The sequence below is a fragment of the Myxocyprinus asiaticus genome, chromosome 24, assembly GCF_019703515.2.
Source record: "Myxocyprinus asiaticus isolate MX2 ecotype Aquarium Trade chromosome 24, UBuf_Myxa_2, whole genome shotgun sequence".
Classification (NCBI taxonomy): domain Eukaryota; kingdom Metazoa; phylum Chordata; class Actinopteri; order Cypriniformes; family Catostomidae; genus Myxocyprinus; species Myxocyprinus asiaticus.
The window spans coordinates 7,744,093-7,816,181 of record NC_059367.1 but is presented as its reverse complement, the minus strand read 5'-3'; the positions used below and the strand labels follow the sequence as shown (position 1 = coordinate 7,816,181).

The following is a 72,089-nucleotide window of genomic DNA, read 5'->3' as shown; positions in this document are numbered from 1 at the left end:
CAGTGCAAGACCAAAACACCCCCAACGGTCTCCACTCCACAATACATTCACTGGCACTAATACGTTACATCATGAGCATCGTTTTTTTTTCTTGTTTAATTGTACCGATACTTTGCATTGGTTGAACTCAATGCCCCAGAGGGACAAGTGCCAACCATGAGGCCACATTTTTGGTAGGTTAGATTCTGCAGTTGGCCCCTAGTGGTAGATAGCTGTAACTACACCATTTCTTTATTGACAGTTGTTCAAAAGAAGCCATGATATTCATCACAAATATTTAATTATAGTAGATGTTTTGCCAGTGCTTATTTTTTTTATTTTTTTTTTTACCAAGAAAATAAAAAAACAGACACTCCATAACAGTCAAAGACCAATAATTTAACAATAATAAAATAAGACAGATCGCAAGAATGCATCCAGTGTGAACAGCTCTTTAGGGTCAGAGAGAGTGGAAAATGCTAACTGTATATAAAAATAAATTATGACTGTTTTTGTTGCAAGACTTTTGGTAAAAAGGTAATCAAATTGTACAAAAGTGTCTTTTAAGGGATAGTTCAGCCAAAAATTACAATTCTGTCATAATCTACTAATCTTCATTCTGATCCAAACACGTATGACTTACATGGAACACAAAACAAGATGTTAGGCACAATGTTTGCCTATCACTTTTATTGTATGAAAAAGTACAATAAAAAAGTAAATGGTGACATGCCTAATATCTCCTTTTTTGTTCCACTGAAGAATGGAAGTCATGATGGTGAATAAATTATGACAACGTTTTCATGTTTGGCTTAACTATTACTTTTATTACTTTAACTTCTTTTGAAAGACTCTGCTCAGAAATGGTGCTTTTGAGTGCTTTGGAAAAAACCACAGCATTCATAAACATGGGCCAAAAACTCTTGTGGAAACTTCCTACTTGATTTCCTTGGCTCTGACCCCATCCATCCCACCCACAATGCCCTGCTGGAATTCGTGGTGGGAGGGTGAACTCAGGGGGGCTCCCAGCAGCATTCCTCCACAGAGATTCCAGCTAATGGATCTAGACTGGAGAGGAGGAGACTGGAGACAAGAGAAGGGGGAAGTTCATATTTGGGGTTGGGGTTGGGCTTTGCCAGTTTCTTCCCATGGCCCTCATGGACAAGCTACACCAGAAGACAGCATGCACACACACACATTGCAAAAGAGAGACCTGTCAAAACCAATTATGGATGATGGGGGGTGGCCCAAAAGACTATGGATATAGGATACAATTGGGGTCACTGAAAGAGTTCACAGAGGCCTTTCATGGAAACTAAGAGGTTACTGAGCACCGACCTGTGGCTCTTTGTCTTGTTGAATCCATGTTTGTGATTAAAGACCCCATGAAATCAAAATTGGAGTTTCGTGTCTTTTAGTCCAAATCTATTAGCTTTGAGGTCATCTATATGCTAGTGTACTCTTAAAAGTAGCTGCCTGTTCTCATGATTTCGTGACTGCTGCAACATTTTTTTTAATTATAATACATGGCTCCTTACATGTATTGTGACAGTTCCCAGGTGAAATGTGAGCTAAAAGGGAGTTAAATGTTCCCCCCAAAAGATAGTTTTTGAGGTTAAAGCCCAAAGTATACTTTGGTTTGGACACAAACGCTTAATGTCTGTGCACAGTCGAACGCAAGCCTGTCAGTGTTAATCTCGTCAACAAAATCACTGACGAAAACGTTCATTGACGAAGGAGTTTGATTTCGTCAACGATAATGAAGACGAGACGAAAAAGGCGCATCATGACGATAAACAATTTTATTAAAGCATACTACTGAAGAAAATATGACAAGATAAAAAATGATAATGCAATATGTTAACAGTGTAAGATATGAAAAGGAGAAGAAACATCTATAGAATCTGTATACAGAAGAAGATATCAGATATAGATTCATCTAACCCATTAATAATTTGGGATTTCTTTCCGCTTGAGCTGCGTGAGTTGAACAGGCAAAATGAACCGCTTCAAAATGGGATAAATACCTCATTCAAACACATCTTATTTATACATGATTTTAATCGCTATAGTAGCCTATATCCACAACATTTATGTAATATAACAACTTACATCTGCACAGTGAAGCGAATGAACAAGTGAACTTGAACTAAATGGCGCGCTAGTCAGAATATGCGTAATTTGCGTTGCGTAACTTGCGCTGTGTATACACTGTTTCCGTAAGAAACACGCTACACACAATGACTAAAACTAATGAATATGAGATGACGAAATATTGACCAATTTTAAAGGACATTTTCTAAAAAAGACTAAAACTATGACTAAAACAAAAAACTGAAAAAAATTAGCACTGGTCAAAGTATACTTCATTTTACTGTGTGCGCATACACAGCCGGTTGGTGCATGCACACTACGACTGCTATGAGATACTGTGAGGACTATTTCTCCCCAGGAGTTTAGAAACATAAAGATGTCTTTATATTCCTTCAGACTTGAGTTATACAAATGCTGGTATTTCCTGACCTCCTCACAGACATGTTCTTGATGTGCTCATCCACTGTTGTTGTTTCCACATTTGTCTCCTGTTTTTTTATCGCCGATTACATCTTTTCTAGCTTTTCTTTGTGACAGCAACAGCTCAAATGAAAGTGTTGCCACCTTGTGAAATAATTTCAGGCACGTGCACATTCTGCGTGTTCAAAGACGCGCAGTTTGAAAAATCGGCCTGTGCACGTTCGATGCTCGAACACTCTGCTGATGACAAAATTTGTGTAACTCATCCTGCACTTTGGGCTTGATGCTCTAATGCAGTGATTCCCAACGCATACTATGCTCTAATGCAACATCACTCCTTTTTGATGGTTGAAAAAGTGCATCATCCGGGTACTTAAAGTACACTTCTTTTTGCTGCAGCTTCAGTGTTAACATAGTACTCGCACTACTTACACTACAAAATGGTGTCAAATAGTGCAGAAGTGTGCGGTTTGAGACGCACCTCTTGTGTTTATCAACGAAAAATTATAGAGATTCTAAATTGTTTGAATAGCAATGGATCTCACAGGCTGCTTTTGCTGACACTATTTCTAAATAAACCACATTGAAGCAGTTACATAATCTACCCTTCTAAAAGTGTGTGGAAGTGGGCGGCAGGGCAGTATGGATGTATTATACTCCAGAGCATCATGTGCAAGTGTGTATATTTAGCCATGTTTCAACACTGCTATGCAGGCAGCCAGACTTGTTACCATGGGAACCATTTACTCCAGTCTGGCATCACCACAAATGCATTTAGGCCTTAATATGGGATGAACCCTTGGACTGTTATACCAAACAGGGATGCTGTCAAAGCCAGACAACATGCTTGATAAAAAGTGGACAGCAATGTTACTTGCATCATAGATGATGCTATCTGAATTTCCAGGTAATCAGCGATAAGTCCCAGATTCCCCAAATCCCACACAGCAAAAATAGTCAGCAGTTCTTTAAACTAAAAGTCATACTCGCATGGACAGGAATGAGATAATTCCCGGACAAGCAATGAAATCAGTCCTGTTTATGAGGAATATTACATAATTTAAAACAACAACAAGGACTGAATGTCATAAACTGAGGCTGGACATAAACAGTACTAGCATCAGATTAAATATTTGTGAAAGGAAAATGAAAGAGCACTGATATAAAAGTATATGTGCTCAGGAAGCATACAAATTCACTAGATATTCGCGCCAGGAACGTCGTCGTTTACATTTAAACGGCAGGTAAACGCTAGTTGTCGTATTATGTGATGTAGATGTCATAGAGCGCCATCTGCTGGTGATACCTGAATAGTTGAACGGTAGCATTACCACATACACTGACGAGGTAAACACATTTTATAATTAGGCTGCGCAGCCTCTAAATACATATTTCTGTCATTATTTACGTTATTTTCCCGTAATACACAAATGAAAAAGTTTTGAAGGATCTTCATACAGCGTTTTCCGCAGTGAAGGGGACGGGCGCTGTCGAGCTCCAAAAAGACATTTGTGAGAAAAACACATCTCAGTCCAGTCAAAAATATTTCAGTCTATTTTTAAGATTCCCACATTTCAATTGTATTACAAGTTTCCATCTAACTGAACTATGTAAATTTGTCATGCAACTGACATGTGTAAATCTTACAAATAAGAAATAATTATATATATGTTTCGCCTTTTCCTTTGATAAATCTGATGATTGTCATCCTAGATAATAGCGAACGTTCTAAGAACGTTCTCTCAAAGTTTTTGCAGTAATGTTAAAGGTGCACTCAGTGATTTTTTTTCCCTCATTAAAAAAGTTGTATTCCAAAAGAAATGAATTGCAATTTTGAAACATATGTATACAATCATGAATACTCACACAAGATGAGTAATGTAGTCACATCAGCAACCTTATAAAAGCTGTTTAAATCTACATGGAGAGGGTCCCCTCATGGGGGCTGCCATGTTATGATCACATGACCAACCAAACGCAACTTGCTTAATCTCAGTAACTGCCCTGTTATTGGACACTTTCACTCATGGATTGAATTAATCATGGCTGACTAGTGAATTTATACAGTGGCATCTGTTACCGAAAACTATTGATTTTGAATGATGCTGCTACATCCATGCAGCTAGGTGTCACTGTTAGTCTAAATGACACTAACAAAAAAGTTACTGAATGCACCTTTAATAAAAACGTTTGTTCAACGTTTTCTGTTGTTAATAAACATTCTCAAAACGTTAGCATGAAAACGTTGTTAATACATCGCTAGTTGAACGTTCTTTAAACATTACTACATAGTAAAAAATATTTTCACAATTTGTCATCACAACTTTTCTCTTGAATCAGATTTATGCTTACAGTTACTAATGTTGTTGTTCATAAGAACATTTTTGTACAATTAGAAAGTAATGTTCCAATAACGTTTTTCGGAAAGTTCTTATAATCATGCAATGTTCCCGGGAGAACGTTGAAAGAACGTTTGCACAACAAAAAAAGTAATTTTCCAATGACGTTTTCCAGAACGTTCCTATAACTGGACGTTTTTAACGTTCTTAGAATTTTCAGAAATAATGTTTTCACAACCTAAAAGTAACGTTGGGAAAACGTTCTTAGAACGTAAAATTGTTATCAGGGATTGTATTGTAAATCATGGTTTGCTGGCTGGTTTTAAAAGGGTTTTAGGATTAATCTACTTCATGCATACTAAAATATAAATAAATGAAAACATAGGACTTACAGTGTCATTAAACTTCTAACAGTTTGCATCTGCATCTAATACTAATGACCTGCACAAAGTAATATTTCATGTAATATTCATTCTTTCATTTAATTAATGAAACTCTATGAACTGTTTGAGCATGACACTAGCAACAGGTCATCATGAGTTTGATTCCCAGGGAACACAAATGGACGGACATTACAAATAAATTGAGAATCAAACAGCATACTGGAAATGTGAACATTTAATGTACTGTTAGTCACTTTGGATAATATTGTCTATAAAATAAATAATTTAAAGTGTTCTAAAATGTACGTTTGGCCAAGAAATGGGTTTATTCAAACCCATGAGTATATGAGTAATCATTGCTGAACAACACAGAAAATGTAGCCTAAATGAGGCTTAGAATCGTGTATGATAACAAATGTATTCACTCCTCCAGTGTCAAGTCCTTTTGACGTTTCTGACCTGACCCTTATTTCCCGATCTAGACCTTCATTTGTTTTTAAAATATGTGGAACTGAAGCCTTAGTGGAAGTAGAAGAGTCTTTTCCAGTAAAGGGCCAGTAAACTTCTTCTTTCTGGTAAACCAAAACTCCCACATTTCACTTTCACTGAATGGGCTTCCTTTTTTTCAAAATGCCAGGTGAGGCTTGGCACAGGAAGAAAAGCAAGAGAAAAGGTCCTAAATTATTTACTAGCCTTTTTAGCAGATGTTTCCCATTGTTGTATTATGAGAAATATACAGTAATCACTATAATCAGAATAGCATACTACCATACTTCTCTTACTGTTGCTGCAGCACAGTGCACATTTTTTGAATGCAAGGTTCAATATTAACTCTTGCCAAGCGCCATATGCAAGACAAATTTTACTTTGGTGAGTAAATAAAAGTTAGGCTACTTGCCAGTAACTTTATAAGGAACTGAAATATAATATGACTATAATTTGAACTGTAACTTAGATGCAGAACGTTCGTTTCTTTCTTTCTTTCTTTTCTTTTTTTTTTTTTTACAGTAATTTCAGTCTAATGGGATTGTATTTCCCCATGGCCTGCAAAAAATGAACAGCTTGAACCAGCCTATGGTGGTTTGCTGAGCTGGTTTAAGCTGGTTTAGCTGATCTAGCTGGACAGCTAAGTTCCCAAAAATCCTTAAACCATCATGACTAAAACCATCAAACCAGACCAGCCTGACCAGAAGAAACCAGCTTGGTGGCCAGCAAAACCAGCAAAGCACCTTACATTGGCTGCTTTTTTTTTTTTTTTAAACAAGGTATGGACAAATAAATCATATGTATATATGACGCATTGCAGACGGAATCTATTGCCAATATTATCACCTGATATAAAGCAGGATATACAAACAGGAAGTCATATGACAAGAGACAAGAGAATGCAATATTCAAATCACATTCTAAGTCTTTACCACTAGAGGACGCTGTTGGCAAACTTGACATTTGTTCTCTGTTGGTGCGTTTTGAAGGGGTTTCACTGGGTTTTAGTCTGCTGTTGTTCCCAAAATATTAACACAGGCAGCTAAAACATATAATACTTTTTTCCAACTTTTTTGCCTATAAAATGTGCTTGACATAATGTTAAAGATATATGGTACATATATCAATATAACTATTAAACATGTGCTTGACTTTTAACAGACCATTAACTCTTTTATGTGATAGTGAAATCTGATACACACATAAATCTATTTTCTAGTCACTCACTGGTTTCTAGAGCAGTTCCAGGCGGTACAGTCACATGAACATAACTGATCCTCCCTGCAGGGCTTTCAAGCACAATTCCAAGACTGCCAAACTAAATATAAAACTAAAGATAACCAATACTCTTGAAGTAATAATTACTAGTGCTATTATCCACTTGCTCAGGTCAACGTTTACTATGGACCTTTAGCTCTTTTACACCCTAATGAAAAGTTATAGAGGTATCTTATATGATAGTAGATTCTATGTGTTCTGCCATATATACTGTATTCTGCAGATTTCTAAAGTGGCTCATTGCATGGTATTAATCTTTAAAATAAAAATAGCATTTATGAATCAGACCTAATTATATAAGAAAATTTAATGCAATGAAAATGAAAATGATCCTTTTGCATGTTTATTAGAAACATACACTGAAAAAAAAAATACTAGTAAGGTTTACTTAATTTTTATTTAAGGATCCTACATTACATAATAATTATTTAAGTGAGTGAGTACATTTAACATAAATATTTCACTTACAAATCTGAGGTACATGGTATTTAAATATACCTGACAAAATTTAAAGGAAAATCTTTAATGGAACATTTAACATTTTAAACTGTCCTTGTATAAACACAACTTTGATCATGTGCTACACAACCTACGGAATCCTTCCACAGGGAAGATTAATGCATTCTATATAGCATAATTGATAATATTACCTTACATTACTGGCATTTAAAATAAAACACAGAGCTGCACAAGCAGACCTCAACACATTGTGCATAAAACACAATGATGGTAACAATCAACAGATTTTATTTTTATCATGAACGGGCAGGGGTGTAAAGTAATTGAGTAAAAATATTATACTTAAAAGTATTATCTTTTTGGATTTGTAATTTACTCGAGTGCAATTTAAACGGAATACTTGTACTTTTACTTAATTACATTTCCAAAGAAAAAACTAGTACTTTTTAATCCTTACAATTTTATTTCAGCTTGAAAAGTACTTGATTTTTGTAGAGAATTTTCTGTCGTCTTACTGGACTGAAGCCACCTTTTCAGTGCATCCGACAAACAACAGATGACAGACCAGAGGTCAGTCATTTCAAAAGCAGTGTCGCACAGCAACTGTGTGGAGTTCCGACCATATGCAGAGGCGGAATTTCAGATCTGATTTGAGCTTCGGATACGTTGAAATATTTGTGTGACTAGACCGTATGTGACTGCCCGACGTATTCATTCAAAACTATGAGCATGAAGTGAGAAACACTGACATTTTTTGTCCCAAACTTTTTTCTAAACTCCTACTACTTCTACAGATTGGACAGTTATGAAGTCAAAAATGATCATTCATGTTACAAATATATATATATATATATAAACAAAAGGCTTTTGTAAATAAATGTGTACATGTCATTTATTTCTACACTTGTTGTCATATTTAAATCATATCTATGAATTTCTACTCCCTATTTGCTGAATTATTGTTGTTGTTGTTGTTAGGCAACTATTAATTATAATAATAACTACAAAAACCAGCAATGATAATGATGATAATAATGATAATAAAAGTAATGGAATCTGAATATATATTAATTATATATTATATTGAATTAATCTATCTGCTAGACAGCAAGGTTTGGTAGCAAACCTCAGAAAACAATTCACAAAACCAACAACATAACTAACTTTCTTCTAAGCTTATTTAGATTTTTTATTTTTTAATCCTTCTCTATGTCTCAAGGGGCTGGGTGCTCTGACATCACAGTTCGTGAGTGCCTTCTCCCATGCAACGAACAGTGCGTGACTGTGGCAACAGTTTTGTAAAATAAAATAATGTGTTTCATTACATGTCTCAGGGCAATTCCGAAGTGAAATGTCCACTGTGTGGCGCTACAAGGGGGTGAAATGTTATCCTGAACAGATGAGGTTTTAAGGTTAATGTTCTATCGAGACTGAAATCAACAAAACCTACCTCCCTACCCTAAACCTAAACCTGACCGATAGTGTCATAAAAAGCAAATGTGACATAAAAAACTACATTTCTGAAGCAAACACGTATTTTTGTAACTTTCAGCTCATGTGTCGACTTGTCTGCTCTTCAAGTCTTTTGTATAGCATAGTTGAGCTACCGTGCAATTTGATCACACTCAAACAAGCTTGTAAAAGTAGTTGGTTATGTAATGCAAACGCCAAAATTAGTAATGCACTTTAGTAAAAGTGTTTATATGTCATATGTCAGATAATCTACTGTTTTACTTGTGATTTGAGTGAAAGGGGATAAAAGTCATTGTTGTTTTAGTGCCTCTAGTGTTCATTCCACTAGGAAATTGACATGCTACGTACAACAGGCCACATAAAAAAATAAATAACAAATTTGCCAAAATGTTGCTATTGTAACATGATTCTATGACCAGGTTGTGAATGCCACTAAGGGAGAAATATGACAGTAAAAAAGACAACTTAACAAGCCATTCAAATTTAACAACATTCTTTCTCACACAATCTCCTCTCTTGTTTTCATTCTAGCTAGGAAAAAATAACTTTTTCCTATTTTAATACTTAAGTACAATTTCATATGAATATTTTTTTACTTTCAATCAAGTATGTTATTGGCTAGATACTTGGACTTTTACTCAGTATCCGTTCACCCCTGTGAGAGTGTCGTTTTTAGTAGAAAATGAACTACAGACTTTTACAAAACAAAAAGTTACCAAATGTATGAACAAAATCATCAATAAAAACGGTGTAAATAAATGTGCAAACAGTGAAACCATGCAAGTGCATTAACTATTCAAGGCCGGTGCATTCTTGGAACACCAGCTTCGAAAAGTGAAGTAAAATTTACTTATTTTATTTACCTGTGAATTTTACACAAATTAGCAAATAAATATGACAAGGTTTTCTACTTTAGGATTGATACATGATGACTCATTGTAAAGATAACAATCAATCATAAATATTATTTACTTATAAGCTAGAGCATGAATGTTTACATGTTTGAATTGAGTACAAATGTAGAATTTATTTAATATTTTCAAGTTCATGCTTTAACTTGTTTAATGTAAAAAGTATATTTTATGCTATATTTACTTCATCACAAAATATTTATTTTTTCATTTCTGTTTGTATACTGGTTGCCTAAATACATAAATGAGAAAATCTTCATATTCTTTTAATTTGAAACGTCCAAAACACTAGCATCACATATTTTACTGTGTATTTCAGGTAGGATATTTAAGAATTTCAGTTTTATTAAACCTTTTCATGTATGCATCCACCACAAGTATATGTGCTCCAGTAGCTCAATTGGTAGAGCATGGCACTAGCAATGCTGAGGTCATGGGTTTGATTCCCAGGGAATGTGCATATATATGTATATAAAATGTATACCTTGAATGCACTGTAAGTTACTTTTGTGAAAGTGTCTGCCAAATGCATACAACTAATTGCAGCTGAATTCTATTGAACTGTAAACTGTTTTATACACCAGTAAACAGTCACTCAAAATGCCACTAGAAACACTGATAGTCTCAATATCATCCACACCTTCATGACGTGTTTAAGCAAATACAGGTTTTACTCTCAAGACAAAATGCTCTCTTTAATATGTGAGCTGTCCTTACTCAAGCTATCATTACACACAGGTCTTCACACTTCATTACCCAAGCTCATAACATTCATAGGCTGCTTGCTATAAATATTTACCAGCACTACTATTATGGATCAAATGGCAGTGACATCATACAAATCATTTTAAAACATTCAGTACATTTCTGTTCTGATTTAATAATCAGCTTATTACAATTTTTAATACAATTAATACTTTACAGCTCACAATTCTAGGATATAAAGTTGCAATTGTGTTGCACAATCTTGCCATTACGAGACATAAAGTCACAACTGCAAGATAAAAAAGCAGAATTCTGCGATATCACTATTGCAAGAAATAAAGTTGCAATTGTGGGATATAAAGTCATGAGTGAGTTTATATCTCAGAGTTTCGAGATATAAACTTGCAGTTATGAGAAATGAAAGTAACAAATGTGAGATTCTTTTATTCTGAGGCAGGATCTGGTTTTCATGCTTTGGAGAGAAACTTTTTATAGTTGCAAGAAAAAGTACACTGAAAAAAAAAGATGAAGTATTTTTACATTGAATAAGTTAATGTGTGAACTTGAAAATATTAAGTAAATGTGACATTTGTACTCAAATCAAATGCAAAAATAATGCTCTAGCTTATGAGTAAAGATTATTTATGATTGTTTTGTTTTTTATCTTTACAGTTCTTATGCATTATCATGTATCAGTTGTAAAGTAGAGAACCTTGTCATATTTATTCTCTAATTTGTGTAAAGTTCACAGGTAAATAAAATAAGTAAACTTTACTTAACTTTTCGAAGCTAGTATTTCCAACATGCACCAGGCTTGAATAATTAATGAGCTTGCATGGTTTCACTGTTTGCATGTTTATTTACAATGTTTTTATTGTTGATTTTGTTGTTATGTTTGGTAACTTCTTGTTTTGTGAAGTCTGAAGTTCATTTTCTACTCAAAATTACCTGTTTATCTGTTGCCTGTTCAATGTGTTGATAGTTACCATCATCGTGTTTGGTGCACCAAGTGTTGAGGTCTGCGTGCACAGCTCTGTAACTGGTGTATATTGAAAGTAATGCAAGGTATTATTGTCTAATAGACTATATTGCATGCAAGAAGGTATTATATGACATGCATTACATGGTTCATCTTGTGTTAATGAGGAAAGTTGAAAATGTGAGATGTTCTAATAAAATGTTCACTTAAATTTTAAACTTAATAATTTAAGTTCAAGTACCATGCACATCAGATGTGTTAGTAAACGTTACTGTACTAACTGAAAAGTTACTGTATTAACTTACATTTTAGGTTAAATTAACTCATATCATGTCATCTATTATGTCATGAAATACATAATATTAATTTTACTTAATTTCATGTAATTAAAATGTACTTAGAAAAACTCTAAGTACATTTTATGTAATGTAATTTTTATAATAAAAATTTCGTAAATCTTACTAGCAATTTTTTGTCATTGTATGCAAACCCTTTGCACACATTTTACAGAAAGAAAGTCTATGAGAATTGTGCTTACTTGCCATAAAAAACAATATCCAAAACAATACTAATGGGAAAAAGAACTTTATTTAGAAAATGTATTTTCTTTATGCAAAATAATCTATTGATTTTAGTGTGAAATATGCCTCTTCTTGACATCTTGACTTGAGATTCACCCTTGAACACTGTGTCTTGGAATCTGTATCGCTCAGTATTCCTACATGTTCCCTATTTGTGCTTTATTCTTTATGAAAATCATGCAATCATATCAGTGCACATAATCCTGCAGTAGGCATCGCAGGGCACAGAGGGTGAACATTATCAGGCATTGTTTGGCTCGCATTGCTGGTTCTTTGTTTGTTTTGATGACTGGAGGGAGATAGACATTCCCTGACTGTTTTAGAAGTGATGGCTGCCGTCCGTACTATCACACCATTCTGAGGTTTGATTTAAACCTCTCTGTAAGACAACGCTCTGCTACCATGTTCTCTGTTGACAAAACACTTCATATCTTGCTCGCTACCCACTAGAGTGTGGGTTTTAGTGGCTGCCTGTGTGTGTATGTGTATGTATGTGTATGTATGTGTATATATGTGTGTGTGTAAGTGTGAGGACGATATGGGAAGTTTCAAACATTCTTGTCACATTTGCGACATTGAGTAATCCTGCTGATACCCCACTACATCATAGCTGGCATTCTCCTGCTGGGTTTGGCAGCTGGGGGATCGTGCTTCGCAATTCTGTACACTTAACACAGGAGAAAATCTCTCTCAGACATACAGTCCTTGGATCAGATTACATGATGTACATTTTTCTGCGTCTGAATGTTGAATTCTGGTCTTTTTTCTGTCCTTAATTCAGGTGCATTATCACATTATCACTGGGTTTCTTATTTTGGTGACGAAATTCCGTACAAAAATCCACTATGATTTTACTATATATACTAACTGCAGTAATTATTGTATTGTGGTGGAAATGTATCAAATGGAAGTTTCACGCTAAATAATTTACTAGGGGAGTGAAGGATTATACATTGGTACATAACCCACAATTCTTACTGAAGTAATTTCTCTACCAGTGAAGAACCTTTATTTTTAAGAGTGTATGGAAGAACTACTGTAAACATTCATCAGGGAAAGGCCACTTGGCACACATCTCAAACGCTACCGCATGTGTGATGGTATTGAAACCACCTCGTTCATTAGTGTCATATTTATCAGTCTTCAACGCACTCTACGGTCCAACCCAAAATCCAGCCTAAGCTCTGTTTCAAAGAGCGCTTGCCAGAGACAGTAATTACCCTGTAAAAATAGCATCTATTGAATCCACAGTTTCTAAAAAAGGGCTCTACCGAGACCTCTTGCCCACTAATTCATCACCAGAGAGGACAGACATGCACCGTCACGCACACACAGAGAAGCGTCTGGCATCTGCAACTGAAACTATACCTCACAAGGCTGTCTGCACATTCTACATCCTCTCTGGCTCAAAATCCCATCTCTGCTAAAATAAACCCTTTGCTTTCCTTGTCCTAACCTACTCTCTGACATACAGACCCCAGGCCAGAAGTCAGAAGTCAGAAGTCAGAAGCCACTTGGTCACACACTAAAAGAATTTACACTTTCACTGTCACCTCGTTTTAAGATTATAGGCCTACATGATGTCTGTTGTGCATTAGATATAAGTGTCTGGTTTTTGAGTTCTTTCATTTTAGGCAATGCAAATCATGAAAAGCTGAAGATATTGTGCAATGCATAACAATCAAACTCAATTTATTCATGATGAATTTATTACAATAATCCTGTCTTTTTGCAGATAGATTTAAATAAAACAAAATCATTTGACAACAAGAGAATACACAGTGACCCTGAAAGGTATTCTGACACTGAAGTCACCCTTAAAAATGTTTGACATCCAGAAAGCATTCAAACACTTTTTGTCTTCATTTTAAATAGTATATATTGGTTTAACCTTTATAACCTAACAATCTTTGTGTGTGTGTGTGTGTAGGTGTGTGTGTGTGTGTGTGTGTGTGTGTGTGTGCTTGTGCTATCTTTGATATTTTTTTAGCTAATGCAATGATATTCATACATTTTAAATGCGTCTTCAAATCTTAAAGGGATAGTTCACCCAAAAATGTATTGTATGTATAATTATTTACTCACCCTAATGCCATTCCAGATGTCTACAAACTAAGATTTTTAGAAGAATATCTCAGCTCTGTAGGTCCATACAATGCAAGTGAATGGTGGCCAGAACTTTAGAGCTCCAAAAAGTACATAAAGGCAGGATAAAAGTAATCCATACGACTCCAGTTGTTAAATCTATGTCTTTAGAAGGGATATGATAGGTGTGGGTGAGAAACAGATCAATATTTAAGTCATTTTTACCATATATCTCTACTTTCACTTTCACATTCTGAACATGAAAGTGGAGATTTATAGTAAAAAAGGACTTATAAATCTGTTATCTGTTTTTCACCCAAAGCAATTGCATCGCTTCAGAAGACATATTTTAACCCACTGGAGTCATATGGATGCTGCCTTTATGTGATTTTTGGAGCTTCAAAGGTCTGGCCACCATTTACTTGCACTGAAAGGACCTACAGAGCTGAAATATTCTTTTAAAAAAGCATCTACAAATGAACCACATTTTTGATGACCTTCAAAAGCAGAATTCCTTGAAGAACTATTGTGGTACTATTTAGAATATAACCAACTAACAATTTTTGGTTACCAGAATTTCCCAGAACAGAGCTTTAAGGTTTTTTTTGGTTAGCCAGTACAGTTTTCATTGCTGAAATAGAATGTTTATTTTAGGTTGTGCATAATGGTTTCCTTAACGTTCCCTTAACATCTAAATTCCGGGAACCTTTCTGCAACCATTCTGCAATATTACATCAATAATCAGTCTACAAGCCATGTCTTCTTTTGATCTATTGTTCAGTTAATTGTTGCAGTAAGCGAAACACAAAACCAAACTTCATATGGAGGACTAATATGTAAGACTTAATTCTACCATTATTATGTAAAATTAGGTGGATTTAAAAAAATTTTTTTTATCATTACCACGATACTGAAATTCTCAGCCCAGATTGAATGTGCTCACATGCCACATGGGTTGAGTTGTAAGTGGCACACAATATAAAACCTGATATGTAATCTGATTATAGTGTTCTAGTTAATCTATTTTGTGAACAGGTGGAAAGAACCAGATGAGTTGCTCACATTAGGCTATTCACACCGGCGAGAAAAAAAAAAATCACTTGAAAACATTCCCACATGCCAGTGTGATCACCCTCAAATCCAATCTGTGCTTTTCACTCGAAATTAACATTCCTCTGGCGATGAAGTAGTATTATCTCATTGAAACCATTATGGTAATTTGTGCGTCCCTTTTGTGTTTACCAATTAATTTGCAACCGCTTTCTAGATCACTGGTGATCACTGACAAGTAGCACGTTGCATGTGATGCATGTTTTGGAAATAATGATTCGGCTTCAGCTACAAATTTGGCTGACTGTCTGTATGTCCACACTGATCTGTAATTCCACTCCCAATGGTCTCTCGAGATATTTCACACTGGCACAACACTTTCCCTGTGCCTATGCCTAAGTGATCCAAACCACACCGATCAGCCACAATAATAAAACCACCTGCCTAACAGCCGCGGGCCGTGCATTTTAAGTCTAGGCCTTCAGTGCGATTCAAGCCACTAAGAAAACACAGTTTCACAATGAATAAGACGCTATGCCCATCATACATTATGTGGCAGTCAACTAATAATACCACCTGACATTTTAAAAACACATCCACGCACGAAAGCCAGAACTTGAAACAACACTTAATGCTCAAGCAAGCCTAATTTTAACTGCAGCATGACTGTTTTGTGAAATGAATATCAAAAATCATAATTTTTCATATGAATCTACCATGGAGGTCTATAATACCTGGAAAAGTATATCTAATAATATTTGCAATTTAAATGTTGCTTGCAATAAATTTCATTTCGTCAGGGTACACGGTTATGCTGCGTTCCATTCAAGTTGGATGTGGGATATTTCTACTTGATATCTCCGACCATAAATGCATTCCATTCCTCGATATTCGGAACTGCAATGCTCCAGTTAGCTTAGCAGGGGTTTGACTCTCATTAGAGATGTCTCCTAGCAACCCAACTGATAAACAATGCTGCAGCACTAGCATTTGTGCTTCAGGTGAACGATTATCAAAAGAGATTATAATGTTTTATACACCTGTTTCTGCAGGCATTTGTTAAACAAGCTTTAATATCATGTAATGTGGAAACGAACTCATTTATCGATATTACTTAATAAAGTGAATGTTTATCACTACTTTGTATATCTCCCTGAGTGTCGACATGTTTGTGTGACATCATGCACCTGCATCTCGGCAAAATCGGAGTTGAGAATTTCTGCACGAGCCTACAAGTTGTAATTCTGACTTTAAGATTTCATTGCACTTTTCCTAGTAGGAAACTGTAAAATCCGACTTTCTGAGCTGAATGGAACGCAGCACTACTTTTCAAAACTTTATCTGACACTGAATCCTAATTTACACTTAGAAAACTCATGATGTTGCTATAACAATGCAAAAAGCACTTACCAATTTACTTGAAGTGAAAATCAGTCCTCCTTTCCTGTTTAATAAATTAAGCAGTCACATGGTCATGCAGAACATCTCATGTTTTAAATCCATAAGGATCTCTTTCTCAATGGCGATAGCGGCAGTGATGACGATCTCATGCTCTTTGCTTTCAAATTACATCACTTAAAGTGTGATTGGGTCACTCAAGGCCAGCTAAAAGGCCTCGACCAGGACATATCCTAAAGATCACACCCACCAAGAACAAATAAATCAATCTGATTGGCTGATGAATCTGACAATCTGACATTAGTTGCTCATTCATTTGCACTGTTGAGGGATTCTGTGGAAATTCTGAAGGCCTAACGGGGTGGAGCTCAGACTCATGCGCTGCTTCTGCTAACGAGCACGGCTTCGGGCATGCGATTTGTGAATCAGCTGTCACACTTCGCTTGTAAGCATCAAGGAACAAATTCTGACTGGATAAACTTTTCGTTTTCCTCTATTTGTTTGTAGATTAATTAAGAGTGGAAAGTGATTAAAAATACATAGGGAAAAAGGTGATTGAGAATGAAAGGATGAAAAATATTTATTTATTTGGCATGTTAGGCCAGCAGAGAAGGCTTTGCTGGCCCTGAGAATTCGCCACTGCTGCCTAATATTGAGGTCCCCCTCGTGTCGCTAAAACAGCGCCAACCCGCATCTCTAAATAGTATTCTGAGATGATATTCTTCTCACTACAATTGCACAGAGCGGTTATCTGAGTTACCGTACACTTTGTCAGTTCGAATCAGTCTGGTCATTCTCTGCTGACCTCTCTCATCATATTATCATTATGTGGTGATAATATCAAATAGGCTTGAAAATGTTGCAGCATCTGTGACAGCTCAAGACTTGCTTAGATCATGTCACTGAACTGCTCTCTTACTTAACGAGCATCGCTGACCATAGCGAGCACTGGTTTGGCTGTGATCTGAGCGTTTTGGCACAGACCTCGAAAATCTGTCTGTGACAGCATAATCTAACCAAGAATTGCTCAGTGAGGGCACGGCTTAAGTTGACTCTAGTGATGCAGTCCGATGTATTTTAGTGAATCGGCTCGTTCAGATGGTTCATTTAAATGAACAAGTTACAAAACGACTGGCTGATTAATTTGAGTCCATTTTATGTCTTTTTTTTTTTTTTTTTTTTTTTTTTGAGATACAAAATAATAGTGTAATATTAGCCTATCTACAATAATTTAACAAAATAGTTTTTCTTCGCAGTTTGATGAAGCTGTCCCTTTTTTAGTAGTATAGTGTAAATTGATCTGGGCCTCATTCCCCAAAAGCATCGTAAGCCTAAGTAGATCGTAGAATCCATTTTATGATTCATCTTAGTTTTGCGGCCCGTTTCCCAAAAGCATCAAAACTTGAGTAGTACTTGAAAGTGCTCGTAGATTAACGAGTGCTCTGGAGTACTAGGGTTTAGGGTCACTACGATTGTACAGAGCGGTTATCTGAGTTACCGTACACTTTGTCAGTTCGAACCAGTCTGACCATTCTCTGTTGACCATATATTATCATTATGTGGTGATAATATCAAATATGCTTGAAAATGTTGCAGCATCTGTAACAGCTCAAGACTTGCTTAGATCATGTCACTGAACTGCTCTCTTACTTAACGAGCATCGCTGACCATAGCGAGCACTGGTTTGGCTGTGATCTGAACATTTTGGCGCAGACCTCGAAAATCTGTCTGTGACAGCATAATCTAACCAAGAATCGTTTAGTGAGGGCACAGCTTAAGTCGACTCTAGTGACGCAGTCCGATTTATTTTAGTGAATCGTCTCATTCAGATGGTTCATTTAAATGAACAAGTTACAAAACGACTGGCTGATTCATTTGAGTCAATTTTATTTCTTTTTTTTTATTATTTATTTATTTATTTATTTTTTTGAGATACAAAATAATAGTGTAATATTAGCCTAAATACAATAATTTAACAAAATAGTTTTTAGACGAAGCTGTCCCTTTTTTAGTAGTATAGTGTAAATTGATCTGGGCCTCATTTCCCAAAAGCATCGTAAGCCTAAGTAGATCGTAGAATCCATTTTACGATTCATCTTAGTTTTGCGGCCCGTTTCCCAAAAGCATCGAAACTTGAGTAGTACTTGAAAATGCTTATAGATTAACGAGTGCTCTGGAATACTTGTACAACGTTAAGAACATCGTAACGACAGACTTATGCAGACACCTGCAGGACAATCGCAAAATTACACCTTATACAATTTAAATACCTATAGCTACACTTTATGCTAATTTAATATGAGTATACATATGTTTTATTTGATTATTTTTTCAACCGACAAGACTAATAATAATAATAATAATGAATGCATAAAATGGTTAGTCAATATTGGATGAACAGATAAATTAATAAGTAAACAAATAAAATATATTTGTGTACTAGTTGGTAACAACAAAGTGGTGGGATTATAGTTGCAGAGAACTGTAAAAATTACAATCAGAGAGAGAAGGAAAAAAGTCAGTAACTTGCTGCAGTGCATGAAAATCTTCTGTACAGTATATTGGCTCATCATCCTCCTCTCCTCTTCCCCTCTGACACCTAAGGGTGCTCTTGCCTGCACCATGCGTTGTGTAGTACCGCACATGTTGTGTAGCATTGCTGTTACCGTTATTACTTTTGGGAGTAAAGAGTAGATCTCCCTTTGATTGGTCCCTAAAGTGCAGCCTCCACATGTCTCTTTGTTTTAACGCTCTGCAATAACATGGTGAACCTCGTTATATTCAGTCAATGCTTGCTGTCATTAGCAGGACCATACACAGGGCATCCGCTGTCTTCATTGATTCTGGAAGCTTTAATCTCAACCCACACAGCAAATTTTGAAAACGAAATATTAAAATGCACATCTGATGAACGAAGCAGTGATTGTGTATAAGAAATATATCATTCTGCATAAAACGATTGCGAAACAAAATGCAATTATGTGGTGAATTAATATTTTAAAATATTTCCAGCTAACTAAATTACAAACGTTTTTAAAAGTTTTTAAAAGCCCTGTTCTAATAGGCCTAAAATACAGCAGGCTACAGTTTCAAATACACAGATGAGCCAAAACATTATGACCACCGGCTAATATGCTGTTGGTCCTCCGCGTGGCGCCAAAACAGTGCCGACCCACCGAGGCATGGACTCTACAAGACCTCTGAAGGTGTCTTTTGGTATATGGCACCAAGACATTAGCAGCAGATCCTTCAAGTCCTGTAAGTTGTGAGGTTGAGCCTCTGTGGATCGGACTTGTTGGTCGAGCACATCCCACAGATGCTCAATTGGATTGAGATCTGGAGAATTTGGAGGCCAGGATAACACCTTGATCTCTTCATCATGTTCCTCAAATCATTCCCGGACAATGTGTGCAGTGTGGCAGGGTGCATTATCCTGCTGAAAGAGGCCACTGCCATCAGGAAATACAATTGCCATGAAGGGGTGTACCTGGTCTGCAACGATGTTTAGGTAGGTGGCTCGTGTCAAATTGACATCCACATGAATGGCTGGACCCATGGTTTCCCAGCAGAACATTGCCCAGAGCATCACACTCCCTCCACCAATTTGTCGTCTACCCACGGTGCATCCTGGTGCCATCCCTTCCCCTGGTAAACGGTGCACACATACACGGCCGTCCATGTGATGTAAAAGAAAATGGGACTTATGGAACCAGATGACCTTCTTCTTCGTGTGCCCATTATAGGTGCTTTCAGTGGTGGACAGGGGTCATCATGGGCACTCTGACCGGTCTGCGACTACGCAGTCCTATATACAGCAGGGTGTGATGCACTGTGTTTTGTGACACATTCCTCCTGTAACCATCATTAAAATTTTCCGTTACTTGTGTCATAGTAGACCTTCTGTTCGGACCAGATGGGATAGCCTTCATTGCCCTCGCACATCGATGAGCCTTGGGTGCCCAACACCCTGTTGCCGGTTTGTGGTTTGTCCCTCCTCGGACCACTGTCGGTAGGTACTTACCACTGCTGACAGGGAGCACCCCACAAGCCTTGCCATTTCAGAGATGCTCTGATCCAGTCATCTGGCCATTACAATTTGGCCCTTGTCAAAGTCGCTCAGGTCTTTACTCCTGCCCATTTCTCCTGCAAACAACACATTGACTACAAGAACTGATTGTTCACTTACTATCTAATCTACCCAGACCTTGATATGTGGCCTTGTTAAGCGATGATCAGCGTTATTCACTTCACATGTGAGTGGTCATAATTTTTGGGCTCATCAGTGTAGCTTCCCCAACACTAATTGAATTATTATGCAACATAAAAACATAAAAGTTACATTAGTCATTTTGTGAATCATATAATGATCTGAACTCCTGAATACAGTGTCTCTTTCATAAAAGCACTGCTGAATGGGGATAAAAATAGAATCTGATGAAGCAGAGAAAGTATGCTGTCTAGCTTTGATCAGGCTGATGAACTGTTCTTTGAAGAGAGATGGTATGTACAACCCCATGTGTGACCCTAACCCTAACACAAAAAGTTCTGCTTTTGATGCACAATTTCTCCACCACGATTAAACAATATCTTGTTACTTAACATAAATCTTCGGTAATTTTTTTGTGCGAGAATGTGCATACACATATCTGGTGATCTATGATACACATTATACGATAATGTCTCAGCTTTAGCTTGCACAGGTGCTGTACAGTAAATGCATGTGCATATGTGTGAGATAGGGTGAGCATGTGCGTGATATACACGTATGTAAGTGAACATGTGTGAACGTAGAGTATGAGTTTAGTTGTGTATGGGTTTACGTATGTGGGTACGGGTGGAGTCAGCATCAGAGAAGTGCAACTCTTCCCAGAGTAGGTTCTTCTTCCATATAAAGCTTTACAGGAGCGCTCTGCTCAAAGCTCTTCACAGAACAGGAGTCCTCACTCCAAGCACTCTGCATTGGCTTCGGCTGCTGCACTGGTTCTATTGCTGTTTGGTTGTGCACTCTGATCCTTTGCACAACTGCAGAGAGGTGAGAGAGAGTGAGAGATTTTACTACACAGCTTACAATGGTAGATGTACATTGTAGATAAAGTTGAATCCTGTGCATTTTTGAGAAATGCTGTTTTATGTATGCAGGCAGCTAATTTTTGCATTGTTTTAAACTGACATAGTGATTTGTGAATGTTTTCTAGATTTGCCAATGCAGTTTTGTGATGAATATATCTATTGTGATATTAAAGCAACATTTTTAATTGTCAGTTTTGTTCAAAATAATTTTGGAACTTTTTAAAATTATATTGAACTTTTGTGAAAAGTTTTCTCCAAAAGATTTTATTGGATTTCTCAAACATATATATATATATTATTATTTTTTTCATCATTTCTATTTCTGTGAATATTAATTTGCACAGCTCAGGCTATTAGTGCAAAATCACAACATTATTCATGGTATTAACTCTTGTTTTGTTTTGTTTTTTTCAATGAGTAGAAAACTGTTATTAATTTTTGAATGGAAGAACAGTGATGCAGAGCAAATTTCACTTTAAACCAACCTGCTCGTTGAGGTTAAGAAAGAAAGAGAAGAAAAGAAAGAACTGCAACAGCACATCCTGTATTAAGTTTTATACATGTTTTGTATGCACACAGGAATGCATGTAGTGAGTGTTTGGAATCTCAGTGGGAATGTGTTGATTGTACATTGATGAGTGAAGCGCACAAACAGATATAGTGTGGCGAGATTTTACAAGAGAAGACGCACAAACAGATTCTAGTTCACAGCAATACTCAGGCACTGCAACATACAAGACTTTAAAAAGCTCATAATATAATATTGTTTTGTAAAAATAATAATACAAAATTTGACATAAAAAGATGATGTATTTGATACTCTTACAGTAAAAGTGCACTTTCCACAATTGGTTGAAGAATGCAGTGGAAATTTCAATTGTATTTTGCATTAGAAGCTGGAAGTTGTTGCTCTTATTACATATAATTATTCAATGTATAAATATTAGTTTAGCTTACACTTTAGTATCTATTAAATTAGCCATAAATTGGAAATATGCATTTTGCACTGGCATAAAAAACAACAAACTTGTATAATATACACATTAAACATAAACAGAAATAAGTAAACATTTATATATATATACTGTAAATTAGGCTAACAAAAATACTTTAAAATGACAAATTAACACCAAAATATCATGGATAAAAGGACTTTTACTTTAAAAATTACTACCATTGGTACTACTATTGTTATAAGGGTTATAATAATAAAAACTGATTTACAAGTTGCTTGACAAAATTAAATAAGTACCTAGTACATTTTATATTACTTTTTTAATTTATATTACTACTATTCTGTGTGGAGAATAATTTTGTCTGGGAATTTTTAAACCCTGTGAAATTTCACAGAATCTAAAGAGCATGTCAAATTAGAGAGTGTTGAATATACTTGGTTTTTCGGTTACACTTTACATTCAGTTTCTTAACATAATAAATGCATAAGGTATCTTGAACAAAATGAACAATCATCATTTAAAGCATTTATTAATGTTGGTTAATGTTAATTATTAAAATGGAATTGTTCACTGTTAGTTCATGGAAGTACATACTGCATTAAATAATGGTAATTTTAAAATAAAAAACATTTTTATTTTAAAAATGTGTTAGTAATATGTTAAAATTTTAATTAACCAAGATTAATAACTGCGGTAAAAATGTATTGTTCATGGTTAGTTCATGTTAACTAATGTTGTTAACTAATGTTAACAAATACAACCTTATTGTACATTTTAACCAATTTTTATTTGTTTCCAATAGGACAGGTAGTACAATGATTGAGCTGGGCTCAGTAGAGGACGGCAGCAGTCTGATAGACGAGCTGATGAAGTTGACTTCTCAGAGTTTATGTCATCTAGAGATAAAAGAACATTTTAACATCATTAAAGAAATTGGCCGAGGCAAATATGGTCAAGTTCTGCTGGTCACCCACCGCTGCAAGGGTATGTCATTGAGAACATTTATTAAGCAAGAGACAGTTGAATGAATTGTCACTCATTTTGCTTTTCAAAAGTAAGTAGGGTTCTTGCAGTTTTGCTATTTTTTGAAACAATACACTGTAAAAAGTGATGTACAGTTGTTCACTTACAATCTGCCCATTAAAAGTACATTAATTGGTGTATAATAACATAGTCATGTTGATTGATTTGAATAAAAACAGTAAATTTAGATGTTGCACATTTTTTAAAGTGAGCCAATTTCTATACAAAAAGTGTGGGAATTGTATTATTATTATTATTATTATTATTATTATTATTATTATTAAAAAAGTCAAAGAAGAAATCCATTTTGACTCACCCTTTCAGACTTTCAAAAAACTACAAAAAAGTAACATGGTACTACTGTGTGTTATTTTATATATATGGTACCATCGTAATACCATATACACATATTGCACATTACACATATACAATGGTAATACCATTTTATTTTGCACATATACCATTAGTGATACCATGGTATTCTTTCATGTAAATACAGTGGTATATGAATACTGGAATCATTCAGTACCTTGGTATATTTCAAAGTACCATGATACTACTATTTGATACAATAAATGCACCATGTTACCGCCTCAGTAATTTTAGTAAGGGAACTCTTTGTTCCATGCCAAAAATAATAATAATTGAGATCTGTGCTGACATGCAATGTGAATCAAACACTCCCTCCCTGCCTTGTACTCCCACAAACAGCCCATATTCCCATGAAATCATCAAGACAAGAATGCTTTCCACTAAAGTAATGACCATGTGTCATTTTATGCATCTCTAGAGATGTTTATCTAAACCTATAGTAATCCAAAAGCACTACGTCCTATGATCATATTTCCTTTTCACTGCTGATTGTGTTGCAGGGACACCGATGGCTCTTAAAGTGTTGCCAAAGGCCTCAACCAAGCTGCAAGGCTTCCTGCGAGAGTACTGCATTTCCCTCCATCTGTCGTGTCACCCCTGCATTGTTGGACTGTTTGGAATCGCCTTCCAGTCCAACGAACACTATGGATTCGCCCAGGAACTTGTTATGGGACGGGACCTGTTCGCCATCATTCAGCCACGGGTGGGTACTCAAAGGGACCAAACTATTTTCAGAGTAATTATTAGATCTCGGCACTTTCATTGTTGGTAACATAAACATCAATTAACATGAAAAACAAAACTAAACAGCCTTACTACTTGGCTTATCTTCAGCTAACAAATAGGTTTTGATAAAAATTACTTTACATAATAAAAATCAATGATTATTTTAACATTTCAGGGCTGTCGTTTACAAAAATGGAAAATTAAAAAATGCCTATTTCTTTTCCTTTTATAAACTTACCAATAAATGTTGTTAAACTCAAAACTTAAACCGGTAACACTTTATAATAATGTTCAATAGTTAATACTTAACTATGTAGGAACTAATGCAGGACAAATGAAGAGTACAGCATTAACTCTTCAGTCAATACTACTAACTAATATGGAAGAGTAATTAATTAGTTCATAGTTAATGGCAAATTGATGACTGGGGTAGTTCACTATTAGAAAATCAATAATTACTGAATATTTTATACATACTGAAATGGTAAATGGTCTGCACTTATATAGTGCTTTTTTAACATTAGCAGTTCCAAAGCACTTTACACTGTGACTCATTCACCCATTCACACACACACTCACACACACCAATGACAGCAGAGCTACCATGCAAGGTGCTAGCCTGCCATTGGAAGCAACTTGGGGCTCAGTGTCTTGCCCAAGGACATTTCAGCATGTGGAGTCATGTGGGCCAGGAATTGAACCACCAACTCTGCAGTTAGTGGCCAACCCACTCTACCACCTGAGCCACAGCCACCCGAGAATGACCAACTAACTACTGATCACTTAAAGTAACTACTAAGTTGTTACGTATCACAAAACGAACACCACAAAATTGTGTTGTGTTGGTAGCATACTACAAGCTAACTGGCAATGGCAAATCAGTGCCTAATGAGACATGCCCTCATGAAAGACTTTTTCTTGAAAGAAAAAAATGGTTATACAGACAAAGTCAGCACTTGGATTTGATATGTATTAACTATGGAACATTATTATAAAGTGTTACCCTTAAACCCAGTTTTGTGCAGGAAGTGCTCAAATGTATCAGGCATTCTGCAGCGATTTCATGAAAATAAATTGGGGGACCGATTAAAAATTATTGAGGACTGGATTTGGCCTGTGGGTCGCCAGTTGACGAGCCCTGTCATATACTGTAAAAATGTAGGTGTTTGTCGAACTTTAAAAACTTATTGAAAATAAACGTCTTGACTATAGTTAAAAAGTCAAATAAAATCTGCCATTATTGTGACAATTAACTTTTTATATTTACTCTAAGAAGAGTTGTGGAAAAACTGAAAAAATAATTCTATGCAAATTGTTCCCTTTATTTACATTTAACCTGCTTTAAGTTGTTCAACACTATAAGCTTCACCTTATGTTTCAATAAGAAATGTACATGTTATGGAGAGCATAGTGCTTGTTGTTTTAAACTATTTACTACATTACATAAGTGAAAACATTATTTATGAACACCATTAAACAATTAATAATGTTATTAAATTGTTCCGATAATTTTTCATTAAATCAAAGACCAAAGGGTTGCATATTTTGTTGAGGTAAGTCGCTTATTTTGGCCTTGTTTTTCCATGCCAGGTTGCTTGTTTCTCTTACAATATCTGATTACCCACCCTTCGCACCATCTACTCTCATTTTAAATATGATGTTATTTACCATTTGGAAAGGAGGCTGAAGAACGACAGATCCGAAATGAAACAATCACATTTATATTCAGAACAAACTGAAATGAAAAACAATTTCATTTTTAAACCCATACGACTCTCTCTCTCTCTTTTTTTTTTTAATTTTTTTTTTTAATGTCTTGAAAGCCTTAGTCACTATTCACATTCACTGCATAATTTTTAGAGGGCAGACACAGACCTGAACATTGTGTACATGAAACACGACTAGGGAAACTGATAATTTTAAAAGAGTTACAAACTCATTCTGACATTACAAGATAGCACTTTATTAAACTTGGCAACAGTCAAAGACAATGTATATAAAACTGTGCAAACAGTCAAACAAAGAAACCATATAATACATCCCCTATTGCATGATGGGAAGAGGATAAAATGGGACTGAACCATTTTTTTCTTGCAAAACCATTTTTTTCAATGTAGGCCTTTTTGAACATAAATAAATAAATGCATTAATTGAACTCTCTGCTGTGCTTGTTGGCTCAACTTAAAAAAAAAAAAAAATCGGAATATATTGTAGCTTCACGGAGAAGCATTACAATACTTGTGTTCCTGAAAGTTGATAAAACTTAGGAATAGTAAGTAGGCTAAACCAAAAAAAAAAAAATTCTGCATTATTTATTTGACCAAAGAATCATTTGTACATTGTAGTTATGCTGGCACAGCAACTTGACCAACGTGGCCAATTAATCATGGGCACCAAATCCTTAAAGTCACTCCAAGTCTGCCCTGGTATATACTACAGCCCTTGTTTACACGCCAGGCATGTTCACATGCTTTTCAGACTGAATAAGAAGCAGACTGTATGCTTTACATATTTGGGTAATGTTCACATGTCCTCCTAGGAAATGTCGGAGGGTGTAATGTGCGAGTAAAAGAACTCAGCAGCTGCTTTTCTCTGTTAGCAGTCGTGTCTCTGTTACTTCAGCAAACCCTGTGAAACCTTAAGCCAGACACAATGAAGCCTGGAAAGATTTAAGAGGGCAATAACGCAACAGGGGTTCCTAAACTCATGGAACATTATATGTTAATTTATCATGGCATGATGTAATCTTCTGAAAATTTAGTGCCTGCACAAAAGCAAAGTGTCAATATCAAACCATTTGATTCTTTTTGAGACTAATTTTTGTGACGTAAAACGGTAACACTTTACAATAAGGTTCTATTCATTAGCTTTAGTTTACTACATAAGTTAACATGAACTAGTCATGGACAGCACTTTTACTGCATTTATTAATTTTGATTAATGTTAATTTTACATACATATCAACTCATGAAAGTCACAATAATTAGTACAGTATGGCGAAATCATAAGAAATTGTACAAGTTGGCTTCTTCAAAAACGTACAACTTTTACCCCCATAGAGAAAAACAGACGAACCAATGAACAATGTTATTATTTTTTCCCCCTGAAATTTAACCCTTAACTCAAACCTAAGCCTAACCATAATATTTAACCCCTCACCCTCACCCTAAACTTAACCATGATTTTAATATGAAAATAATTTGTGTACCACAGAAGAAAGAAAACACTGGGATTTGGAACGAATTAAGCGTATTACGATTCATTGACCTACATCAGTCATTTGTACTGCATAAATAAATATGGAATGAGTAACCAAATTTGTTCACAGAGGTTTCCTTTCCTAAAACAAAGTGTTGCATAGGAGGCTAGTGAAAATTTGATGTCTGTATTGCAATGATTTGAAATTATTTTTGTGGATTTGTTCGTCTCTATGGGAAGCCAAGTCATACGACATCTTATAATTTCTTTATCTTGTGAAAATTATTACATGTTGTCATGAGGTTATGTTTATACTGATCTATTTTCTACATTAAATTAATAAACCAACATGATCTAATGTTTACTAGTGTTAACGAATAGAACCTTATTATAAAGTGTTACCGATTTAACTTATATAAATTACTGAACTTATTGGCCCATTTCAGCTTCATAAACTATACATTTTTTCATCAATATTTTATTTTAGAGTGCTGCGTGACATAGGAGACACTAATTACCAGATACCATTGAACTAATATAACACAGCCTATTGACTATCGGCAAAAAGTCTTGTCCACATTGCAGTTTATTCTGGCCAATGGCCACCAACATAGAATGAAAAGGGACTGTTTGACCCACCACAACATGATGTTTAGGGATTGGTAAATTTGAAATTTGGAAATAACTTTGAGAGCAAAGCAGTTTGTACAGATTTGCTCATTGATATCATTTGAATATTTTTTCATGATTTGAGGCCATAAACCTCACAAAATTTTCCAAGTCCAGGTACTAATTCTTCACTGGAAATGCTCATTGTAGTAGCCTGGAAACAAAACTTGTAAACCTGTGAATCCTGACATCTAGACTTAGGCGCAATTTACAGGTGAGGTGAGTGGGTCATGTCCCAACCACTTTTTGCCTTTGCCAATTTTATCCCTACCACTTTTTGAAATATCTTTCATCAGGTAAGTGTCTACTGCAAAAGAAACATCTCCAGTTCTTGAGCAGGAGTTTCCATTTCGTTTGTGTGTGATAAAAAAAAAATGGTGATCCGGCAGTAAAATGTGTTGTGTTAAAATGTTATGATTCATGATTGTTTCTGCTGTTATCAGTGACATTGAGTGACAGCGGAACTACTTGTACTGGAGGTGAAAACTTCACCATGAGGCCAGTCATTCATTCTGGCTAAAATCTTATTCATCCATGTTTTTATCAATGACTAACAAAATCCCAGAACTGCTAGTGTAACATGTATGGATCAAGTTTTCAAATTAATTATGTGAAATATTTATTGGAGCCCTTGAATTGGTAATCAAGAATGAAAATTTTTAACACAATAAAATATTATTTAACATTATCTGCACATAACCTAGTTAATATTCATGAGTTTTGCCACTTTGTGACGTCACCGCCGCCCCCCACCCAAACTGTCCCCACCACTTTTTAGTACAAAGTGATGCCCCTGCTTCTAGATATTGTGTAAAGCCAGCCAATTAGATTGTCGATTAAAAAAAAAACACTTTTGAGGACAATTATCATAAAATGCATTGTGAACAATCTGAGGTCCAATCTTTGAACTTCCTTCTAAATTAACAACTTATTTTGATAGAGTTTACACTGCTTTTCTGTGTTTCTCTCAAGGTTGGCATCGCAGAATGTGCAGTCAAACGCTGTGCAGTTCAAATCTCTAGTGCTCTAGAGTTCATCCACCAGCGTGGGCTGGTCCACCGTGACATCAAGCCTGAGAATGTACTGCTACTGGATAACCATTGCCGACGGGTCAAACTAGCTGATTTTGGCCTCACCCAGAGACGCGGAACCCTTATCAGCTTCATATCAGGCACGCTTCCATACATGGCTCCAGAGTTGTGCGCCATGGTCTTAGAGGAAGGCCAGAAGGAGGTGAAAGCTCCTCCACTTAGTGTGGAACCCAGTCTAGACACCTGGGCTTTTGCTGTTCTACTATTCTGTATTCTCACCGGCTTCTTCCCTTGGGAATGTTGCAATGAGAGTGACGATTTCTACGAGGAGTTCGCAGACTGGCGGCGGGAACCAAAGAAGGTCTCTGTGCCGTCTCAGTGGAAAAGGTTCACGCCCGTGTGTGTTGAGATGTTTAGCATGATGTTGGCGCTGGATGCCAATGAAAGGTGCTCGGTAGGGAACGTTAAAGGTTACGTGGGTATGGACTGGGTGCGAGCCAAGGGAGTCAATGGATGGGTGGGGGAAAATGGGGAGGTCAGTACACGCACACCAAGTCCTTGCAGAAGTAGCCACAGCAATGAACAGTGATGATGTCATGTGTTTCTTTGAGTGGCCAATGAGTGATAAATTGGTTTCCCATTGCAGTGCAAAGGACTTGAGCTGACTGGTGGACTAAAATAACATTGCTTCCCACAGTATGTACACACAGTTATGTATACAGTATATGCAAATATGCTGTTGATACTGTAGATCTTAAAGGAACATTCTGGGTTCAATACAAGTTAAGTTCAATCGACAGCATAATTTGTGGCAAAATATTGATTATTACAAAAATGTATTTCAAATGTCAACCATAAGATCTTTTAATTTCAAACCTCCTTTAAAAGAAAATAAAAAATATAAATGGGTTCCAGTGAGGCTCTTACAATGGAAGTGAAAGGGGCCAATCCGTAAACGTTAAAATACTCTCTGTTTCAAAAGTATAGCCACAAGACGTAAACAATATGCATATTACGATCATTTTAGTGAGATAAAATTGCTTACTATCTTATCTGAGAATTGCTATATCCAATTTTACAACTTTGTTGCTATGAAAATGTAATGCACCCTAAAATTACTGTAAAATGAGGATTTAAGCAACTTTACAGCTCAAATAATCTTGTTTTAACAGAATGGTTAAAGTAAGTGTTTTATAAAACTATAAGCTGTATATTTCTGCCTTTAAACCCTCCAAAAATTGGTTTCATTCACTTCCATTGTAAGTGCCTCACTGTAACTTTTATTTTATAAAGTAGGGACAACTAGAAATTATATTTTGTGGTAATCAACATTCTGCCAGAAATGCTGCCAATTCAGCTTATTTTGTATTGAATCAGAAATATACCTTTACATTGTATTTATCCTGGAATATTGTACATTGTATTAGGCACAAATGTTATATTTAATGCTATATAGCATATTATTGTGATGGTTTAGTTTTGAGATGTTTCATTACAGATGTATATTATATATAGGCCTATACATGTTTATTTGACCTTAGTAAGACTTTATTAGCTATACATTTTTCTACTGGATACACACTTACTATTGTTGTGATTAATGTGAGGTGTTACAGTATGTGTTACAATAAAATGTCCTTAAAATAATTTTGATTGTAAACAATAAAATAATAATAATAATAATAATAATAATAATAATAATAAAGAAAAAGAAAAGAAAAGAAAAGGCATGTGGAAGGGTGCAATATTATCTGATGCTTTAAAATAAGTTTTTACAAGACATTTGACTTTTGCTTTTAGAATTTTAAAGCATTCATTTCTAGTAAATTTACGCCCATTTGTACTAAAGACAACCATAACACTGCATTTAAATGGCATATCAATTAAAGTCAGGCCATGCCTATGATCAGTACTTAAATCAACTGTTTTTTTTTTTTCTTTTAGACAAACTACAGATGTGTGGTCACTGATTAATAGGGTGGATTGTCAAAGCTTTGAAACCCCCTCCATAAGTCATTCATAGCTTTTCCTCGTAACCCCAGTCATTCATTACACATACCAAAACTACAACCCTCTACAATTAACATTCAATAATCTTGGGGCATGTGTTGCAGCTGGTGAGGTATTGATGGATCCCAGGCTGGTGTTTGTTAAGGCCCGGCTCTAGAGAAACAATCCCAGTGGGGTCTCTTTACGCCAGTAGGTAGGAGGTAATTTGGTAGAAGCACTGAGCTCAGCGGCTACCTTTGCTTTGCAGCATATTTAGAGGGTTAGACGAATCAAGATTGTGTTACCGCAGTTCCTTTGGGGTGGTCTGATCACACCCCAATCAAAGACTTTCATTAATAAGTCCTCCATTAAAGCCAAATGCATCAGGTTTAACTGCATAATTGATTCTTGACTACTCAGCAATACATGACAATCCGTTTTAGTTAGTCTTCCTATGGAGTGTCTTCCAATAAAATACAAAAACCTGTAGTGTCTTTAAAATATATTTGGACAATTTAGCTACACTTAAAATGTATTATTGTCATTGCATTAGAAAACAAAATATTGAACCAAGTGGCATTTATTTTAAACAGTGTTACAAGCAACTCATAATTATTATTTTTTTAATAATAAAATTATATTATATTGTATTATATTATATTATATCATATCATATCATATTATATTATATGATTATACTAGCTACACTGCAGGCTACGTACTAAAAAAAAAAAAAAAAAAAACCCTGCTAACTTAATTGAAGCTATTTAAGGAAGAAAATATTGTTAAATAAATAACTATCAAATTATATGATTTAATACTGCAATCAAAAGTTCTATAAATATATAGTTTAGTCCATATAAATATACAGCTAAATGAACTATAAATATAGTTATATTTAGGCGTTTAATATAATCTTAAATATAGTTATATATTTAAAAGATTTTGATTGCTTTTGTGGCATATCAGAACATAATAATAATAACCAATAGTGGAGTCGAAAACATAGTGAATAACATCAACAATTAATTAAATATAAATCTAAAAACTAGATATAATATCATCTTAAATATAGTTATATATTTAAAAGTTTGTTATTGCTTTGATGGCATATAAATATGATTTTGATTCAAAGCATAATAATAATAACTCATAGCTGAGTCAAAAACATAGTGAGAAACATCAGCAATTAACTAAATATTTTGTTTTAAAAACAAAAAGCTAAGTGACTAGTGTTTTACATAAACTGTCCGATTGAAAGGATTCACCAAAATGAATTGACTTCCCAATGCTATATACAGTAAAATTGAATCAGTCAATCGTTTTTTTTAACCAATTTATTGAAATGAACTGTCCGAATGAACCAATTCACTAAAATTATTTGGACTTCCCAACACTAAGAGGGAGAACGGTTTAGTTGAGAGTAATATACTTTGTATTTTAACACTTTCTGGTTGACAAACATAAGTGAAACATGTTTGTAGTTAATGTAATGAACTACACATGTGGTTACTCTGTGAGGACATCTGTGTGAACTTGAGTGAACTTCATACATCCACTAAAATCACACTGACCCCATTAAAAGTCATTGCAAAAATGGCTCAGAAATGTGGTTACTGTAGTTCCGAAAAAAAGCTCTACCATCATCTGTTTGCAGATGTCCCTTGGTTTGATACTTTGTTATGTATTGCAATGAAATTCCTACAAAATGTGTCAACGCACGTCTCGCTAATAAACATGTTGATATGGTGTCAGTTCCTGGAAATCTGGCGTGGCCTGACACGATGTGGGAATGAAGTCATCACGCAGCACTGTGCTGTCAATTCCACAGCTGTTATAATTACTGTTAAACACAAACCGTATCAGACACTATGGCTGCATCAAAATGAGGTTCTTATTACCTTATCTAGCTTATACTGTAAATGCCACTCAACTCTTCTGAAATATGTTGTTTAATACAGGTGAGCACAGGTGGAACATTATTAGTGCTTATACACAAACCATCTATATACTGTATTTAAAATGCATTCTGAGCTTCTAGACTTTTGTAGACATGACAACTCATCTGTCATTTAGAATTTGTGTTTTACGAGGGCACTTAAATATTATCCGCAGTGGCTGCTGTAAAACTAGTTACAACCATTCTTCCAGCTCATGTTTTTAGCTCATAAATGCAGTATACCATAAATGCTATATAGGCTAAAATCTCATATATGAGACATTTTCTACATTTTGCACTCTCACAGTGGTGCAGAGAATGTATGGCCATTCTAGTTGAAGTAGTTTTGTTAATATTTTGCATCTGTGACTATTTGGCAGCTTTAGTCATCTGAAATGTCTGCTAGCATTATGCCAAATGTTTATAATGGGCGTGTATCATCCAGGATAAGCTTTTATGTAAATACATTTGATGCTATAGGCCTATAATGTAATATAAATGTGTATATATTTTCATTTTTACTTGTTTTTGCTGTTATAATTTAAATAATTATTTATTGAAAAGTTTATGTAGATATTATGAAGATAATATTGATTATAAGTCATTAACCATTTTTAAATATCTAAAAAATTAATTAATTAATTAAATGAACAAATGTATTTTAAGGCATTTGTGCAAAGCTTGTCTAAGTACTGTTTGCAAGTTCATATCAGTTGTGAGCACAAATGTAATTTAGACCAGTAGTTCTTCCTTCTGTGTTCTCTGTCGAAATAAATAAAGTTAATTAATTTTAATTAACAGCTGTTTAAATAGCCTTCGAATTAGTGCTGGGTAAATGAGGACATAAATTAGGTTAGACTACTGCATGTCTGCCCATAAAATAATAATTCAAAGCAAAAATGACTGTTTACCAACACACAGCTATTGATCCACGTTGCCACAACGTCACGGTGACGGACTGGCATAGTCACAAAGTTTCGTTGTGGCTACGAATCCAGGAATTTCACTTTTCCGGTTGTCACACTGTAACCAGTTATGTGGCCAAGAGGAAAGTTTGGTCATCATATTACGTTATAGTTATGTAACGGTCACGTAGTTTGGCTAGCAGAGCCAGCTAATTTATAAATTAAATATAGGCTAAATCTTTACAGGATTATAACATAAATATAACAGCGTTACTCTAAATTATGAGGCATTTTCACTCAAACAGTTTGGTATTTTAATGTAAAATATTATATAATAAAAAAAATATAACAAAAAAGCTAGATCAGTTCTTGATAACACTGCATAATAACTTTCAGTAAGAACATAAAAAAATGAATATTTTAATTATGCAATTACATCACTGTATATATTACTTGAACAATCATTACTTAATGTCACTTTAATCCTTGGAGACCCAGCATAGCAGAGTTGCAGCGTTTGTTTACAGCAATTATCATAATACTTAATAATAATAATAGTAATAATAATAATAATACACATAACTGTGACACTCTCAACTGTATCACAACAATAGGTTTGATGTGGAAAAAAAATCATATTTATATATGTCGACTGTGTGGTGCTAAAGCAAGTTAATTGTTCTCTCAAACAGATTTTTTATCCCTATTTTTAATGAGCCCCTATGGAGCCCCTTTTTTTCCTGAAATAGTTTTGCGTTCCGTGACAATACATTTACCATGGTTTTACTACAGTACCCATATTTTAACCATGATATTTGTAGTGAAACCATAGTGATAATACAGGAAAATGCAAACTAAAGTAATAAAAATCATAATTTTGTGGGTACAGTATCATGGTTTTACTATGCAAATACCACAGTTTAACTATGGTTTTACTATCGTAATATTGTGGTAACAATTTAAAATGAGGTTACATTTGTTAACATTAGTTAACAACATTAGTTAACATGAACTAACAATGAATAATACTTTTACAGCATTTATTAATCTTGGTTAATGTTCATTTCAACACATGATTTTTAAAATCAAAAGTTGTATATATTAACATTAATTAATGCAATATGAACTAACATAAACTAACAATGAAACATGGTATTTTAATTAACTAACATTAACAAAGATTAATAAATACTGAAAAAATATTTTGTTCATTGTTAGTTAATGATACCTAATGCATTTACTAATGTTAACAAATGTTACCTTAAAAAATAATAAAGTGCTACCAATATCGTAGATTATAGTAACCATAGCTTTTGGCGGACATTTTTTTTTTCTATAGTAATATTGTAGTAACCATGATTTTTGTAGGCTAACCGTTATTTTATTGTCATTGTTTTATTTTTATTTATTTTTGAAGGACAGTGCTGGGTAGTAATGGATTACATGTAATCTGGTTTGCTTAATCATATTACAAAAATCAAGTACTTGTAATTGGATTAAATTACATTTGAAAATACTTATAATCGGACTACAGTTACTTTTTATGGATTACATGATCACATATTAAGAAGGCAATGGCAGTAAATTGTTAATAATTTATTGATCATCCTAATCATTCTCTTTTTTTGTCCATCTTTTGCATTTTTAATTCTAAATCAGCATACTGATGATATACCTAGCAACGTCATAGCTGTTGATTTTATATTCATTAATGTTCGTAATGTTGCAAATGTTTTATGCACTTAATATGAACTTGATATCTCAGTGTTTTGAATTATAAACTTTGGCCATGCACTGTCATTGCTGTCAGATTTAATGTTTATTGTATGTTCTTCTATGTAATGTTTAATGCACTTTTTTAAAATGTCATGAGCACTTTTTGTGAGGCTTTTTTTTTTTTTTGTAATAAAGAATGGAATACATTTTCTATCTCTTTGTACTTTTATGTGAAAATTATACAAGGTTATCCTACTTAAATGCATGACATAAAATAAAATAGAATTAGGTTGGAAGTAATCCAAAAGTAATCATATTAGATTACCCAAAATTGTAATCTATGAGATTATGTTACTGATTGCATTTTTAGTAATTTGTAATAAATACCTGATTACAATTCATAAGTAATCTGCCCAGCACTGTTGACAGAAACCATGATTTTACTAAAGTAATATTGTAATAGCCTAACTATGAAAAGTTAAGTAACTATGTTTTTCTGGCAGAAACCATGGTTTTAATACAGTATACTGTATCTGCATAACCATGGTTTTACTATAGATTAACCATGGTTAATCTTGTGGTTACAATAGTTTTACAACAACTACCATGGTATTTGTAGTAAAATCAATATACCACAAAATTATGATTTTAATTACCATACTTTTAGTTTTCCTGCATTATCACAATGGTTTTACTATGAATATCATGATTAAAATACAGTTACTGTTTGCAAGGGTGCTCAAAACTTTTTCAGAAAAAAAAAATTCACCCCCTGTCCTCTAAGGGGCTCTGTATTTTTCTCCCCAATTTGGCATGCCCAGTTCCCAATACTCTCTAATTCCTCGTGGTGGCGCAGTTACGCAGTTACCTAAATCCGGGTGGTGGAGGACAAATCTCAGTTGCCTCCATTTCCGAGACAGTCAGCCTGTGCATCTTATCACGTGGCTTGCTGAGTGCAACCGGGCAAATTGATTGCTTAGGAAGCCTGGCTGGAGTCACTCAGCACACCCTGGATTCGAACTCACAACACATGAGGTTTTTAAGGTCAATGCCCTATTGAGATTTAAATCAACAATACCTCCCTACCCTAAACCTAACCGATAATGTCATAAAAAGCAAATATGACATTAAAAACTCAAAATCTGAAGTAATCACATCAGTTTGTAGTGCTTCCAAGGGCGTAGATTTGGCATGAACATTGGGGGGGGGGTTACTCATTTGAATTTCGGAATGTTCTTCTCTGTTCTATTCAGAGATTCTGGTCCCTGAAGGCACGTCAGTAATAACTTGCTCATCAGAAGAAACGCGTTCTGTTTACACAAACCACTTACAAATGAGCCCCGATGGGTTAAGCAGATGCCATGTGGACTTCAATGGCTTTTGAAAGACGTCACCAAAATATGGTTACTGTACAATGTAGTACAGTACAATGCAGCTGTTAGTGTGTGAATATGGGTGAGTGAATGTGGCCCTGTGTTAACAGTAACACAGATACTGTACTCAGATGTCAAATGTAATAAGACAAATTTTCGATTGATGCACGAATCACAAGAGATTTAGGAAGATTGTTGAAATACAGAGAGCAAACTCTTGTGCTGTGAATCAAACTATAGGTGTAATAGAACGATACAGTTTAACACACAGCACCTGAGCAGATCCCCACAGACACAGTTTCATCCTTCAGTTCTTTTTCCACCATCTGTGACGTCAATAGCAGAGATGCTTTGGAGACACATGAACCTGGGACCTTAAATTTGAACCTTGAAGGGTTAGTTCACTAAAAAAATGAATGTTCCATCATTTACTCACCCTCATGTTATACCATACTCATATGACTTTGTCTCTTACATGGAGCACAATAGAAGATGTTGGGCAAAATGTTAGCCTCAGTAACCATTCACTTTCATTGCATCATTTTTCCCTACAATAAAAGTGAATGGTGACTGAGGCAAACATTTTGCCTAGCATCTTCTTTTGTTTTCCACAGAAGTAAGAAAATCATATGGGTTTGGAACAACATGAGGGTGAGTAAATGATAACTGAATTTTTATTTTTATTTTTATTTTTTATGCACAATAATGCATAACAGATATAACAAACAAATAATTTAATGTTAAATATATCTTACATGGCAAATCTATAAAAGCAGTTTATTTCTAATACCGGAAAATAGGACAGGCAGGTCAAGACTAAAGGACTCAAACATTTCAAAACAGTAAATTATAATCTTTTTAAAAAAAACAAAAAACTTTTAATTTTATTTAATAGATGTAAAACTGGAATATTTGATCTTATTAAAAATGTGTGGTTTTAAAAACCATTGTTCCTTTGCTTTAAAAAATGGCCATTTGATCATTTAACAAGTTTTAAAGTCACACAGTAATCATTATATAAACACTTACATCAGTTTAAACAGAATAGACCACAAACAAATACACAAAAGAATTAAAAATAGATTAAAAATAGACACAAAATACACCAATGATTCTATTTGATAACCAACAACAACTAGCTTGTTTAAGTTGAACTTTCATCCACAGCAAAATGCGAGTGCACCTTTAAAGTGGAACTTTATAAGTGACAGAATGAAAGTCACATAATTTCTTCATTACTCTTGTTGGATGTAACATTTAACTCTGTGGTCACCAACACTGCATTTGCATCTGCACATGTGACTGTATCTGCCATTACATCCATGTTTACTGCATCTTCAGCTGAATCTATAGCATCTACTCATGCTTGTGCAGTTTTCGTGGGGATCCCTGCATTTTCATTGGCATCAGTCTCGAAAGGCATGACATCATCATAGTTCTCCTGATTCTCTATCTCCACTTCATAGGTGACATCATCTGCTGAGAGCACAGAGGAAAACAGTGACCGAGTGCACAAAACAAATGCACATACCAACACTGTGAGGTGTGAATATAAGTGCAGTACCGATCATGTTCTCAGGTCTCTTAGGAAGCAGTGGAAGGCTTTGATCAAAATCAGTGTGGGTTTGGATAGGGGATACATCATTGACTTGTCTCTCAATGTCATCATATTCTGTCCCAGAAGAACCTTTGCTTCTGTCGTCTGCATCCTCCTCTCCTGTTGAGGGATGGATGGATGGATATGGATGAATGGATGAATGGATGTATAAATGGATGTATGTGAATGGATGGATGAATGGATGGATGAATGGAGATGGATGGATATGTATGTATGTACAGTATGTATGTATGAATGTATGTATGCATGTATGGATGGATGTATGGATGGATGGATATGAATGGATGGATGGATGGATAGATGGATGGATGGATGTGGATGGAGATGGATGGTTGGAGGGGTGTGGATGGAGATGGATGGATATGAATGGATATGGATGAATGGATGGGTAGATGGATGTATGTGGATGAGATGCATGGATGGATGAATGGATGGATGGATGTGGATGGATATGAATGGATATGGATGGATGGATGTGGATGGATGATATGGATGGATAGATGAATGTATGTGGATGGAGATGGATGTATGTGTATGAATGGATGGATAGGTTTATGTATGTAGATGGATGGATGTGGATGGATGGATGGATGATATCAATGGATGGATGGATGGATTAATGGATAGATGGATATGAATGAATGGATGGGTGGATGGATGTGGATGGATATGGATGGATGGAGATGGATAGATATGGATGGATGGATGGATGGATGGATATGGATGGATGGATCAGGCAGACAGATTAGTTGGTTGACATGCTGTATTATACTGTATGTGTAGAAATGCATAAAAAATGGGCAAAAAGAAAAAGAGTTTCTATTAAGAACTTGATCTGTGAACATCTCACCTTGTGCATAGTTCACATCTTCATAGTCATCCTTATCAAACGACATCTTTCTCTCAGACAAATCTAAAAAAAACAAAAAACAACTTGGCTAGGATTAATATCTTCATTTGTTAATATCTTTACCTGTGCATGTATGTGTATGTGTATGTGCATGTATGAAAGCACCCTTGGTCAAATTGCTGTTGGACAACACTGGCATTAATAAAATAATGTTTTGGAATTGTATTTCATAAAGTAGCAAGAAAAGCATTAGCTTAAGTCTCTTTATGTTAATACTGGAAAAAAATAGAATGATATACCTTCATCTTCTGTCCCCATGTTATTCATTTCATTCGCATCTATTGTAATATCTTTGTCATCCTTATTTATGTAACGTCTTACTGCAAAAAGAAGATGTTTCTTTAAGAAAAGTATGCATTTTGGAGCTCAGAGAGGATAAGTAGATTTGTATACAAAAAAAAAAAAAAAAAAAGGAAAATACAAAATATGCTCATTTTAGGCAAAATTTTATGGACTGACAGCTTCAGTCACCATTCACTTTCTTTGTATGGAAAAAAAGAGCACATTCTTCAAAATTTCCCTTTTTGTGTTTCACAAAAGAAAGAAAGGCCGGAGGCTGAGTAAATTAACTATACCTTAAACCAGAGCATTTTTCTGAAAGTTTGTATACTTTCTTTTATTGCAACACCTTCTTAAATTATAACACAAACATATATATATATATATATATATATATACAGAGTTAAAAAAGGTGCTGCATAACAGGAAAGACTCCTATGGCTATTGTCCATGGTAGAAAATTATATTATATTTTTAGTGAAACAAGGTTTGAGAAACACTGATCCCTACAGGTTAAAAACGGAATGCACGCCAAACGTACCAAAATGTACTTTCGATTTCACCATGGGAGTGTGTAGGGAAAAATTAAAATGTACTTTAGTAGGATGTCCTTCTGCATGGTGCAGGTGATACTCACAGAGTAAATGGAGATGTTTCTTCCGCCTCCATATAATAATCAACACCAGCAGCACCAGGACGCCCAGTAAGAGACCAACTATCAGACCATAGTTCACTGGATATTTCTGCACATCATATCCTGTAGTTTAAAATATACAGTTAAAGCAAGAAGATACAATAACTTTTCAGAAAGTTTTTGAAACATTCAATGCTGTCAATCAAGCAAAACAACATATGTGTGACTTCAAAAATAAAAGCATTAATATACACTACATGGCCAAAAGTTTGTGGACAAAACCGCTTCTAATTAAAAATCTCACCCATTATTAAAAGGTGCAAAAAATCAAGCATACACAAAATGTGTTACTATTTAGTATTAATAATTATTATAGTTTGTTTAGTTTTCCAGTAAAATATCTAATCCTTAAAACAAAATTCATTTACTTAATTGAAAAAACCTTCACTCTATATTTGACATTAATGCATTTCAGTTGAATAAAAATTTCCATTCAACTGAATTGAGTAATTTTTTACAAAATGTACTTATTATGAAGTAAGCATATGTGAAGTATTATTACTTTAATTATTTAAAGATTACTCATTTCAGTTTGATGAAAATGTTTCATACAATTACAAGTACAACATAAACATAGAGCAAATCCCTGCAGTTTCCAACATCTAGTGGAAAACATTTCCAGAAGATTGGAAGCTGTTATAGCAATAAAGGGAGGACCAACTTCCTATTACATTTGGTAGAAGCTTTTATCCACAGCAACTTGAAGAGCACTTATTACAGGGACAGTCCCCCCAGGGCAACCTGGAGTTAAGTGCCTTGCTCAAGGACACAATTGCAGTGGCTGTGGGGATCAAACCAGCAACATTGTGCTTACCAGTTGAGTGCTTTAGCCCACTACGGTGTAGTGCTATGTGGGTGTAGTGGTTGGTTGTCCACATCCATTTGGCCATAGTGTGTGAAATGTGTTGCTGTATTTCTGTATTGAAATGTGTTTCTGCATCCCTGGTTTGCATATTTACCTTCACAACTGATTTTAGCAGGCTCATTTTTGCATGTATTTTCTTTTAAATGCTGCACGCACTGAGAAATACTATGGTAGGTGTCTGGACACTTAATTGCCACCTTTATTTCCTTGGTTATTTCCTTTTCATTCAGCAGGGTTTGACTGTTTTTGCAGTTGAGTGCATCACAAACCATCTTAACATCAGTTTCATTTAGGGCTCCACACACAAATTCCCATTTATCTCTGTATCTAACAACAAGTTTGCCACCGCATTTCTCAGTAGAACTGAATTCTGTGCTCTCTGTGCAATTAAAAAGCAAAATCACACTTTTATAAATGTGGTAGTTCATAATGCCTAATATGAATTTTAAAAAATGCATTAGTATATGTAGAAATTAACATGTATTAATTAACAGTATTATAATTGTTAGTTCATCTTAGCTACTGTGTTAACAAATGTTAACGTGCACAATCTTCCTGTAGAGTATTACCATATATTTTAACATAAAGTTTAACACATTAAAAAGCACAAAATTATTGTCGATTATTTTAATCTATAGACATCCCTTATATGATGTGTATTAACTCACCTTGACAGGCCAGAGAAACAGTTTTGTCACACTTGCCCTTCTTGGATGCACACTGCCACAGTAACGTCTCCCTGCCAGTGCAGCTGAAATACCTGCCATAAATTTTAGGAGAGACCTGTGTGCCCCAGTGGTGGATGGCCTTACCACACCCGAGGCTGTCACAAACCTTATGAGACAGCTGATCGTCCCACTCACACACATGCTCCTTATTTATGAGCACCTCCCCTGTGCAGTTGTTTGAGAGCGTAAGATTAGATTTACCTGGAGAAGAGGACCAAAATCAGGCAATTTTGTATCATTAAGAATTGCGTTTTTGCATAATTTTGGTTTATTGTGTAATAAATAAACCCATTCTCATTACTGTAATGTTAAATATATATGGATATACAGTATATTACTTAAATTGTAAAGTATTTATACATCAAGGTAGTACTTATTGTACTTTAACTTTAAAAAATATAATTGTATTTTAATAAAAAATCATTCTATTACAGTATTTTTACTGTAATACAGTAAAAAAAAAAGTTTCCTTTTGTGTTCTGCATAGCAAACGACACGAGGTTGAGTAAATAATGACAGAATTTGCATTTTTGTTGGGTAATGAGGTTAGGGGTAAAAATTTGCTTATTTGTTTTAAAAAATAATCTCACATTGTGAACATTTGTAATTGTTCAAATATAGGCTTCATTTTCTTCATGCAAAAATGTACTTTCTTATTTTTTATGTTGATTTTGGGGAGAAATATGACCCGGACATGTTTTCATTAGATTCACCCAACAAAAATTAGTGTCAGTTTCACACATAACAGCAATTAGGTACTTTGACTTAGTAGTTCTGAATGCTTTAATGTTGCTTAAAACAATAGATTCCTACCATCACATTTGATGTTTAACTGCAGCTGAGGCTGGACAAGCACATTGTCACTCTCGCATTCCCAAATATCCTTCTTCCCACTGCAACTATAGGTCTTACTCCACCATTCCTTTGTGGTACGTGGGTCACTAGAGTGTGAGATGTAGTCTCCACACTGTAGATACTGGCACATGACCTGCCCTTCCTCTTTTCCCCACCCCTGGTCACTGATGAGCTGTGGTAGAGATTTGTCTGAACTCACAGCATATACAGGGCCACTGCATGTGCCTTCTTTCTTATAGAGGATAAGCCGTCTCCATTCTGATTACGTGAACAACAGAAATGTCAGAGGTTTCATAAGCATGTGGAGGTGTTCCAAGTGTGCTAATATTAGGTACAACAGTACACTTGCTTGTGTGATATTGCTTAGTTAAAATATTCAAACTAAAGACTTAACTCAATTGTTTTTTGGAAATAAGGTGAAGTGTGTAATTTTTGCAAGGCCAGTGACACCAAATGGAATTGCTAAAATAATAAAGGTAATTCCAAACATATGATTGCCAATGTAGGCCATGAATTATAATTAAAGGAATGTTCCGGGTTCAATACAAGTTGAGCTCAGTCAACAGCATTTGTGTCATAATATTAATAACCACAAAAATGTATTTTGACTCATCCCTCCTTTTCTTTAAAAAAAGCAAAAATCTTGGTTCCAGTGAGGCACTTAAAGGAAGTGAATGGGGGCCAATTTTTGAACATTAAAATACTCACTGTTTCAAAAGTATAGCCACAAGACATAAAGTAAATGCGTATAAAAATTATTTTAGTGTGATAAAATCACTTACTAACCTTTTTCATGTAACGTTATAGCCAGTTTTACAACTTTGTTACCATGATGATGTAATGTCAACAAACATTAAAACGACTGTAAAAATGACCATTTAAACTAACTTTACAGCTCAAATAATACACAAGTTTTAACAGAAGAATTAAGGCAAGGGCTTTAATAAAATTATAAGCCTAATTATAAATCCTCTTTAAATTGCCCCATTCACTTCCATTGTAAGTGCCTCACTGAAACCCAGATTTTTGCTTTTTTTTTTTAAAGAAATGGAGGGACGAGTTTAAACTAATTTGTGTGTTAATCAACATTATGCCACAAATGCTATCAACTGAGCTTAAGTTGTTTTGAAGCCGGAACATTCCTTTAACTTGTTTTCTCGACAAAAAGACTTTTGTTTGTGAACTACTAATAATTCATGCCAGAAATATTGGCATTTTGGCAGTAATTGGCAGTAATTTCAAACATACAATGTTTTGATGTCAAAACTGTTGTGTTCCAGAAATTACACCCTTTAACTATACATTTATAAACATATAAATAATCAAATTAACCTAGGAATTAAATGCATACCTGAGCATTTGAGATAGCCAATATTGCATTTAGTGGTCACTGAAATGTCAGAAAGGTTACATTTGGAAACGGAGTTGACGCCATTCGCACATTTGAGGCCGGACAGTCCTTGGGCTTGGGACTCCCCATACAGAGGCCCAACAACAGATTCAGCCACCCCACAGTTAAGTTCACTGCAAATTGCATTTTGAGCATTTTTATCAAGGCTGTCATTGCAGACCGGTGTCCACTTCCCAGGATAAAACAACTGCACTTTCCCAGCGCATTTGTCTCTCGGATCCTCCAGTTTAGCTTTCACACTGGCTGCAGAAAATACATTAAATAAGTGTTTATTAAAATGGTTTTCACTCTAAGCTTAAAACTGGGTTAACATCTTTTAACCCCAGATAATGTCCACTTTTAACCCTGGGTTAAGCAACGCTTCACACTTATAATTTTGAAAAAGGGTTAGCAACACTTTTAACTCTTAAAAGCACTTTCATCTGCAGTTTACTTGACAAATTGCAATGTAAAACTGCATGTGAAACAATGCAGTGCTTTGCTAAAATGCTTTTACCTATGTAAATGTTTTGTGTAGAATATTTTAGAATTTTCTTAAAAACAAAAAACAGAACAAAACTAAACTAAACAGAACAAAACTAATCTAAATTAAAGCATAACAAAACACAAAACTAAACTAAAAACTAATCAAAAAACTAAACTAAACATAACTAAACTAAATTAAACTAAACACAAAACTAAACTAAACACAAAACATCTCGGTTACTGTCATAACCTCCGTTCCCTGATGGAGGGAACAAGACGTTGTGTCGATGTAGTGACACTAGGGGTCGATCTCGAGAGCCCGAGACACCTTCAGATCTTTGAGAAAAGGCCAATGGGAATTGGCGAGAAGAATTTGCATGCCACTCCCCCCAACATACGGGTATAAAAGGAAGGCTGGAATGCGGATTCATTCAGGTTTTTGCACTTAGGAGCCGAGACAAGGTCCCGGCCATTACAGCGGTGTAGTTCAGCCTGTGGCAAGAGGGACATAATGTCTCGTTCCCTCCATCAGGGAACGGAGGTTACGACAGTAACCAAGACATTCCCCTTCTGTCACTCACTCGACGTTGTGTCGATGTAGTGACACTAGGGGTCCCTATACGAAATGCCACAATGGTTGAACTGTGTTACGTGAACTGCCGATGCAGGTGTAGGCAAGCTACTGTGAGCATAGGAACAGATGCACTCGGACTGCACATAGCCTCCCCAGATGCCCCAAAACATTATATAATTCCCAACAACCCTTGGGGGGGGAGACGTTTCTAGTATGGGAGCAGGCCATGCCAGCCGCGGCCTTTTCTCTCTAAGTTTTTCTCTCCACAGAAATTGTGATTTGGCTGGGGCCTTTAAATGCTCATAAAATGCGCCGGGAAGGCGTTCTTTTCCGTTCCTATTCTTTCAGGGGGAAAAGACCCTATGGAGGCCACACCCTGGAGGGTAAAAAAGTGGCGAATACGTCATATGGGCCTAAGGCCGCACATGGAAGAGGCGCAGCGGTAGGTCCTGCCCTTCGTAGGGGCAGAGAGGGCTCTGCCAAGGGAGATGCGGGTCTACCGAAAAAGGGAGACTGTACAGCGGAAGATACATCACAGGAGGTTACCGGGGTAACCGAGACCTGTGGAACACTTACCTCAGTTCAGGGCATGTTAGCACATGTACTGGGTCTGACTACAAATTCCTCTGCTGTATTCATGAGTCAGAGGACTAGGAGGAAGGACATCCACGGTTCACAGGTTGTGAACATGCATGGGAGAGAAGAGCGCACAGCTTCACCTCCTGGAGGGGAAAGGCACTATTCACAAGTGGTACACCCGGCCAGCTACCCCGCGTAATGAAACTTACCTGTTTGTACCTGAAAGAACACGGGACGAAACCGGCTCAACACGGAGATTGTAAAATCTCGTGAAGGTATTGGGTGTTGCCCAGCCCGCTGCTCTACAGATGTCTGCTAGAGAAGTGCCATTGGCCAGTGCCCACGAGGATGCCACACTCCTTGTGGAGTGTGTTCGAACCCGCAAGGGGGCGGGCACGGACTGGGTCTAGTAAGCCAAAGCGATGGTGTCCACAATCCAGTGGGAAAGCCTCTGTTTGGAGACAGCGTTCCCTTTCCACTGTCCGCCGAAGCAGACAAAGAGCTGCTCAGATTGTATAAAGCTCTGCGTGCGATCCAAGTAGATGCGCAAAGCACGTACCAGACACAGCAACGAGAAGGCTGGGTCTGCCTCCTCCGGGGGCAGTGCTTGCAGGCTCACCACCTGATCCCTAAAAGGGGTCGTGGGAACCTTGGGCACGTAGCCCAGTCGGGGTCTTAGGATCACGTGAGAGTCTTCTGGACCGAACTCTAGGCACTATTCGCTGATAGAGAACGCTTGCAGGTCCCCGACCCTCTTGATGGAAGTGAGTGTGGTCAGGAGGGCGGTCTTCAATGAGACGGACTTTAACTCAACTGACTCTATGGGCTCGAACGGGGCTCTCCATAGGCCTAAAAGGACCGTGGAGAGGTCCCATGAGGGAAAGAGGTGCGGTCTAGGAGGGTTCAACCTCCTGGTGCCTCTCAGGAACCTGATGATCAGGTCATGCTTACCAAGAGACTTACCTTCAACAGCGTCGTGGTGTGCTGCTATAGCAGCTACATAGACCTTGAGAGTGGAGGGGGACAGCCGCCGTCCAACTTCTCTTGCAGGAAGGAAAGCACTGACCCGACTGTGCACCTCTGGGGGTCTTTGCTACGGGAAGAACACCACTTATCGAAGATACGCCACTTCAGGGAATACAGCTGCCTTGTAGAAGGAGCTCTGGTCTGAGTGATTGTGTTAACCACTGCAGGCAGTAGACCAGTTAGGTCTTATGCATCCCGTCCAGGGACAAGACATGGAGATTCCAGAGGTCTGGGCGTGGGTGCCAGATGGTGCCCGTCCCTGAGAAAGAAGGTCCTTCCTCAGGGGAATTTGCTAGGGAGATGCTGTCGTGAGGGGTGTGAGGTCCGAGAACCAAGTCTGGGTGGGCCAATATGGAGCCACGAGAATGTCCTGCTCCTCGTCCTCCCTGACCTTGCACAGAACCTATGCAAGTAGGCTCACTGGGGGGAACGTGTATTTGCGCAGCCCCCGGGGCCAGCTGTGTGCCAGCGTGTCTGTACCGAGGGGAGCTCCTGTCAGGGCATATCAGAGCGGGCAGTGGGAGGATTACCGGGAGGCAAACAGGTCTAACTGTGCCTTGCCGAATTGACTCCAAATCAGCTGGACCACCTGGGGGTGGAGTCTCCACTCTCCCCTGAGCGTCACCTGCTGCGACAGAGCATCTGTTGTGGCGTTGAGGTTGCCAGGGATATGAGTGGCCCGCAGCGACCTGAGTCACCGCTGACTCCAGAGGAGGAGGTGACGGGTGAGTTGCAACATGCGACGAGAGGGTAAACCACCTTGGCGGTTTATATAAGCCACTGTCATCATGTTGTCCATCCGGACCAACACGTGCTTGCCCTGGATCAATGGCAATAGCCTCCGCAGGGCGAGCTGTACTGCCAGCCACTCGAGGCAGTTGTGCCAATGCAGGTGAGGTCCTGTCCTGGAGCCAGCGGCTGCATGCCCATTGTACACAGCGCACCAGCCTGTCTTGGAGGCGTCCGCCATAACCACGACGTGCCTGGACACTTGCTGTATGGGGACTCCAGCCCGCAGGAACGCAAGGTCTGTCCAAGGGCTGAAAAGGTGGTGGCAAGCGGGCGTGAGAGCCACGCGATGTGTGCCACGGCGCCATGCATACCTCAGGACTCGGGTCTGGAGCCAGTGTATTAGTGGTCTCATATGCATCAACCCGAGCGACGTGACCGCCGCTGAGGATGCCATATGCCCCAGGAGCCTCTGAAAGTACTTCAGTGGGACCGACATTTCCCACCTGAATAAGTTCAGGCAGTTCATCACCGACTGCGCGGCTCGCATGTGAGGCGCACTATCATTGACACCAAGTCTAACTCTATGCTGAGAAAAGACATGCTCTTTTCAAAGATGCTGATGCTGTCCAAGAAGCGGGGGGTGTCCCTCTCCTGCGGGGGGCTCTACGCTGGGGCGGAGCCGGTTGAGTTTGTGTCGCCACTGGGGGATGCCCTCAGCGAACAGACGGGGTGCGCACTCTTGAGCCGCATCGGGGCAAGACATACTGAATGGCCTCCATCTGTTGCTTCACGGCCGAGAACTGCTGGGAGAAGTCCTCGATGGTGTCGCCGAAGAGGCCGACCTGGGAGATGGGTGTGTTAAGGAACCGTGCCTTGTCCGTGTCCCTCATCTTGACCAGGTTCAGCCAAAGGTGGTGTTCCTGGACCACAAGCGTGGACATCATCTGCCCGAGTGCACGTGCTTTGACCTTAGTTGCACGGAGGGCGAAACTAAGGACTGGAGGGGGCGTGGCCGTGAGCGGCGCGCCGAACCCAGAAACCAGTGGTCAAGCCGCGAGTGCTAAGGGGCGGGTGGAGGGTTCCACTCAAGCTCAACACTTGCGGCAGCCCGGGCAAGAATGGCGGTCAGCTCCACGTCAGCCTCAGACTGGGCTGCCACACCCGAATGCGGCAGCCCAGTCGAGTCCTTGGCATCCGACATCAAGGCGCTCTCCGATGCAGCGATTGACATCTCATCTGGCTCACGAGCTCCGAAAGAGACATTAGGCTGGCACTGAGGTGAGCTGCCTGTCTCATCCCAGAACTGGATGGGCGCAAACGAGCGTACCAGGAAGTAGGCGGTCCGTGGGGGTTTACCCGGTGGAACCGTACCCATTGAAGCCCCTGAATCACCTTCAGCATCAACCAGGGCGGCCTCGTACCCATAGGAAGAAGGACCAGTGGGGGGGACAGCTGAAGTGAAGTGAAGTAAACACAAAACCAAATGAAATTAAACTAAACTAAACTAAAACAAAACACAAAACTAAACAAAACACAAAATTAAACTAATCTAAAATAAAATAAAATAAACAAAAAACTAAACTAAACTAAAAACTAAGCAAAAAACAAACAAAACAAAACAAAGCTAAACTAAAAACAAAACCAAATTCAACTAATCTAAACTAAACTAATCTAATCTAATCAAACTAAACTAAAACAAAACACAAAACTAAACTAAATTAAACTAAAAACTAAATAACAAAATAAATAAATAAATAAATAAATGAAAAAATAAGCAAAAAACAAAACCAAACAAAACAAGAAAACTGAGCTGACAGATATCACTAAAATAGGTGGCACAGGAATCTGTTACAGCAGTTGTAAAGAGAATACATACTGTAACTTTACATGTACGACATTTGCATAGACATTACCTGTGCATATGACATGGGCAGGGCTTCTGCAAATGAAGTCAGTGTTGGGAATAAAATTGCACATGTTCATATTTTTCACATCCTTTGGGCAATACACACTATAGTCTTTCACTTGAAGATAACTGTCTTTGTTGGCTGGAGTGCCCTTAATTTGATCTCCACAGCCCAGGTTCTCACACAGTTTTTTGGAGTCTTCTGTTTTCCAAGTCTTATTGCAAACTCCTCCACAACTGTTATCTCTACAGACCTCCACCATCCCTGAGCACCCGTCTACTCCTGAGTTCCGCAGTGAGACTTTCACTGCTTTCACTGCCACATTAAAGACTGACGTCATTAAGAATATGTGCACTTTATATACAGTATAGCAAAAAATAAGGAACTATCCCTCCTGGGGGGAAAAAAACGCTAAAACTAGCCTAAGTTGGTTAATTGGTCTCAGCTGGTCACCCAAGATATTCAGACAAAAACAACAGCAGATATTTTTATCTACTGTATACAAACTGTACTGTTTAAAGGTCCATATCACAATGGCATTTTGTTGGCATGTTTACCTGAACATTTGACATTGGCATGTGTGGTGTTCTTCTCTATGTCAAAAGACACAACAGTTCCACACTGCATTGCACGGCACACATCAGTTTTATTTTTCTGAGTGTTAAAATTTTCAGGTAGACTCTTGCCAGTAAATGACTCAGTACGCACTCTTCCCTGGCAGGGCGAGTCACCTTCAAAGAACATAAGTTCTTCCTCTAAAAAGAAAGATAAAGGGATTGTGGTTACTCACAGGTACATACTCGACAGCTAATGTACAGGTGCATCTCAATAAATTAGAATGTCGTGGAAAAGTTCATTTATTTCAGTAATTCAACTCAAATTGTGAAACTCGTGTATTAAATAAATTCAATGCACACAGACTGAAGTAGTTTAAGCCTTTGGTTCTTTTAATCGTGATGATTTTGGCTCACATTTAACAAAAACCCACCAATTCACTATCTCAACAAATTAGAATACATCATAAGACCAATAAAAAAAAAAACATTTTTAGTGAATTGTTGGCCTTCTGGAAAGTATGTTCATTTACTGTATATGTACTCAATACTTGGTAGGGGCTCCTTTTGCTTTAATTACTGCCTCAATTCGGCGTGGCATGGAGGTGATCAGTTTGTGGCACTGCTGAGGTGGTATGGAAGCCCAGGTTTCTTTGACAGTGGCCTTCAGCTCATCTGCATTTTTTGGTCTCTTGTTTCTCATTTTCCTCTTGACAATACCCCATAGATTCTCTATGGGGTTCAGGTCTGGTGAGTTTGCTGGCCAGTCAAGCACACCAACACCATTTAACCAACTTTTGGTGCTTTTGGCAGTGTGGGCAGGTGCCAAATCCTGCTGGAAAATGAAATCAGCATCTTTAAAAAGCTGGTCAGCAGAAGGAAGCATGAAGTGCTCCAAAATATCTTGGTAAACGGGTGCAGTGACTTTGGTTTTCAAAAAACACAATGGACCAACACCAGCAGATGACATTGCACTGTCTTCAAGCAACTTGGGCTATGAGCTTCTCCGCCCTTCCTCCAGACTCTAGGACCTTGGTTTCCAAATGAAATACAAAACTTGCTCTCATCTGAAAAGAGGACTTTGGACCACTGGGCAACAGTCCAGTTCTTCTTCTCCTTAGCCCAGGTAAGATGCCTCTGACATTGTCTGTGGTTCAGGAGTGGCTTAACAAGAGGAATACGACAACTGTAGCCAAATTCCTTGACACGTCTGTGTGTGGTGGCTCTTGATGCTTTGACCCCAGCCTCAGTCCATTCCTTGTGAAGTTCACCCAAATTCTTGAATCAATTTTGCATGAAAATCCTCATAAGGCTGCGGTTCTCTCGGTTGGTTGTGCATCTTTTTCTTCCACACTTTTTCCTTCCACTCAACTTTCTGTTAACATGCTTGGATACAGCACTCTGTGAACAGCCAGCTTCTTTGGCAATGAATGTTTGTGGCTTACCCTCCTTGTGAAGGGTGTCAATGATTGTCTTCTGGACAACTGTCAGATCAGCAGTCTTCCCCATGATTGTGTAGCCTAGTGAACCAAACTGACAGACCATTTTGAAGGCTCAGGAAACCTTTGCAGGTGTTTTGAGTTGATTAGCTGATTGGCATGTCACCATATTCTAATTTTTTGAGATAGTGAATTGGTGGGTTTTTGTTAAATGTGAGCCAAAATCATCACAATTAAAAGAACCAAAGACTTAAACTACTTCAGTCTGTGTGCACTGAATTTATTTAATACACGAGTTTCACAATTTGAGTTGAATTACTGAAATAAATGAACTTTTCCACGACATTCTAATTTATTGAGATGCACCTGTAGTAGATAGACACTATCTACACAATCTACTGGGTTAATGCAAAGCATGGTAACCATAAGATAATATATATATATATATATATATATATATATATATATATATATATATATATATATATATATATATATATATATATATACAGTGCATCCGGAAAGTATTCACGCTTCACTTTTTCCATATTTTGTTATGTTACAGCCTTATTCCAAAATGGATTACATTCATTATTTTCCTCAAAATTCTACAAACAATACCCTATAATGACAATGTGAAAGAAGTTTGTTTGAAATCTTTGCAAATGTATTAAAAATAAAAAATGAAAAAAGTATTCACAGCCTTTGCCATGACACTCAAAATTGGGCTCAGGTGCATCCTGTTTCCACTGATCATCCTTGAGATGTTTCTACAGCTTGATTGGATATGATGCTACAAGCTTGGCACCATTTTTGGGCAGTTTCTTCTATTCTTCTTTGCAGAACCTCTCAAGCTCCATCAGGTTGGATGGGGAGTGTCGGTGCACAGCCATTTTCAGATCTCTCCAGAGATGTTCAATCGGGTTCAAGTATGGGCTCTGGCTGGGCCACTCAAGGACATTCATAGAGTTGTCCCGGAGCCACTCCTTTGTTATCTTGGCTGTGTGCTTAGGGTCGTTGTCCTGTTGGAAGACGAAACCTTCACCCCAGTCTGAGGTCCAGAGCACTCTGGAGCAGGTTTTCATCAAGGATGTCTCTGTACATTGCTGCATTCATCTTTCCCCCGATGCTGACTAGTCTCCCAGTTCCTGCTGCTGAAAAACATCCCCACAGCATGATGCTGCCACCACCATGCTTCACTGTAGGATGGTATTGTCCAGGTGATGAGCGGTGCCTGGTTTCCTCCAGACATGACGCTTGCCATTCAGGCCAAAGAGTTCAATCTTTGTTTCTCATGGTCTGAGAGTCCTTCAGGTGCCTTTTGGCAAACTCCAGGCAGGCTGTCATGTGCCTTTTACTGAGGAGTGGCTTCCGTCTGGCCACTCTAGAGATGCTTGTTCTTCTGGAAGGTTCTCCTCTCTCCACAGAGAAATACTGGAGCTCTATCAGAGTGACCATTGGGTTCTTGGTCACCTCCCTGACTAAGGCCCTTCTCCCCCGATCGCTCAGTTTGGCCGAGCGACCAGCTCTAGGAAGAGTCCTGGTGGTTCCAAACTTCTTCCATTTACGGATGATGGAGGCAGCTGTGGGACCTTCAATGCTGCAGAAATTTTTCTGTACCCTTCCCCAGATCTGTGCCTCGATACAATCCTGTCTCGGAGGTCTACAGACAATTCCTTGGACTTCATGGCTTGGTTTGTGCTCTGACATGCACTGTTAACTGTGGGACCTTATATAGACGGGTGTGTGCCTTTCCAAATCATGTCCAGTCAACTGAATTTACCACAGGTGGACTCCAATCAAGTTGTAGAAACATCTCAAGGATGATCAGTGGAAACAGGATGCACCTGAGCTCAATTTTGAGTGGCATGGCAAAGGCTGTGAATACTTATGTACATGTGATTTGTTTTTTTGTTTTTTTGTTTTTTGTTTTTTATTTTTAATAAATTTGCAAAGATTTCAAACAAACTTCTTTCATGTTGTCATTATGGGGTATTGTTTGTAGAATTTTGAGGAACATAATGAATTTAATCCATTTTGGAATAAGGCTGTAACATAACAAAATGTGGAAAAAGTGAAGCGCTGTGAATACTTTCTGGATTCACTGTATATATGTATGACAAGTTTTAATTTTATGATAAAACAATGTTTTGTCAAGTTTCAAAGTTATATTAAATCTAATACTGCTACAAGTAGATCAGTGCTTACTTTGGCAAATGATTTGAATGTTTTCATATTCTTTTTCATGTTGAGAATTTGTCTTGTAGAAACATTCACTGGGCTTTGCTGAAGAGCTTTTACACTTCACCTTCCATTCCCTGTCCACTGGCTGATTTCCTTTGACGAAGAGTTCTTTATTCATCTTGGTAGAGGTACCACATCCAAAATGGTTACACATCACATCTGAGTTCTCAGGTGTCCAGTCTTTGGAGCTAATTGACTTCCATGTATCCCCCAATTTCATTTCAACACGTCCAGAACAGCGACCCAGACCATCACTTAAACGTATTTCTAAGCTCCCTGCCATTTACAAATAATCATATTTCATTACAATGCCACAGATTGTGTCAGTTATGTTTAATTTGAAGTCTTGGGTCAAGTTAAGGCCAGGTGAATATTAAATTTTATGCATATCCAACTGTAACAAATATAACGTTTTGTTTTGCATGAATAAAAATTAAAAAAAAACCCTTCTGCTTAAACCAGCCTTTGATTGTTGGCTGGTCTTAATTGATTTAACCTCCTTAGACCCGAGCATGATTGTTGTGTGCATTTTCCATTCCACTTTATGATCTGTAACTAGTAGCCCCTAAGAAACATGCAAAAAAAATAAAAAAATAAAAAAATAAAAAAATAAATTCCCCTAACCAAATAGTATTCCTGAACAATTGATGTCCACATATGTGGACAGTAGCACTAAGCTGTGAAAAATTAAATGATACCAAGCTATTGAAATATATTTTTTTTTCATCAAATTGTTTATGTTTCCAGGAGTGCTGGTTATTTATGTTTTTGAGATGGTACAGACATCACAAATTAGCATAAACAATTCTGATTCAAAGTAAAGGCCAGCATCATCCAATAACTGCCAATCATGTTGAAATACAATTTTGCATGAAAAATTCTGAATCTATGCACTGGTAACCATTATTCCATGTCTATCAAATATGTTGAGTGGTCCATGTATCATCTGCAGCCTGAAACTGAATTTTTGGCCAGATATTTTAGGAGTGAGTTTTAGTAGTGAATGCACTTGGCTGCATAGAGAGCTATTGGATGCTCCCTTGCACCTTTGCTCCCTAATTAGGGAATTACTTAATCTCCAGTGTGCTGTCTATCTGCACTGGTCTCAGAACAGTTTGAAATGCACGTTATTTTCATCCTAACTCTTTATACAGCCTCTGAAAGCAACATTTTCCAGCTTTTGAATGCATCCATTGATTCTCAATGTGATAATGCACAGTGAATTAAGGTTATTTTAAGGAAAATATGCATAGCCTATAGCGAAACCAAAATGTTATGTCCAAGCATGTGGACGCAGGGTCTCAGGAGGTTAAGCTGATATTTCAGCAGGGACTTACTTCTTTTGAACGTACAGAAATTCTGGAAGACTGTGTCAGTTACCTGCACATACAACTGTGGTGCTCTTGCATTCTCTTCTCTCATGTTTGGCCTGGCAATGCCACAGTGATAACTCGTCACCCTGACAGTCAACATTACTCAGCAAACCATTCAAAATGGTGGTGCCCTGTTTGACGTCCAGCACCTCACCACAGTCAAGCTCTCGACAAACCACAATGCCCAATTTAGTCTTATCCAAATCGTTGAAGCACACTCCATGGTCAGATCCATTGATGTTAATGTAAACAGCCCCAACACATTTAGATGTAAAGTTGCGAAGCTTGATGTTGCCTGCGAACACAGAAATTATAATAACAGTAAAACAAAAAGGACATTCTCATTCTAGAAAGCATTTTATTGGACAAATATTTGAATATGCAACTGAGACCAAAATGAGTCATCAATATTTTTGTCCGTTTTCCTAGAAGACTGTACATTTTAAAAGCGTCTACCTGCTAAAAGTTAATATTTTCAACTTTTATGAGTACTCTAGCAGAGCCTCAAAGCATATTGACATGGACTTAACTCAACAAAAGTCCAATTTTGATTGAATTATCGACCTGTTATATAATATTAAATATACTATATGTGTAACATTATTACAAAATAATATTGAAGTATCAGAAAGAAACTGTCCTAAACACATAAGGCTAGAAAAGACAAGACTTGCAAGCAACATTACCTGAGCATGTCAGTTGGAGATTGTTAGTAAAGTTACCAATGGTGCCACAATTTAGATGAGTACAAATGGCTTCAGGGACAGGGTCATCTCTTTTCTGCAGTGGAACCCATGATTTATTTAGGTCATTGTACTCTTCCACCAACCCTGAGCAAACATTGCTGCCATCTCGTAGACGAAACCTCCTGTGTTCTTTGGATGAGAAGTTTTTCTGTACAAACATCTCTATGAATTGTCACTTGAGACAAACCAAATTAAGAAGTGTAGTGAAGCAGTACTTACTGGTGCAGATCACACTGGCTTGGTCCTTGCAGTTTGTTGACCACTCTGCACATTGCCAAGAGTATTGCTCATTGTCAGCACACTTTAGCAATGCATATTGAGTGATCATTTCTCCTTTGAAAATTCCAGGCTTGGGAATGTAATAATGTTCTCCACAATTAAGTTCCTGGCATATCTTTTTTGCTTTGTTTTTATCTGTGCAGAATTACAAATAATACATAAAACATACAAAAAATACTCATTGATTAATGCTGTCTTCATTTGCACAAGTGAAACTCTCACTGTATGTCCGAGATGGGCATTCATTCTTACGACATGTTATGCATTCAAGTCGGAAACATAACACTAAACTAAAAAAAAAAATTAAAATAAAAAAATAAAGATTGCAACAGATTTTTTCTTTCTGTTTTATCAGTGGATAAACATACACCTGATTTACTTTCTCACAACTTACATTATTTATCAAAAGTGGCCAAATTGGGAGCCTGGGTAGCTCAGCAAGTACTGATGCTGACTACCACCCCAAGAGTCTCGAGTTCGAATCCAGGGCATGCTGAGTGACTCCAGCCAGGTCTCCTAAGCAACCAAATTGGCCTAGTTTCTAGGGAGGGTAGAGTCACATGGGGTAACATCCTCGTGGTTGCGATTAGTGGTTCTCGCTCTCAATGTGGCGCGTGGTAATTTGTGCATGGATCACAGAGAATAGCACGAGCCTCCACATGCTGTGAGTCTCCGCAGTGTCATGCACATTGAGCCACGTGATAAGATGCGAGTATTGACTGTCTCAGAAGTGGAGGCAACTGAGACTTGTCCTCCGCCACCCAGATCGTGGTGAGTAACTGCACCACCACTAGGACCTACTAAGTAGTGGGATTTGGGCATTCCAATTTGGGAGAAAAGGGGATAAAAAAAAAAAGTGGCCAAATTTTTCAAAATGAAATTAAATACATTTAATATATTTATTTATTCAAGATTTCACTGAGTATTTAAGGATTTTTTTTAAATATTTATTTAATAATTTAATTTTTTGTAATTTTGCCTTCCTTACAAAGCATGGTATCTAACAAATAATAAAGTAATTTGCATAAATCAAACCACAAAGGGTGAGTCATTAGTCAGACATTAGTTATTAGCTCTATTAAACACCTTAAATGAATATTCCGGGTTCAGTACAAGTGAAGCTCAATCGACAGCATTTGTGGCATAATATTGATTACCATACAAATTTATTTTGACAAACAACATAATTCTGAGTCACATTCAATGGAAGTGAAAGGGGCCGATCCGTAAATGCTAAAATACGCACTGTTTCAAAAGTATAACCACAAGATATAAACAATATATGTGTTATGATTTTAGAGTGATAATATCACTTACTAACTTTTTCTGTGTAAAGTTATAGCCAATTGTACAACTTCATTGCCATGATGATGTAATGTCAACAAACCCTAAAACCCTAAAACAACTGCAAAAATGACTATTTAAGAAGTTTACAGCTCAAATAATACATGAGTTTTAACAGAAAATCTGCTGAAAGTGCTTTTATAAAATTATAAACTTAACATTTCTGCTTTTTAACCCTTCAAAAATTGTCCCCATTCACTTCCATTGTGAGTGCCTTAACGTAACCTTGATTTTCTTTTTTTTTCTTTTTTTTTTTTTTTTTTTTTATAAAGAAAAGGAGGGACAAGTCGAAATAACTTTTTGTGGCAATCAACAATGTGCTACAAATGCTGTCGACTGAGCTTAACTTGTATTAAACCCGGAATATTCCTTGAAAAAGGCAAAAATCTGGAGCCAATCTGTAAATGTTAAAATACTCACTGTTTCAAAAATATAGCCAGAAAACATAAACAGTATGAATGCTAACATGATACTAGTGTGATAAAATAAAATACCTTTTCTGTACCCAATTTTATAACTTTGTTACCATGACGATGTTAACCCTGTAATCCCGGTAATTTAGTAGTAATTTAGTTAAAATTACGAACTTTACAGCTCAAATAATACACAAGTTTTAGCAGAAGAATTAATGTAAGCTCTTTTATAAAAGTGTAAATTTTACATTTCTGCCTTTAAACTTAAAAAAAAATTGGCCCCGTTCCCATCCATTGTAAATGTAATCTGGATTTTTCCTTTTTTTAAAGACAAGGAGGGATGAGAAATTATACACATACGTATGCATTTAACTTACCCCACTCAGAGTTACAGATGCCAATAATGCCTTTCTCTGTAGAGAACTGGACAGCACCAGCACATTTATCGATCTGCCCATTCATATTCAAACTCAGTGTAACATTTCCTGTGGTACAAAAAGAAAGCTGTTCTAAATGTCACACCTCTGGAGCTATCGAAAATAAACTTAGAAGAACATAAAAGGGGAGAGTGGGGCTAGTTGTAACACTTTTTACACCAGTGAATATTTCTCAAGGTACATTTTTGAATGTAAATTTCTAAATAGGCACATACCTTAAAGTTTTATCTACAAAAAGCTTTGAACATTTCCACTATTATTGCCCAAGAAAAAACGATACAGTTCATTAAACACATGCTGACCTTTGATATCATAGGGGATAAGTTGTCACAATAAAACTTGTCATTAAATACAGGAGACTATTATAGGCTTTCAGCAAAATTTATAAGTAAACATTTCAAAGCACAGAACAATTCATGAAACAGCAATGATGTAAAAGGAAACATACCAAAATGATTGGAAGTAATAAATTGTTTAATTTAACTAAATTTAAAGCACTTGCCCAGACCCAACTGTCATGTGTATTTTGTTGATTCATGTTTTTCATGTCTTTTATTTTGAAAAGTTAATTTCTTGTTTCATGTCATGTGTCCCTAGTCAGGTGATGTCCTGTTTTCCCTCCATGTTCATGTGTCTTGTTTTCATTAATTTATTGTCTTATTATCTTGTTATCTGTTCTGTTTGTTCATTGGTTATCTTTGTCATGTGTACTCCCTTGTCCATGTATTTAAGCCCTCATGTTTTCCATTGTCCTTTGTTAGGTATTATATGTTTGGTAATGTATGTCATGTCAAGTTTTTTTTTTTTAATTTATTTATTTTTTTTGTGTGTGTGTGTGTGTATTTTTCCCCTTTTTCTCCCAATTTGGAATGCCCAATTCCTAATGTGCTTTTAAATCCTCATGGTCGCGTAGTGATTCACCTCAGTCCGAGTGGCGGAGGACGAATCCCAGTTACATCTTATCATGTGGCTTGTTGAGTGCGTTGCCACGGAGACGTAGCGCGTGTGGAGGCTTCACGCCATCCACCGCGCAACCACGCTCAACTCACCACACGCCCCACCAAGAATGAACCCCATTATAGCAACCACGAGGAGGTTACCCCATGTGACTCTACCCTCCCTAGCAACCGGGCCAATTTGGTTGCTTAGGAGACCTGGCTGGAGTCATTCAGCACACCCTGGGATTTGAACTAGCGAACTCCAGGGGTGGTAGACAGCGTCTTTACCACTGAGCTACCCAAGTCAAGTTTTTAAGTCAAGTTTATATTCAAGTTTATGTTTATGTTTTACGTTTATAGCTGGGGTTTTTTGGATTTCACTTTTGTAAATAAATTGCACTTGGGTTCTTCACTCAATTATCATCGTCTTCATCATTGCCACCAGTGCATCATTACACCAACATTTATTAAAATGTTGACCAATGCCTTAATTTACACTATAGTGGTTAGTTTGGAGGATCGAATTAAATATATTTATATATACAGGTGCATCTCAATAAATTAGAATGTCGTGGAAAAGTTCATTTATTTCAGTAATTCAACTCAAATTGTGAAACTCGTGTATTAAATGAATTCAGTGCACACAGACTGAAGTAGTTTAAGTCTTTGGTTCTTTTAATTGTGATGATTTTGGCTCACATTTAACAAAAACCCACCAATTCACTATCTCAACAAATTAGAATACATCATAAGACCAATAAAAAAAAATTTAATTACTGCCTCAATTCGGCGTGGCATGGAGGTGATCAGTTTGTGGCACTGCTGAGGTGGTATGGAAGCCCAGGTTTCTTTGACAGTGGCCTTCAGCTCATCTGCATTTTTTGGTCTCTTGTTTCTCATTTTCCTCTTGACAATACCCCATAGATTCTCTATGGGGTTCAGGTCTGGTGAGTTTGCTGGCCAGTCAAGCACACCAACACCATGGTCATTTAACCAACTTTTGGTGCTTTTGGCAGTGTGGGCAGGTGCCAAATCCTGCTGGAAAATGAAATCAGCATCTTTAAAAAGCTGGTCAGCAGAAGGAAGCATGAAGTGCTCCAAAATATCTTGGTAAACGGGTGCAGTGACTTTGGTTTTCAAAAAACGCAATGGACCAACACCAGCAGATGACATTGCACCCCAAATCATCACAGACTGTGGAAACTTAACACTGGACTTCAAGCAACTTGGGCTATGAGCTTCTCCACCCTTCCTCCAGACTCTTGGTTTCCAAATGAAATACAAAACTTGCTCTCATCTGAAAAGAGGACTTTGGAACACTGGGCAACAGTCCAGTTCTTCTTCTCCTTAGCCCAGGTAAGACGCCTCTGACGTTGTCTGTGGTTCAGGAGTGGCTTAACAAGAGGAATACAACAACTGTAGCCAAATTCCTTGACACGTCTGTGTGTGGTGGCTCTTGATGCCTTGACCCCAGCCTCAGTCCATTCCTTGTGAAGTTCACCCAAATTTTTGAATCGATTTTGCTTGACAATCCTCATAAGGGTGCGGTTCTCTCGTTGGTTGTGCATCTTTTTCTTCCACACTTTTTCCTTCCACTCAACTTTCTGTTAACATGCTTGGATACAGCACTCTGTGAACAGCCAGCTTCTTTGGCAATGAATGTTTGTGGCTTACCCTCCTTGTGAAGGGTGTCAATGATTGTCTTCTGGACAACTGTCAGATCAGCAGTCTTCCCCATGATTGTGTAGCCTAGTGAACCAAACTGACAGACCATTTTGAAGGCTCAGGAAACATTTGCAGGTGTTTTGAGTTGATTAGCTGATTGGCATGTCACCATATTCTAATTTTTTGAAATAGTGAATTGGTGGGTTTTTGTTAAATGTGAGCCAAAATCATCACAATTAAAAGAACCAAAGACTTAAACTACTTCAGTCTGTGTGCATTGAATATATTTAATACACGAGTTTCACAATTTGAGTTGAATTACTGAAATAAATGAACTTTTCCATGACATTCTAATTTATTGAGATGCACCTGTATATATCTAGATGTTTGAAACCAACTTGCAAAACCACTACTACAGAAAGTCCAATTTGTAATTGGAATTTTGATACAAAATCTTATTGTAATTGAGTTATAGCCAGGGTTGGGGAGTGATAGAATACATATAATGCGATTATGTATTTAAAATACAAAATATAAGTAATTGTATTCCACTACAGTTACAATTTAAATCATTGGTAATTAGAATACAGTTACATTCAAAAAGTATTTTGATTACTGAAGAGATTACTTTGCATTTTATTGTAATTTGCTTTATTTAATATTTAGTCCTTTCAGATGGAAAACATTTATACATATAAATGATGCGATCCAAAGTGCATTTGAACAGCGGTGAAACACTTTCTTATGATGTGTTACATTCATACGAGCAGACAGAGAAGTATGTTTGAATTAAATTTGGAGCAGAAGAAATAGAAATAAACCTTGTGTAAATTGTCAGCTTTACGCTAAGCTAAAATGCTATTTCTAGCCATTTTTCACACACGTTACCAGGCACTGATCATATTTTTATCAAGAAAATTCACGTTGGATCATAATTTCATTTTTTCTTGTAAGACCTTTGATATTAGGGCAAAAATCATATTCTTGATAATAATTTTTTTATTGTTTTCCTGTAAAGATATCTAAAAATCTTTAAAACAAGATCAGATGGATTCATCTTGTTTTAGAAACAACACTGTATAAGATATTTCGGTTTTTCAGAGAATGTATTTTTAACGTGTATTTTGTCTTACTGTACTGACAGAGTTTTTATAGTCAAAACAAGTGAAAAAATCTTCCAGTGCTGAAGAAGTAATCCAAAGTATTTAGAATACATTACTGACCTTGAGTAATCTAACGGAATACGTTACAAATTACATTTTACAGCATGTATTCTGTAATCTGTAGTGGAATACATTTAAAAAGTAACCCTCCCAACCCTGGTTATAGCCCTTGTGACAACTTCCCTGTGTGATAACTACCTCCAATTTCCTGTATAAAGCAATATTTGTCTGCAATAAAATACAATACAAAAAATATTACATACCAGAGCATTCAACAGCAACCAAATTATTTTCGCAGTCTTCAATGTTTGATCCAACATGGGGGCAGTTCCAAAGGCTATTTTCTGTAGATTTGCATTTAACTTGATCCATCAAGTATTTTTTGGGTAGGGGTGGAACTCTGTAGAGGGTCAATTCAGTACCAGAGTGACTGAGGCCCCCACACCCCAAAGATCGACATACAACCTCTGCGTTTATGTTATTCCACCCATGATGACACACCAAGCCCCATTGTCCATCACGATACACTTGCAACCGGCCTTTACACGGGCTGTCAGATCCCCATAAAGCCACCCGATTCAGACCTGCAAAAAGAGACAATCGAGAAAAGAGCTTTGACTGAAAAATCTATCAAAAAACAACAATGAAAAAGGGAGTAAATGAAACATATGATGAGCTCAAAATTATGATGGGATTAAGTGTTATTATTTTATATTACATTACATTATATTATATTACATTACATTACATTACATTATATTATATTATATTGTATTATATTACATTGCATTATTTTACATGACATTATATTATATTATATTATATTGTATTATATTATATTACATTACATTATATTATATTACATTACATTACATTACATTATATTATATTACATTACATTACATTATTTTATATTATATTATAGAACTGAACATAAGTAAAATAGTTTATAACTTACTTTTTAGAAATGCCAGATTTTTGTTAATTAATCTTTAAAATAACATTTACAACAGATTATTTATTATGTTTCTAATTCAAAATAATAAATGGAACTTTTACAACTATAACGTAACTAATGTAATAATCTTTATAAATACTTTTGGTGGGAAAAGATGGCATATAAGGTGCAAAATATTGTTTATTTGTTTTCAAAACGAATGATTCAAAATGAATTTGTATCCATTTTAACTGATGCTTCCAATAACACATCTTTCTAGCAATTTCTAGAAAAACCTCATCTATGTCAGTCAGCTAGATAACGTAACCTTGGTGACATTTACATCAGCAGAATCTGTGAAACAACAATGTTTAATCACAGAAAATCAAGTGCTAAAGTTAGCAAGGCATAAAAACACATGTACATTATCAACGAATATAAGGTCTTTGTATCGTAGGCTCTGGCCCGATAGGTCAAGCGATAGTTCCATCAACTGGTCCACAACTCTCTCACAACCTTTGTTGAGCCTTGCATAACATTAACAATAAATGTGTTAAAAAATGTTTTGTCAGGTAATTTAACTGCTTTTGCTCATGTTATAAATCCAGACTAGATTAGCACAAAATAAGTGATTTTAGTTTTGAGGGTCAGATAGAAATATCTCCTTAATGTAGCAACTGCACATTTTCACTTTTTACAGTGATAATGAAATCATTTAATTTTTATGAGCCATTTTTTAAATATTTTTAAACAACTGATGTGACTTTTTGTTAATTAAGTCAACCATAGGTGCATCAAAGTAACCAAGAACATGTTCCACTTACATTTAAAAACCAGAAATTGCATTCATTTTGAACAGTTGTATATCTATTGAATTATAATTATAATTTAAGAACCTTTTGTGAAAAACATTTTTCCTTCATGTAAAGTGTGCTATAGCTCTTTAAAATAAATGCCACTTGCTCTAATATTTTGTTATTCAGTGCAAAGACATTCATACATTTTTAAATGTGACTTTGTGGAGCCACTGTATACTTATTTATTTATTTTATGCAATTATAATGATGAAATATATTAAATTTTATTATGATTTTATGGGTGATGGAGTGTATTTTAACTGTATATGGTAATTAAAAAATGTGGTTCTGAGTTCTCTGCATTTTAAACCACAAACTCTGCAGAAACTGCTGTGGTATCTTATCTGCCTGTGGCTTTCAGCTCTGAAACTCTGTAAAGTTGCATGTTTATGCAGATTGTGAGATAAAACCCACTCCACATAAGCATTAGTAAGTTAACCACAGGTATAATCGTGCTTTTCCACACACGGTTATCGAGAACATACGCTTAGCGTAGATTTGGCTTGAACACTGAGGGGGTGGGGGGTATGTACAATCTTGGTTTAGGTCACTTTATGTCTCAGACCTATTAATTGCAATTTTTAAATGTGCAGATGCAAACTGTGGTAATGAGTGTTTAGAAATACTGTAAATGCATGCATATTTATTTAGGCCTACATATCTATTCCCTGATGTGTAACAGGGAAAAATTAATGGGTAGGACATATAATTGTAAAATAAAAATGCATTTCAGTTTCAAGATACAGAACACTGTAATATTCTATCATCATTTAATTTCTGGAAATGTGGCAGTGTAAAGACTGCTCTTGATTTTTATTTTGCAGGAGCAGTAAATTATTGCATTAAGTTTTATTAATTTCTATTCTTGTACTATTTTTGGTTTATTTGTTTAGTATACACACACACCCACATATAGATAGATAGATAGATAGATAGATAGATAGATAGATAGATAGATAGATAGATAGATAGATAGATAAGTTCTGGGTTTTTCAGTTACTATTATTATTGATATGAATTTTCTCTTTCAACTCGTATATAATAGTTATTAAATAATAATTGGTATAATACAATGCAATATAAAATTTGTTTTTATAAATAATGCTAACTATAAAGTATTAGATTTAAAATAATTTTTTCTTTGGCACTTGAATAAATTGCCCAAATGTGCAAAACGCCCACAGTATCTAAGGTCAGGGAGTCCACAAGTTAGATTAATAAATACAGCACTACAATTTTATCAGTAATTTTTGGCCAGAAATTCACTAAAGAGCATTATGCATATGCCTTTGTCAAAAGGATAAATACATACTACTAGAGAGATTAACAGAATTATATTTTAATTTAATATAAATGAATCATTAAATAACTATCAATTTTCAGCCATAGAAAGAACAAATAAACTATTTACAAAAACAACAATTATTACTTTTTATCTTTATCGCTACATGTCACCTATTTCTGTCATAAAACATATTCCTGTTGTCTTCCTAATATTGTGGTTTAAACATTTGTCCTGTATAATGATGGCCTGTATGGCCATGCACAAAATAATATATATATATATATATATATATATATATATATATATATATATATATATATATATATATATATATATATAAACAAAGAATGCAGTATGTGATAACATTTTCTATAAAGCTACTGTAGTATGTAATGCCTTATACTACTTAAAAATATAGTCGGTTATATTAAGGCATTATGAATACATTATATACATGCTTCCTATTTGTTACCAAATAAATTCAGTCATCTTATAAAAACAAAATAGCAATGCTGCTTTTGACTAACCTTGAAAGAAATGTGAAGTATGCTGCCGCTTGCATATAAACACGTAAATTAAATAGGCAATTTAACGTAAATTAAATAAATGTAATACATTTAAATGCTATATTTTTGTAATTAGTTCCTTAAATAAAAATAGTAAAAATTATCAAATAAACAATGTATGTATAATAAATAAATAAATGTATTAAACATTATGGTTGATTTGTTGGTTAGTATCTGTCTACATTATGTGTAGCATCATCTTCAAAACAAAGATTATATATGTAATGAAGCAAAACATTTGATTTTGTGAAAATTCTTTATGTAACATACTGATTGGTCCAGAGCCTCATTAAGATGCTTAGTTTGTACTATAAAAATATTTTTTCAGGATATTTTACTATGGATTAAAAAACTCAACATATGTAAAACATCCATTATATTTACCTTACATATGCAAAAATAAATTAGCATGTTTTTAATGTTCTTTTTTTCTGCTGTTTAAAAACAGAATGGGACACAAAGCGTGCAAAAATATGGAATTTTTATTTTATTTTATTTTTTTAATAATAAAAAAATAATAATTTTACTTGCCTTGTATAGCTGATATTAGCAAATACAGGAGCAGGAACCACATGATTGCAGAAAGGAGTAGAAATGAGAGGGAGAGACCAAATGAATACCTGCTTGGTGCTTATAAATGCTCTGTGATGTCACACCACATTCTCAACATCCTGTTCACTGGACTTTTGTCTTTACGAATAACAAAAATAAAAAAATAAAAAAAGAACGGAATTATGAAAAATAGTAAATACATTTTGGTTGTGAGCAGTGTTGGGGCAGCTACTTTGACTCTTAGCTTGGCAAAAGCAACTTATAATTTCAAATAATTACATGGCCTTTTGAAAAAGTAGGTAACAACATTACAAGTTAGATAAGAGCACTCTTGACATAGGCTAACAAATACACTGCATAGTTTATTAGAATAATCAGACTTACAATATCTTGCCAAAAAATAGGATCTCACTTGTGACAGCATCGAACAAATAAATGAACACCAAATACTTATAATAGGCCTATCAGACTCATTTAAATAACTGAATCAAAAACGTGATAAATAGCAATATTTCGCTAAATATTTATTTTGCTATATAATGCAACAGGTAGAATTAAGTACTGCCTCTTTACGAACAGCGCGCTCTTTACTGTTTCCTTTTCCGTTGAGCTCTCAGTCTACTACATAGTGATCACATGCTGTGCATACCGCATGTCATGGGCGAGCTATCCCCATTAAAAAGTGCCTTACAATAAACAAAAGACATAAAAAGTGCCACGCAGGGATTTCTGGGAACAATTTGAGTAATGTCTCAAATGAATCAGTGAGATGAATCATTTTAGGGCATCTGCTGCCTCCCAGGAACAAACTGAGGCCCCTTTGTACAACGAGCCCAACAGTTGAGAGAAAAGACTCGAAGTGGTTATTATGCGCTTTGTGCTCAGCACAATGTGACAAAGCGATGAGGGAGGCGTTTGTCATAGGGAGTGTCGCTACACTCGATTTAAATTTTTTTTGCTGTGTCTCAGTAAAAATCTACTGATAAATCTTTGTCTGACAAGGAACACTCGAACCTGAGAAATATTTTCCCTGAGTGCGTTTACATGCACGTTCTTACACTAGTTATGCTTAATAAACTGACAACATGTGTGGTCATGTAAACGTTTAATCAGTTTAATGGTGCATTCAAGTCCTCCTCAGAAGTTCGTACTTACCAGGTCGGAAATCTTAAATACCATGTGATATGCGTTCAAGTAATTTTAGTCAGAAAGAATGGACCCATTTTGCAATTTCATATTTCTTTATCTCTTTAACACATACTAGCAAAGACAGGAAGCTGTTTTAGCACAAATGCAACAACATGAAAAGCAAAGCCAGAGACTGTGGTGGGGGCATGCTCCCCCGTAAGAAAATGTTTGTACATTTTTAAGTTAAACTGGGGGACTGACTAAGAAATGAGAGTGAGAAATGCTTTGCCGAAGCAACAGTGCAAAACACAATGATAGAGATCTTTTGTTATTATGAGAAGTGTAAAAGTATTTTTGGTTCATTATGAACTGTGGAGGGACAAATTAGGTAATTCATGGGAAACACTGTGAAGTCTTATGGATTACTTTTATGCAGGGGTGTAACCAGCATAGACATTGAGGGGGATGCCCCCCCCAGTCCTGATTATGTGGATTTTATGCTGCCTTTATGTGCATTTTGGAGCTTCTAAGTTTTGGTCATTTACCATTTACTTGCATTGAATGGACCTACAGAACTGAGATATTCTTCTAAAAATCTTCATTTGTGTTCTGTAGAAGAAAGTCATACACATCTGGGATGGTATGAGGGTGAGTAAATTATGAGAGAATTTCCTTTTTGGAGGAACTATCCCTTTAAAGTACAACACCAACACATGCACCTTGTGAAGGACTGTAGGTAAAGACATATTCCAACCAAAATAGATAACACCAACTGTACATAAAGCATTTTTAGACATGTACCTTGAAGAACCAGTTCAAGTGTTGGGTAGATTACTTCTGAATTGTAATCTGGTATTGATTACAAATTACATGACAAAAGTAAAAAAAAAAAAGTAATGTAGTTCCTTGGATTACATTTTAAAGTAATCTATTCTGATTGCTTTTAGATTACTTTTGCATAACTTCTGATCTAATTCTTGTTTATTTTATGTCACATACATTTAAGCAGAATAAAGTTGTTCCATTTTGATTGCTTAAATGCATTGAAGAAAACATAATGTATCAAAATATGAGAATTGATATGATTTTTGTTGTTTTTCCTCACCATTTGTCCGTTTCTAAGTGAAATTAAAAAATATATTTAAAATGTTCTTGCTACTGCAATTTTGGCATTTCAAGCACCATCCATGTGTGATAACAGAAAGAAAATTATTTTACATTGCCACACCAATACGTTAGCAGGCATTCGCCGCTAGAGGCCAGTGTTGCTTAACTATGACAAATCCTGATTGATATACAGTGCATCCGGAAAGTATTCACAGCGCTTCTCTTTTTCCACATTTTGTTATGTTACAGCCTTATTCCAAAATGGATTAAAATTCATTATTTTCCTCAAAATTCTACAAACAATACCCCATAATGACAACATGAAAGAAGTTTGTTTGAAATCTTTGCAAATTTATTAAAAATAAAAAACCGGAAAAAAATAAATAAAAAAATAATCACATGTACATAAGTATTCACAGCCTTTGCTCAGTACTTTGTTGAAGCACCTTTGGCACCAATTACAGCCTCAAGTCTTTTTGAGTATGATGCTACAAGCTTGGCACACCTATTTTTGGGCAGTTTCTCCCATTCTTCTTTGCAGGACCTCTCAAGCTCCATCAGGTTGGATGGGGAGTGTCGGTGCACAGCCATTTTCAGATCTCTCCAGAGATGTTCAATCAGGTTCAAGTCTGGGCTCTGGCTGGGCCACCAAAGGACAATCACAGAGTTGTCCCGGAGCCACTCTTTTGTAATCTTGGCTGTGTGCTTAGGGTCGTTGTCCTGTTGGAAGATGAACCTTCGCCCCAGTCTGAGGTCCAGAGCGCTCTGGGGCAGGTTTTCATCAAGGATGTCTCTGTACATTGCTGCATTCATCTTTCCCTCGATCCTGACTGGTCTCCCAGTTCCTGCCGCTGAAAAACATCCCCACAGCATGATGCTGCCACCACCATACTTCACTGTAGGGATGGTATTGGCCAGGTGATGAGCGGTGCCTGGTTTCCTCCAGACAATATGCTTGCCATTCAGGCCAAAGAGTTCAATCTTTGTTTCTCATGGTCTGAGAGTCCTTCAGGTGCCTTTTGGCAAACTCCAGGCGGGCTGTCATGTGCCTTTTACTGAGGAGTGGCTTCCGTCTGGCCACTCTATCATACAGGCCTGATTGGTGGAGTGCTGCAGAGATGGTTGTTCTTCTGGAAGGTTCTCCTCTCTCCACAGAGAAATGCTGGAGCTCTGTCAGAGTGACCATCAGGTTCTTGGTCACCTCCCTGACTAAGGCCCTTCTCCCCCGATCGCTCAGTTTGGCCGGGCGACCAGCTCTAGGAAGAGTCCTGGTGGTTCCAAACTTCTTCCATTTACGGATGGTGGAGGCCACTGTGCTCACTGGGACCAGAAATTTTTCTGTACCCTTCCCCAGATCTGTGCCTCGATACAATCCTATCTCAGAGGTCTACAGACAATTCCTTGGACTTCATGGCTTGGTTTGTGCTCTGACATGCACTGTTAACTGTGGGACCTTATATAGACAGGTGTGTGCCTTTCCAAATCATGTCCAATCAACTGAATTTACCACAGGTGGACTCCAATCAAGTTGTAGAAACATCTCAAGGATGATCAATGGAAACAGAATGCACCTGAGCTCAATTTTGAGTATCATGGCAAAGGCTGTGAATACTTATGTACATGTGATTTTTTTTTTTTTTCATTTTTTTTTTTTTTAATAAATTTGCAAAATTTCAAACAAACTTCTTTCATGTTGTCATTATGGGGTATTGTTTGTAGAATTTTGAGGAAAATAATTAATTTAATCCATTTTGGAATAAGGCTGTAACATAACAAAATGTGGAAAAAGTGAAGCGCTGTGAATACTTTCCGGATGCACTGTATGCTTTAGGCATATGCTTCTACTTTTACAATGTGTCACCATGTTTCTGTTCTTGTCAGCCTTTGCTAGAGTCCATGAGCGAGGAAAGAGGGTGTGAGAAAGTAAAGATGGATGCACAGCCATCTGATAATTAGCAGACTTAGCCATCTTAAACTTTAGTCATCATCATACTGTTTTTAAATCTAAAGAAATATCAGATTAGTGTTAAAATAAAGTGTTAAAATAAAATGAAAAATTAATCAATCTGGAAAGGAATGATGGATAATATTGTTCAAATTCATTTTCACCAATCCTATTACTGTATTCATATACAGTAAACATTTTTTAGACTATTGTGATTCAAAATTCCAGACACGAAGAACAGTTTCTGTGGTTGGGGGTTGCAGGGAATGAACACGGAGCGGAGCTTGATATCAAGTCATATTCTTGGACGAGAGCTTTTTATTATTATTATTATTATTATTATTATTATTATTATTATTACATATAGTAGGTCCCCAATCAAACCAAAACACTGCAGAATCTATAAATTTACCATTTGAAAATGTTTTATTGTTAAAGTCAAGATTAAATAAAAACTAACCCTATTTACAGTATGCTACTTATTGTGCACTTTATTCCAAATTAAAAAAAAAATAATAATATTTTTGTAATCTGTCATAAAAATTTTGCAACTTGCTCCACCCTTAAAATTACTTTCCTTTTCGGCTGCTGTCACCAAGCTCTTTTATTTTTTCAACCCTTTCCCTCCAATCACCTGTCATAGAAACCACTTTACAATCCAGTCAATTCCTGATGAATAAAATCAGGCCCGCATTTTTTAAATTTTGTTTTGACTATCCTTTGAGATGGGTTTCATGTTGACTTTAACAGTATAACATTTATTTGCTGTATTGTGGGTAATTATGCACAAATAACTAATTCACACATAATGTAAATGTATAGGCAATTAGATACAGCATGTCTCCCTAAGTAGAAAATAATTATCATGAGACTTCACTTAACCTCTG

At 36.4% G+C, this 72,089-nt stretch overlaps 2 protein-coding genes across 4 annotated transcripts; one reads left to right on the top strand and one right to left on the bottom strand.

Moving 5' to 3' along the window:
* Window positions 1–21,598: 21,598 nt before the first annotated feature.
* Window positions 21,599–31,664, top strand: si:dkey-8e10.3 (serine/threonine-protein kinase SBK1). 2 transcript variants are annotated; one of them, XM_051653533.1, is made up of 4 exons: window positions 21,599–21,652; window positions 23,449–23,630; window positions 24,542–24,744; window positions 29,607–31,664. In XM_051653533.1, the coding sequence occupies exons 2-4, from the start codon at window positions 23,462–23,464 to the stop codon at window positions 30,252–30,254; spliced, it is 1,020 nt and encodes a 339-aa protein (XP_051509493.1). In that variant the 5' UTR covers window positions 21,599–21,652; window positions 23,449–23,461; the 3' UTR covers window positions 30,255–31,664. The 2 variants fall into 2 exon arrangements, with proteins under 2 accessions (XP_051509493.1, XP_051509494.1); XM_051653534.1 differs by lacking the exons at window positions 21,599–21,652; window positions 23,449–23,630 and adding an exon at window positions 24,404–24,426.
* A 6,684-nt stretch (window positions 31,665–38,348) lies between these two features.
* Window positions 38,349–67,060, bottom strand: LOC127415010 (scavenger receptor cysteine-rich type 1 protein M160). Of its 2 annotated transcripts, none has more exons than XM_051653457.1 (18): window positions 67,002–67,060; window positions 63,089–63,409; window positions 59,000–59,107; window positions 56,806–57,000; window positions 56,527–56,715; window positions 55,848–56,135; window positions 54,432–54,743; window positions 50,788–50,985; window positions 50,237–50,545; window positions 44,888–45,190; window positions 43,495–43,794; window positions 42,622–42,882; window positions 42,048–42,332; window positions 41,032–41,151; window positions 40,355–40,435; window positions 40,056–40,118; window positions 39,152–39,304; window positions 38,349–39,066 (listed from the first exon to the last, which is right to left on the bottom strand). In XM_051653457.1, exons 1-18 carry the CDS (start codon window positions 67,042–67,044, stop codon window positions 38,948–38,950), a joined length of 3,648 nt encoding a protein of 1,215 aa, XP_051509417.1. In that variant the 5' UTR covers window positions 67,045–67,060; the 3' UTR covers window positions 38,349–38,947. The 2 variants fall into 2 exon arrangements, with proteins under 2 accessions (XP_051509417.1, XP_051509418.1); XM_051653458.1 differs by having other exon boundaries at window positions 38,349–39,063.
* Between the last annotated feature and the right edge of the window lie 5,029 nt (window positions 67,061–72,089).

What these genes read in the sequence shown, in the direction of transcription:
- si:dkey-8e10.3 (XM_051653533.1), top strand. Translation starts at nt 23,462, where the DNA reads ATGATTGAGCTGGGCTCAGTAGAGGACGGCAGCAGTCTGATAGACGAG. An exon ending in GGTCACCCACCGCTGCAAGG is followed by an intron (nt 23,631 to 24,541) that starts GTATGTCATTGA and finishes ATTGTGTTGCAG; the next exon opens with GGACACCGATGGCTCTTAAA. An exon ending in TCGCCATCATTCAGCCACGG is followed by an intron (nt 24,745 to 29,606) that starts GTGGGTACTCAA and finishes GTTTCTCTCAAG; the next exon opens with GTTGGCATCGCAGAATGTGC.
- LOC127415010 (XM_051653457.1), bottom strand. Translation starts at nt 67,044, where the DNA reads ATGTGGTTCCTGCTCCTGTATTTGCTAATATCAGCTATACAAG. An exon ending in GAAACATCTCCATTTACTCT is followed by an intron (nt 40,436 to 41,031) that starts GTGAGTATCACC and finishes TTCTTTTTGCAG; the next exon opens with TAAGACGTTACATAAATAAG. An exon ending in AGATGTGAACTATGCACAAG is followed by an intron (nt 39,305 to 40,055) that starts GTGAGATGTTCA and finishes ATCCCTCAACAG; the next exon opens with GAGAGGAGGATGCAGACGAC.